Source organism: Tachyglossus aculeatus, unplaced genomic scaffold (assembly GCF_015852505.1).
Source record: "Tachyglossus aculeatus isolate mTacAcu1 unplaced genomic scaffold, mTacAcu1.pri SUPER_32, whole genome shotgun sequence".
In the NCBI taxonomy this organism is placed as follows: Eukaryota; Metazoa; Chordata; class Mammalia; order Monotremata; family Tachyglossidae; genus Tachyglossus; species Tachyglossus aculeatus.
The window spans coordinates 5297000-5368772 of record NW_024044838.1 but is presented as its reverse complement, the minus strand read 5'-3'; the positions used below and the strand labels follow the sequence as shown (position 1 = coordinate 5368772).

At 49.8% G+C, this 71773-nt stretch overlaps 1 protein-coding gene and 1 pseudogene across 1 annotated transcript; one reads left to right on the top strand and one right to left on the bottom strand.

The window, feature by feature from the left end:
- The first annotated feature begins 24647 nt into the window (after positions 1-24647).
- On the top strand, positions 24648-25070 carry LOC119921929 (60S ribosomal protein L21-like). Its single transcript, XM_038741900.1, has one exon. It carries the CDS (start codon positions 24648-24650, stop codon positions 25068-25070), a length of 423 nt encoding a protein of 140 aa, XP_038597828.1.
- A 12535-nt stretch (positions 25071-37605) lies between these two features.
- Positions 37606-53761, bottom strand: LOC119921924 (annotated as a pseudogene).
- Between the last annotated feature and the right edge of the window lie 18012 nt (positions 53762-71773).

Genomic DNA, 71773 nt, shown 5'->3' with positions numbered 1-71773 from the left:
GCAGTGGGGTCAAGAGATTTATTTTAGGATGGGGGAGACGTTGGCATGTTTGAATGCAGAGGTGATGGAACCAGTGGAGAGTGAGAGGTTGAAGAATGAAGACAAGGAGGGTAAGAGGGAAGGGGCGAGAGTTTTCGTAAGATGAGAGGGAATGGGGTCCGAAGCACAGGTGGATGGTGTAGCAGTTGAGAGGATTGGCACAGGGGCTGTGAATAGAGCCCAGGTGCCTCTTCTGACAGTGACACAGATCCTGTGGACAGACCCTGGGTGCCTCTTTCTGCATTGGAACATGGAATTTGAGCAGATCCTGGGTGCTTCTTCTTGCTTTGGAACAGGGATTGTGGGCAGATCCTGGGTGCCTCTTCTGACAGATCCACAGGACATGTTGGCAGTGCCTTGGTGCCTCTTCTGGAGTTTACAAGGGGGCTGTGGACATAGCATAGGGACCTCCTCTGGCACACTTTCAGGGAATGTGAGCAGTGGCTGGATGCTTCCTCTGGCATTGGCACGAGGTCTGTGGGAAGGACCTGGGTTCCTCCTCTGGCATTGACAGAAGCAGCGTGGCTCAGTGGAAAGAGCATGGGCTTTGGAGTCAGAGGTCATGGGTTCGAATCCCGACTCCACCACATGTCTACTGTGTGACCTTAGGCAAGTCACTTAGCTTCTCTGAGCCTCAGTTACCTCATCTGTAAAATGGGGATGAAGACTGTGAGCCCCACGTGGGACAACCTGATCACCTTGTATCCTCCCCAGCTCTTAGAACAGTGCTCTGCACATAGAAAGCTCTTAACAAATGCCATAATTATTATTATTATTATTATTATTATTGACAGACTTCTCGTAGGACAACCTGGGTGCCTCTTCAGGCATTGACTCATGGACTGTGGGATGAGACTGGGTGTTAATGCTGGTATTGGACTGGAGGCAGAGCCTGGACGCATCTTGTGCCACTGACACAGGGACTGTTGGCAGAGAGTGTGTGCCCTTTCTGGCATTGACACAAGAACTATAGGCAGATCCTGGATGTCTCACGTGGAATTGACAAAGGGGTTGTGACAGAGCAGGGTCACCTCTTCTGGCATAGTCTTAGGGGCTGTGGGCAGCACCTGAGTACTTCTTCTGGCATTAACAAGGGGGTTCTGGGCAGAGCTTAGGTGCCCCTTCTGATCTTGACTCATAGACTGTGGGAAGAGCCTGAATGCCTCTTCTGGGATTGAAACAAGAACTGTGGACAGAATCCAGGCACCTCTTTTGGCATAGTTTCAGGGGTTGTGGGCAGTGCTTGGATGTTTCTTCTGGCATTGACATGAGGACTGAGGACAGAGGCTGGGTGCCTTCTCTAGGGTTGACATAATCCATGTGTCAATGCCGGAAGAGACATATAGGCTGTGCCCAGAACCCCGGAGTCTCTGCCAGAAGAGATGTCGGCTCTGCCCACAGTTCCTGTCTCAGTGCATGAAAAAGACACCCAGGCTCTGCATACAGCCTCTGCGTTAATGCCAAAAGAAGCATCTAAGCTCTCCCCACACTCCCTATTTCAAAGCCAGAAGAAGCCACAGGCTTTGATACAGTAAACCAATGATATTTTTGAGTGCTTACCCTGTGCCATGCACTGTACTAAGCGCTTGGCAGAGTACAAAATAAAATCAGACACATTCTTTGCCCACAATGAGCTCACAGTCTAGAAGGAGAGACAGATATTAAATATAAATAAATGGCTAAATAAATAAATTACAGATATAAACATATGTGCTATGGGGAAGGGAGGGTGGATGATTGAAGTAGTAAGTATGAGTGGCACAAAAGGGAGTGGGAGAAGAGGAGAGGAGAGCCAGGTCAGGGAAGACTTCCTGGAGGAGATGTCCCTTCAATGAGGCTTTGAAATGAGGTAGAGAAAATATCTGCCTGATATGAGGAAGGTGGGCATTCTAGGCCAGGAGTAGGATGTGGGTGAGAGGTCGGTGGCGAGATAGATGAGATCAAGGTACAGTGAGAAGGTTAGTACCAGAGGAATGAATTGCTCAGGCTGGCTTGTAGTAGGAGAGGAGCGAGGTGAGATAGGAGCGGGCAAGGTGATTAAGTGTTCTAAAACCAGTGGTGAAGAGTTTTTGCTTGATGTGGGGGTGGATGGGCAACCACTGGAGTTTCTTGAGAAGTGGGGAAATATGGCCTGAACATTTTTGAAGAAAACGAAGTAAGTATGAAGTATAGACTGGAATGGAAAGAAATAGGAGGCAGGGAGGTCAGCAAGGTGGCTGATACAATAAGCAATACAATAAATCAAGGCAGGGTAGGATAAATACCTGTATCAATTCCACAGGACGTACCATGTTATTCTCATAGACCCTGTGTCAATTCTAGAAGAAACATCTAGGCACTGTCTACTTCCCCTGAAACTATTACGAAAAAGACAGACAGGCTTTGACCACAGCCCCTTTGTCAATGCCAGACAATTTGCCCACACCCTGGCCACAGTCCCTGCATCAATTCCAGAAGAGGTCTCCAGCCTCAGTCCAGAGTCTCTGTGTCTCTGCTAGAAAAGGGACCCAGACTCGATCTCATCCACCGTGTTAATGCCAGAAGAAGCACCGTGGCACTGCCCAGAGCACCGGAGATGTTGCCAGACGAACTTCCCTGCATAAGTGCCTGAAGAGGCACTTTCATCCAACAAGTGGGGATGGGATTCAAGGATCGGCATGGTGAGAATGAGACCAGAATTAGAAAGGTTGAGCCATGAAAGATTAATTCCATGTGGTGATTTGAACTTCTCTTTTGTGAGTAATATACTTGTTTTTAATCATTCATGGTTTATTGAGCATCACATTTTGGGAGGAATACAGTTATAAGTTACAAGCAATGCTAATCCTATACTACTAGGCAGTGAGTACACGAGTCAACATGGTTCCCAACTTCTAACATCCGGCAGAAGCAGGGAGGAGACATGGTCATCGCCAGAGGCTACCTTTCAAATTACCCAGGAATCTAGTCTCCAGGGGCAACCTTTCAAATCACACCTGGCAGGGACTACTTCTCATATCACCTTGCACTTGACCTACCTCCTTGAGGGGATACCATTTGAGCTCACTCCTCGAGGGGATACTCACTCCTCCTTGCTCCAGCAAGGAGGTCCGCTCAGTCACTTGGAACCACGCAAGATCTGGCAGAGTGGGTATCCTCATCTCGGTAGAGGATTAGTGTGACATTAGTGTGACAATAGTGTGACAGAATTCCAATCTACTACAATTCTCAATCCTCTCCCTGTTCACATTTGGGAGGATCATGTGTCAAGACCCATTGGAATTCTCTACTAGGAGACCATGTGGATTTTCCCTGCTAGCCCTACAGCGTCAGTGACCTTGTGGTTTTTCAGAATCAAGGAGCTCACTGTTCCTTATCACTCACTGCTAGTCCTCTGGTGTCAGTGACCTTGTGAGTTTTCAGAATCAAGGGGCCCACAGTCTTGGGTTAGCACTGGCAGACACATGGTGCATTTGTTCAGAGCAAATGGCGGCTTGCTACAAAATGGAGTCTGTCTGGCCAAGGCCCAACTGGTCACAGGCATTCAGGATTTGCACGCAGCCCTCATGTCAATGCCAGAAAAATCACCCAGCGTTTTCCACAACCCTGAGACTCTGTCCAAAGAGTTGTATGGGCTATGATCACAGCCACCGTGTCGATGACAGTAGAGGCATCCATGTTGTGCCCATAGACTCTAAGACTTGGTCAGTAGAATTGCCCAGTCTCTGTTCACATTCCATATATCAATTCCAGGAGAGGAGCCCATGCTCTGCATACAGCTTCTGTCTCAATTCCAGAAGACAAGCAGCCTGGTGTAATGAATGGAGCACAGGCCTGGGAGTGAAAGGGTCATGGGTTCTAATCCCAGCTCCACCACTTGTCTGCCATGTGACCTTAGGCAAGTCATTTCATTTCTTTGTGTCTCAGTTACCTCATCTGTAAAATGGTGATTGAGACTATGAGCCCCAAATGGGAAAGGGACTGTGTCCATGTCGATTTGCTTGTATCCGCCCCAGTGCTTTGTACTCGGCCTGGCACATAGTAAGCACTTAGAAAAATCCTGTTATTATTATTATAAACCTAGGTTCTGTCCACAGTCCCTGTGTAAAAACTAAAAGAAACCCCCAGGCTCTGAGCCCAGGCCCTGTGACAATACCAGAAGAGGCACTCAGAGTTTGCCTACAGTCCGTGTGTCAATGCTATAGGCTCTGCCCACAGCCCCTAAGGCTATTTCAGAAGTTACCCAGGCTCGGTCCACGGCCCCTGTGCCAACGCCAGAAGAAGCCCGCAGGCTCAACCCACAGTCCCTGGGTCCAGACAGGAGAACACCAGTCTCTAAGCTTAGCCCTTGTGTCAATGCCAGAAGAGGCACCCAAGCTCTGACCACAGTTCATGTGTCAGTGCCAAAAGAGGCCCTCAAATTCTGCCTTGTGTCAAGACCAAGAGAATTGCCTTGTCTCTGCCTACAGTCCCTGTATCAATGCCAGAAGAGGCACAGAGACTCTGCCCACAGCTCCTGTAACAATGTCATTTTAGGCACCCAGGCTCTGCCTATAGTCCCTGTGATTATGCTATAAGAGGCCCTAAAGATTTTGCACACTGTCCCTGAATCAGTGCCCAGAAAGGGCACCCAACAGCTCTAACAACAGCTCCTGAGTCGATGCCAGAAGAAGCACCCAGGCGTTGCAGACATTGTCTGTCTCAATGACACAAGAGGCATCCAGGCTTTGCCTTCTGTCCCTGTGCCAATACCAGAAGAGGTGACTGGACTCTCCCCACAGTCAGGGGAACTAGCTGTGTCCGTTTTGCTATCAGCAGTCAGTCAGAGACAAGATCCTGCTCAGGATGGCTAGTGCCCAAAGCCCTCAGTGGCTTGATTGAGGTCTGCAGTGAGACTGGAGTCACACCTGGACAGGCCAGACCCCCACGAAGACCAGGCTGTCTAATATACTGGCCTCCTATGGCTCTCACGCTGGAACCCAAGGGTTGAGAGGTCTGTCCCAAGAGCAGTGGTAATGATGTTTTTCAGATTTTATCCCAAATAAGGCAGGGGCCTTCTGGAGGGTGTGCCTTGTCCTGGCCACACTTCATCTGCTCCTGTTAAGTGAGGGGGAGGTGTCTTCTAGCTGGTGAAATTCCACCATACCCTGGGCCTTAACCTCCAGTGGGTGTTGGGACCGGGGATGGGAATAATAATAATAATAATAATAATAATAATAATAATAATAATAATAATAATAATAATAATAACATTTATTACGTGCTTACTATGTGTCAGGCATTGTTCTAAGTGCTCAGGAATGAATCTCAGGGCTGTCTTCATTTTTGGTAACGGCATTCACTGTATATGTAAATGAGGCCTGCCCAGAACCAGAGAGTGGAAGCCCATTTCCCTCTTCCCCTTGTCCCTGTTGGTGGGGCAGACAACTGCGTGGATCAGGGAGGGGAGGTGAAACTAAAGACACCCATGGACTTTAGTGTGGGGCCATGTCTCCCTTCATTGCCCTGGTTTTTATGCTGTTTTGTACATGTGATTTTTGTATTAAGTATCAATTTACTGAACTGGCTTCTGAAATGGCTCCTTTCCTGCAGTTCTCCACTGCTGCCATCTCTGCAGTCTAGGATTTGGGGCTGGCTCTGGGTTGGAAGGAGGCAGAGGGGTTCATTCTGATGGGGATGGTGAAAGTGAACACCCTAGGCCATTAGATAAGTGCTGGAGAACACTCACTGTATAAATGTCAGAAAAGGCACTCAGACTCTGCCTGGACTCTGGAGTGGGATGAGAGGAAGAGCAGCCATTCCTCAGTTCATTGGCATAGAGATCAGCCCCACAGAAAGGTGGTAGGTGTCTGTCTCTCCCGCTAGAATGTAAGCACTTTATGGGCAGGGAATGTGTCTACCGAATGTGTTAAATTGTCCTCTCCCAAGCACTTAGAACACTGCCCTCAATAAATATCGTGGAATGATTAAGGTGTCTGGGTTCTCCCCACAGTCCCTGTTCCAAAGTCAGAAGAGGAACCCAGACTTTACCCACAGTACCTGTGTCAATGTCAGAAGAGGCAACCAGGCTTTGGTTATAATCTCTGTGTCAATGCCAGAGGAAGCACCCAGGCTCTTCCCATTGTCCCTGTGTCAAGGGTAGAAGAGCTCCCAGGCTCTGCCCACAGTCAGTCAGTCAGTCAGTCAATCAGTCAATCAGTCAATTGAATTTACTGAGTACTTAATTTTTGCACAGCACTATTCTAAATGCTTCGGAGAGTACAATTAAAGAGTACAATACAACAACACAACAGTTACATTCCCTGCTTAAAATGAGCTTACAGTCTAGAGGGGGAGATGGACATGAATATAAATAAATAAATTACAGATACGTACATATGAGCTGTGGGGCTGGGTAGGTGGATGAATAAGGGGAGCAAGTCAAGATGATGCAGAATGGAACTGACGAAAAGGATTATAGGGCTTATTCAGGGAAGACCTCTTGGAGGAGATGTGCTGTCAATAAGGCTTTAAAGCGGTGAGAGTCTGTCAGATATGAGGAGGGAGGTTGTTGAAGGGCAGTGACAGGACGTGGGCAAGAGATCGGTGGCAAAATAGACTAGATCAAACTACAATGAGAAAGTTAGCATTAGAGGAGCCAAGTATGTGGACTGGGGTGAGGTGAGATAGGAGGAGACAAGGGGATTGAATGCTTTAAACCAATGGTGAGGAGTCTCTGTTTGATGCGGAAGTGGACAGGTAATCACTGGAAATTCTTGAGGAGTAGGGAAGCATGGCCCGAGTATTTTTGTAGAAAAACAATCTGGGCAACAGAGTGAAGTATGGACTAGAGTAGGGAGAGACAGGAGGCTGCACGGTCAGAAAGGAGGCTGATACAAGGCAGGATATGATGTGACTGGACTAACGTGGTACTAGTTAAATAATCCCTGTTTATGTTCAAGAAGAGGAACCCTTGTTCCGCCAACAGCCCCTGTGTCAATCCCAGGAGAGTTACCAAGTCTCTGCATACAGCCCGTGTCAATGCCAGAAAAGGCACCCAAACTCTGCCTACATCATAAGAGGCACCGAGGCCCTACCCACGTCACTGTGTAAATGCCAGAAAAGGCACTCAGATTCTGCCTACAGTCCTTTTGTCAAAGACAGAAGGAACCCTACGTTCTGCAGAAAGTCCCAGAATTGATGCCAGACGATGCACCCTTGAATTTGACGACAGCCCCTGAAAAATGCCAGATGAAGCACCCAGGTGCCGGGCCCAGCCCCTGCGTCAATAATAGAAGAGGTACTCTGGCTCTGCACACATTCCCTGTTTAAATGAACGTGTCCTGGTTCGAGAGTGGTGCCATGGCCTGGTCTGTGAGTGGAGCCGTGGTCTGGTCTGTGATTGGGGCTGTGGTCTAGCCTTGGAGTGGGGCCACTGTCTGATCTCCCCTGTCGTTCCCTTGACTTTCCCATCATTGTAGTTGGCACCGCCATCCTTCGTGTCTCACAAGTTTATAATCTTGGTGTTATCCTTGGTTCCTCTCTCTAGTTCAACCCACATATTCAATCCATCACTAAATCCTCTTGGTCCAATCAAAAGCCCTAAATTCTGCCCTTGCCTCTCCATCCAAACAGCTACCATGTTTATCCAATCACTTATCCTATTCCACCTCGATTATTGTGTTAGCCTATTGGTCCTATTCCACCTCGATTGTTGTGTTAGCCTCTTGGCTGACCTCCCAGCCACCTAGCTCTCCCCACTCTAGTCCATTCTTCACTCTGCTGCTCATATCCCTTTTCTACAAAAATGTTTAGGCCACTTTTTCCCCTTTCCTCAAGAGCCTCCACTGGTTGCCCATCCCCCTCCACATCAAAGAGAAACCCTTCACCAATTGCTTTAAAGCACTCCATCACCTTGCCCCTTCCTTCCTCACCATGCTACTCTCCTACTACAACCCAGCCCAAGTGCTTCTCTCTAATGCTAACCTTCTCACTGTACCTCAGTCAGATCTAGCTCACCACCAACCTCTCACCCACATTCTGCTTCTGGCCTGGATTGCCCTCCCTCCTTGTAGTCGACAGATAATCACTCTCTCCCACTTCAAAGCCTTCTTGAAGGCACATCTCCTCCAAGAGGCCTCCCCTGACCAAGCCCTCCTATCCTCTTCTCCCTCTCTCTTCTGCATCAGCAGGACTTGTTCCCTTCTTTCATCCCCACTCCCAGTCCCTTAGCACTTATGTCAGTATCTGTAATGTATTGATTTATATTAATGTCTCTCTCCCCCTCTAAGCTGGTTTTGGGCAGGGAATGTGTTTGTCATTTTGTTGTATTCTTCCAAGTACTTAGGACAGTTCTCTGCACACAGTAAGGGTTCAATTCATACGACTGACAGACTGACTGACTGACTGACTGACTAATCTGTGAATGGGACCACAGTCCAGTCTGTGAGTTGGGCTGCTCTTCATTCTGTGAATGGAGATATGGCCTAGTCTGTGAGTGTGGCCGCTATCCAGTATGTCATTGGAGACATGGCATAGTCTGTGACTGGAGACATGGCCCTTTATTCAAGCAGGGCTGTGGCCTGGTGTATAAGCGGGTTTGCGGCCCAGTGAGAACGTGGGGTAGACACCTGTTCTGTGAGTGGCTACTCGTGCCAATCCCTACTCAGAGACTGGGCTGTATCTTTATTCACAGGCCATGTCAAGGCCACTTAGAAGGACCAGACAGCAGGGCCACTCACAGAGCAGATTGCGGCCCCATTCCCAGACTGATCTTCTGCAGCCCCACTCACAGACTGGGCCTCGTAGTTACTCACCGACTGGACCTTGGCCTCACTCTGAAACCAGGCCACGTCCCCACTCGCAGACCAAGCCACAGCCCCAATTATACCGGGCCACGGCCCCACTCACAAACCAGCTTATGGCCCTACTCCAGACCAGGACACAACCCCACTCCAGGACCCCATAGTTCCGAGGTGCTAGGGCCCTTCCCACTTACATTTCTCGGATCCTAATCTCAGAACTCTTCCCACATGTCCCAGGGAAGTGACATGAGGCCCAGGGCCCTTGTTCCTGGTGCTATGGTGCTGAATCAGAACCTAGGACCATCCCTACAGGATAGGGGTTGCTCGCCCAGGTCCCAGAGCCCTCACTGAGATGCTGAACCATGTGCCAGAACTTTCACTACAAGTGCCAAGAGCCCGAGGGAGGTCCTGAGACCCCTGCCCTAAAGGCACTGGGATTTTGATTCATGGCTCTCCTGCTGGTTTCCAGGGTGTTGGACCATGTCCCAGGACCATCTCAAGAGGTGGTGGGCTGCTAAGCCAAGTCTTTGGGCCCCACAAAAAAGGGAAAGCACCCATGCATCACCCTAGTATTACTGTCAAAACCATGATGAGACCATAGGGCAAAAATATCAAAGCAATACAGTTTACTGGCTCACGCTCACAATGATGCCCAGACCCATGGGCTTCAGTCCACCGTGCAAAGATTTTTGTCCCCAGTCCCTTATTAACCTGCTCCAATATCCTTTGCCCAACCCCGGTTCTGCAGAGAAGGTGGGATTTCTCACCTCTGAGGTCAGTCTGGGCAGACCAGCGTTCCTGAGGTGCATCACCATATTTAAGAGTGTTCCCTGGTAGGGAGTCTGTGCAGTACTTGCCAAAGATCATGGCCATGACTTCTATGCTTAGAGGGAACTAGTCCAGGGAAAGGGGGATGTTTTCCTGTTCCCTCAATATTGCTGTGATCGTTATTCTACCTGACGATGATGGAATTATCCGTTTTTATTGCAGCCCCATTTTCCTCTCTCCACTGTGTTCCAGTGGATCTATTCTTGATCCAACCTTGGGTTCACTAACACCGTCCTCTCCTGGTCCTTGTCTTATCACTCTGGCCATTCATTCTCAGACTCCTTAGCAGGCTCCTCCTCTGCCTCCTACCCCGGCTCAAGGTTTATTTCTTTGTCCCTTCTTTTCTCCATCTACACCCACTCCCTAGGAGAACTCGTTCACTCCCATGGCTTCAACTACCAGCTCTATATGGATGATACACAAATCTGCATCTCCATCCCTGATGCCTCTCCCTTTAGGCAGTCTTGCATTTCCTCCTGCCTTCAGGAAATCTCTACTTGGATGTCCTCCTGTCATCTCAAGCTTAACAAGTCCAAAACAGATCTCCTTCCCACCCAAACCCTGTCCTCGCCCTGACTTTCCTATCACTATAGACGGCAACGTAATCCTTCCCGTCTCACAAGCCCGTAATCTTGGCATTATCCTTGATTCCTCTCTCTCACTCAACCCACATAATCAATCTGTCACCAAATCCTGTCTTTCCCACCTTCACAACATCACTAAAATCCGCCTTTTCCTCGCCAACCAAACTGCTGCCAATAATAAAATTACACATCTATCCCACCTAGATTACTGCATCAGCCTCCTTGCTGACCTCCCAACCTCCTGTCTCTCATGTCCTCCAAGAGACCTTCCCAGACTAAGCCCCACTCTTCCTCATCTCCCATTCCCTTCTGCATCACTCTGACTTACTCCCTCTGTGTTCACTGCCTGCTCCCAGCCCTCAACACTTATCGACACATCTGTAATTTGATTATTTATATTAATGTCTATCTTCCCACCTCTAGACTGTTAGCTCATTGTGGGCAGGAATTGTCACTGTTTATTGTTGCATTGCCCTTTCCCAAGCGCTTAGTACAGTGTTCTGCACACAGTAAATGCTTAAGAAATGCAATTGAATTAATTAATGACTCCTTTCTCACATTAAATCCACACATTCAATCCATCACAAAATCCTGTCGGTTCATCTTCACAAAATCCACCTTTCCTCTCCATCCAAACTGCTACCATGGTACTGGGCACGAGAGAGACAGGGCTGGGCTGGGAGTTGTGGGCTGTTGCTTCACAGGGCCAAGCCGGTGCAGTCTACATTAGTACAATCACTCATCCTATCCCGACTGGATTACTGCATCAGCATCTTTTCTGATCTCCCGACCGCCTCTCTCTCCCCACTTCAGTCTATACTTCATTCTGCTGCTGGATTATTTTTCTACAGAAACATTCTGGGCATGTCACCCCCCTCCTCAAAAATCTCCAGTGGCCGCCTATCAACCTTCGTATCAAGCAAAAACTCCTCACTATTGGCTTCAAAGCTCTCCATCACCTTGCCACTTCCTACCTCACCTCCCTTTCCACCTTCTAAAGCCCAGACCACACAGTCCACTCCTCTGATGCTAACCCTCTCACTGTGCCTTGTTCTCTGCTGTCCCGCTGTCAACCCCTGGCCCACATCCTAACCTCTGGCCTGGAATGGACTCCCTCCTCATATCCTCCAAACTAGCCCACTTTCCCCCTTCAAAGCCCTACTGAAAGCACACCTCCTCCAAGAGACCTTCCCGGGCTTAGCCCCCCTTTTCCTCTACTCCCCCTCTGCTCCCCATCATCTCCACTCCCTCCATCTCCTCTACCCCCCTCCCCACCCAACAGCACTTGTGTGTATATATGTACAAATTTATAATTCTACTCATTTTATTTATAATGCATAAATATTTATAATTCTATTTATTAATATTGATGCTATTGTTGTCTGTTTACTTCGTTTTGACGTCTGTCTCCCCCCTTCTACACTGTGACCCCATTGTGGACAAGAATTGTCTCTATTTGTTGCTGAATTGTACTTTCCAAGCAATTAGTACGGTGCTCTGCACAGAGTAAGTACTCAATAAATACAAATGAATGAATACAATCACCATCCTATCCCACTTGGATGCTTAGTACAGTGTCTGGTACATAGTAAGCACTTAACAAATACCAAAATTATTATTACTATTATCATTATTATTACTGCATCAGTCTCCTTGCTGACCTTCCAGCTTTCTGTCTCTCCTCACTCCGGTCAATACTTCACTCTGCTGTCCTGATCATTTTTCTACAAAAACATTCAGGACATGTTTCCCCACTTCACAAACAACTCCAGTGGCTTTTCGTCCATTTCCACACCAAAATAAAAAAATTCACAATTGGAGGTGTTTAAATGCTAATGGAAAATCTCCCTGGGATAGTGGATAGAAAATGGGCATGGGAGTCAGGAGGTCATGGGTTCTAATCCCAGCTCTCCCACTTGTCTGTTGTGTGATATTGTGCAAGTCATTTAACTTTTCTGTACCTCAGTTCCCTCATCTGTAAAATGGGGATTAAGACTGGGAGCGCTATGTGGGACAGGTACTATGCCCAACCCGATTATGTTTTATCTACCCCAGCACTTAGAACAGTGCCTGGCATATAGTAAGCGTTTACTAAATCCCACAATTACTTTTAATTATCATTATTTAAAGCACTTAATTACTTTACCTCCTCCTACCTCACCTGGCTACTTTTCTGCTACAACCCAGACAGCACACTTAGCTCCTCTAATGTTCAGCTTCTCGCTGTGCCTTGATCTCATCTATCTCTCCACCAACTTCTCGTCCACGTCTTGCCTCTGGCCTGGAATGTCCTCTCTTGTCAAATTCAACAGGCAATTACTCTCCCTGCCTTCAAATCCTTATTGAGGGCACATCTCCTCGCAGAGGCCGTTCCCGACTAAGCTCTCCTTTCCTCTTCTCCCACTCGCTTTTTCATCATCCGACTTGCTCCCTTCCTTCATTGCCCTCTCCCATCCCCACAGCACTTATGCACATATCTGTAGTTTATTTATGTATTTATGTATTTATTTATTTATTTATCACTAGACTGTGAGCTCGTTGTGGACAGGGCATGTGTCTCTTCACTGTTTTATCATACTCTTCTAAGTACGATAAGTAAGAGGAAGGAAGGAAGGAAGGAAGGAAGGAAGGAAGGAAGGAAGGAAGGAAGGAAGGAAGGGAGGAAGGAAGGGAGGAAGGAAGGGAGGAAGGAAGGGAGGAAGGAAGGGAGGAAGGAAGGGAGGAAGGAAGGGAGGAAGGAAGGGAGGAAGGAAGGGAGGAAGGAAGGAAGGAAGGAAGGAAGGAAGGAAGGAAGGAAGGAAGGAAGGAAGGAAGGAAGGAAGGAAGGAAGGAAGGAAGGAAGGAAGGAAGGAAGGAAGGAAGGAAGGAAGGAAGGAAGGAAGAAGGAAGGAAGGAATGATCCCACTATCCTTTCATGTTCTTTTTACTATAGCACTGATTCTGGTATCTGCCCTACCAACCTACCAAAGCACAGTGATCTGTGCCCCCATGTGGGGGGATCCAGTTAACTACATTGCTTTAGAACTCTTGTTGTGTTATCTTGTCGTTGTCTTGGTAATTATACCAGGATGATGGGCAGGTTCTTAGCTGTTTTGCTGTGGGGTGGGAGGTTGGTGGGGGGTGGGGGGCTGTGGAGCAGGTAGATCTCTTTCAGGAGCCCCAATACGTTGTTGAAGGGAGATGGTTGTTAACAACAAATCCAAGTCCTTGCACTCTTCTCATTAGTGCAGAAGAACTGACCAAACTCCTAGAGTCCTCACTACAGGTGCTGGGTCACAGGGATCTCCCTATCAGTTCAGGGTCTTGAACTGATCTCCAGACCATCCACCTGGAAACTGTGATGCTGTCAGGTCCCGGAGTTTTCCCCAGAGATTATGTGATGCTGACACAAATCCTGCAGACCTCTCTGCAGGTGCTGGGATGTTGGCCCTGGTCCTGGAGCTCTCCCCATCCATGTCACAGAGATGATCTAGGTCCCAGGGTCCTCTCTACTGAATTGCTGAATTCCTCTCTTACTGAATTATGACCTGGGGATCCTTCATTCTATGAAATTGACCCAATATCTTTGACCCTCCCTATGGCTACTAGGGTAATTACCAAGGTCCCAGAGTTCACAATCAGATGCTAAAATGCTGAATCATTTCCCGAGGCCTTCAAGAACTAGGATGTAATGACCCAGCTCCCAGCGTTCTCCTCCCTGGTGTCGGGATCCTGAACCATTTCCCAGGATCTCCCTCACTTACTGGACTGCTGGCCCATGTCCCAGTACCAGAACAGATTGTGTTACGTCAGTGCCCCATTGTCTCATGTCACTGCCCCATTGTCTCATTCTCCCCTCTGTTCCAAGCCAGCATGCTGAGGTCTCAGGGCTTTCTCAATTTGTATTTTATATGCTGCCTTGGGTTCCTGGGCCTTCCCTCCAAGTTCTGCATGTTGATACATGTCCTAGGACTCTCTTCATATGTGCTGGGGAGCAGACCCAGATCCGAGAGATGTCTCCATTGTTGTCAAAGGTATTGACTCAGATCCTGGGGCTCATCTCTTGCATGCCACCAAGTTTCCTCAAGTTCCTTAGCCCTCCCAACACCTCTCTGAGGTGTTGAACCAGGTTCCAAAACCAACACCATAAATGCTGTGGTGCAGGCCCAGAACCCAGTGGAGTTCACCAAAGGAAAACTCCAGAGGAGCTGGGCCTAAGACGTAGGTCCTTCTTCATAGGTGCCAGGTTCTCACCGAGGTCACGGGATTCTCTTCAAGGACCAAAGTCCTAGTGTCACCCTACAATTACTGATGTGCTGACCCACTGATACAGAACCAAGTACCTGGGCATACCCCAAATATCTCTGGGTGCTGACAGAGTTCCTAGGGGCCTACACACTGGTGTTGAGGTGCTCAGCCATGTCTTGTCTCGTCCAAGAAGCCAGTATACTGAACCACGTCTCCGGATCTTCCCCAGAGGTGCTTATTTGCTAATTCAAGTCCCTAGACATACCAGACGCAGATCTCAAGGCCTGCCACACAATTGCCAACGTGCTATGCCAGGTCTTATGCCTTTCCTCCCAAGTGCCAGTGTGCTGTAACAGGTCCCAGGATCCTAGCCACAGGTGCCAAGGTATTGAACCAGGTTCCTGGACAGGCCCAGGGAAATGCTGGGTTTGATGGCACCACCATGTTCCTGTCTCATAAGTCCATAACCTTGGCATTTTTCAATCAATCAATCAATAGTATTTATTGAGCGCTTACTATGTGCAGAGCACTGTACTAAGCGCTTGGGAAGTACAAATTGGCAACACATAGAGACAGTCCCTACCCAACAGTGGGCTCACAGTCTAAAAGGGGGAGACAGAGAACAAAACCAAACATACTAACAAAATAAAATAATAGAATAGATATGTACAAGTAAAATAAATGAATAAATGAATAAATGAATAAATAAATAAATAAATAAATAAATGGAGTAATAAATATGTACAAACATATATATATATATATACAGGTGGTGTGGGGAAGGGAAGGAGGTAAGATGGGGGGATGGAGAGGGGGACGAGGGGGAGAGGAAGGAAGGGGCTCAGTCTGGGAAGGCCTCCTGGAGGAGGTGAGCTCTCAGCAGGGCCTTGAAGGGAGGAAGAGAGCTAGTTTGGCGGATGGGCAGAGGGAGGGCATTCCAGGCCCGGGGGATGACGTGGGCCGGGGGTCGATGACGGGACAGGCGATAACGAGGTACGGTGAGGAGATTAGTGGTGGAGGAGCAGAGGGTGCGGGCTGGGCTGTTGAAGGAGAGAAGGGAGGTGAGGTAGGAGGGGGCGAGGTGATGGGCAGCCTTGAAGCCCAGGGTGAGGAGTTTCTGCCTGATGCGCAGATTGATTGGTAGACACTGGAGATTTTTGAGGAGGGGAGTAATATGCCCAGAGCGTTTCTGGACAAAGATAATCCGGGCAGCAGCATGAAGTATGGATTGAAGTGGAGAGAGACAAGAGGATGGGAGATCAGAGAGACGGCTGATGCAGTAGTCCTGACGGGATAGGATAAGAGCTTGAATGAGCAGGGTAGCGGTATGGATGGAGAGGAAAGGGCGGATCTTGGCAATGTTGCGGAGCTGAGACCGGCAGGTTTTGGTGACGGCTTGGATGTGAGGGGTGAATGAGAGAGCGGAGTCGAGGATGACACCAGGGTTGCGGGCATGTGAAACGGGAAGGATGGTAGTGCCGTCAACAGAGATGGGAAAGTCAGGGAGAGGGCAAGGTTTGGGAGGGAAGACAAGGAGTTCAGTCTTCGACATGTTGAGCTTTAGGTGGCGGGCAGACATCCAGATGGAGATGTCCTGAAGGCAGGAGGAGATGTGAGCCTGGAGAGAGGGGGAGAGGGCAGGGGCAGAGATGTAGATCTGGGTGTCATCAGCGTAGAGATGATAGTTGAAGCCGTGGGAGCGAATGAGATAACCAAGGGAGTGCGTGTAGATTGAGAATAGAAGGGGACCAAGCACTGAACCTTGGGGAACCCCCACAGTAAGAGCAGGGGAGGGGGAGGAGGAGCCTGCAAAAGAGACTGAGAAAGAACGACCGGAGAGATAAGAGGAGAACCAGGAGAGGACGGAGCCTGTGAAGCCAAGGTCAGATAGCGTGTTGAGGAGAAGGGGGTGGTCCACAGTGTCAAAGGCAGCTGAGAGGTCGAGGTGGGGTGGGGTCAAGAGAGTGTTTTTTTTAGGATGGGAGAGACATGGGCATGTTTGAAGGCAGAGGGGAAGGAACCAGTGGAGAGTGAGCGGTTGAAGATGGAAGTTAAGGAGGGAAGAAGGGATGGAGCGAGAGATTTCATGAGATGAGAGGGAATGGGGTCAGAAGCACAGGTGGCTGGAGTAGCACTTGAGAGGAGGGAGGAGAGCTCCTCTGAGGATACTGCTGGGAAGGATGGGAGAGTAGCAGAGAGTTTTGAGAGCCGGGGGGTTGGAGAAGGGGGGGAAGAGACTTTGGGGAGGTCGGACCCGATGGATTTTATTTTGTTAATGAAGTAGGAGGCCAGATCGTTGGGGGTGAGGGAAGGAGGAGGGGGAGGAACCAGGGGCCTGAGAAGGGAGTTGAATGTACGGAACAGCTGGCGGGGGTGATGGGCATGGGTGTCAATAAGGGAGGAGAAATAGTTTTGTCTGGCAGAGGAGAGGGCTGAGTTAAGGCAGGAAAGGATAAACTTGAAGTGAACGAGGTTGGCATGGTGTTTAGACTTTCGCCAGCAGCGTTCGGCAGCTCGAGCATAAGAGCGAAGGAGGCGGACAGTGGCAGTGATCCAGGGCTGTGGGTTAGCGGTGCGAGAGCGGCGAAGGGAAAGGGGAGTGAGTGAGTCTAGCTGAGTAGAAAGGGTAGTATTGAGAGCAGTAATGTGATCATCAAGACTGGGTAGAGAGGAGAGGGCGGCGAGGTGGTGTGTGAGGCGCTCCGAAAGATGGGTGGGGTCCAGAGAACGGAGATCTCTGTGAGGGAGTAATACAGATTTACAGGGGAAAGGAGTGTGAGTGAGGAGGCAGGTGAGAAGATTATGATCAGAGAGAGGGATTTCAGAGTTGGTGATGGTGGACACAGTGCAGCGGTAGGAGATGATGAGGTCGCGGGTATGACCAAGTTGGTGAGTGGGTGATGTGGGGTGGAGGAAGAGGTTGGCAGCGTCAAGGAGAGAGAGAAGGCGGGCGGCAGAGGAGTCGTTAGGGATATCCATGTGGATATTGAAGTCTCCGAGGATCAGAGTGGGCATGGAAAAGGAGAGAAGGAAGGTGAGGAAGGGGTCAAAGTCGTTAAAGAAGTTGGAAGTGGGGCCGGGAGGGCGGTAGATGACAGCTACAAGAATCTGGAGGGGGTGGTAGAGGCGAATGATGTGGGCTTCAAAGGAAGGGAAGGGAAGGGAAGGGGGAGGAGGGATAGTGCGAAAGCGACATTGGGGGGTGAGAAGGAAGCCTACACTTCCTCCTTTTCCGGTGATTCTGGGGGAGTGGGAGAAGAAGAGGCCTGCACTGCAGAGAGCAGCAGAAGAGACCGTGTCGTCAGGAGACAGCCATGTTTCAGTTAGGGCGAGGAGGAGTAGAGAACTGGAAAGGAAAAGGTCCAGGATGAAAGGGATCTTACTTAAAACGGAGCGGGGGTTCCAGAGGCCACACTTGGCAGCAGCTGTCGAGGGAGGGGAGGGAGGGGGAAGGGTGCGAGGGGTGGGGAGGGTTTGGATTGGGATGAGTTGGCGGGGGCCTGGGCGGGGAGAGTGGGAAGGGGGGTGGCGATGGGAAAGGAGAACTGGGATGGGGTGGGGGCGGGGAGAAGGGGAGGGAGGGGGCCGGGAGGGAGGAGTGGAGGACTGGCGCTGGTACAGAGGAATCCTTGGTACGGGGTGAGGGGGAGTGGTCTTGGTGGGTGAGAGGGAGGGAAAAAGCTGGGTGGGAGAGGGGAAGGGGAAGGTGAGGAATGGGAATGGCAGTTGGGAGCAAGGGAACTGAAAGTTCATGGTGAGGTCAGCAGGGCGAGTGACAGTACAGCGGGAGGTTAACAATTGAGATGCAGAAGCAATAAAACAGTAGCAATGATATAAGTAGGCGATGGCATCACAGGGTGTAGTTAAACAATCAATATGCTATGGCAATAATAAAATTGGCAGATAATGATGTCACAGAGAGCAGATACAAACTATTAAGTGCTGGAGTAGGGTGGGCCTGTTAAGGGGGATCAGGGAGCAGAGATACCTGGGGAGAGGAGCGAACAGTCAACTAGCATGGGAGGGCTGAGTAGGTGCCAATGAGGTTGTCGTTAATGTATCATGGTGCTAACAAGGGCTTTTTACCTGGGGGCGGGGGGAGAGTCAGTCAGGACCGGACCGGGAAAGGGGGGATGAGGGGCACTTTAAGGAAGGCCTCCTAAGTGGGGGGGGGGGGAAGCAGGGGGGCGTCCGTGGGGGCGCTGTGATGGCGGGCGGGCCTCTCGGGAACGGAGTCCCGGGCGTCTATGGCGGCGCTCTGAGGAGAGGATTCTTCCGGGAGTAGCAAGGCCGCGCGGTGTGATGGCGGGCGGCCGGGCCTCTCGGGAACGGAGTCCCGGGCGTCAATGGCGGCGCTCTGAGGAGAGGAGCCTTCCGGGAGCAGCAAGGCCGCGCGGTGTGATGGCGGTCGGGCGGGCCTCTCGGGAACGGAGTCCCGGGCGTCTATGGCGGCGCTCTGAGGAGAGGATCCTTCCGGGAGCAGCAAGGCCGCGCGGTGTGATGGCGGTCGGGCGGGCCTCTCGGGAACGGAGTCCCGGGCGTCAATGGCGGCGCTCTGATGAGAGGAGCCTTCCGGGAGCAGCAAGGCCGCGCGGTGTGATAGCGGGCGGGCCTCTCGGGAACGGAGTCCCGGGCGTCTATGGCGGTGCTCTGAGGAGAGGACTCCTCAGACTCCTCTATCGTTCCACCCACATTTTCAGGCCATCACTAAATTCTATCAGTTCTAACTTCAAAACATCGCCCAGATCCGGCCATTCCTCTCCATTCAGACTCCTACCACATTAATGCAAGCACTTATCCTATCCCACCTTGATTACTGTATCAGCCTCCTTGCTGACCTCCCTGCCTCCTGTCTCTCCCCACTCCAGTCCATAATCTATTCTTTGGCCCGAATCATTTTTCTTCAGAAACATCCAGACCATATTTTCCCTCTCCTCAAGAAATTCCCTTGGTTGCCCATCCAATTCCGCATCAAACAAAAACTCCTCACCATTGACTTTAAAGCACTTAATCACCTTGTCCCCTCCCACCTCACCTTACCACTCTCCTATTGCAACCTAGCCCACATATTTTTCTCCTCTAATGCTAACCTTCTCACTGTACCTCGATCTCGTCTATCTCGCCACCGACCTCTCACCCACATCCTACCTCTGGCCTGGAATGCCCTCCCTTCTCATATCAGACAGATAATTCTTTTCCCCCACTTCAAAGCCTTATTGAAGGCATATCTCCTCCAAGAAGCCTTCCCTGACTGAACCCTCCTCTCCTCTTCTCACACTCCCTTCTCTGCTGTTCTTACTTGCTCCTTCATTCAGTCTCCCTCCCATCCCCACAGTATATATATATAATTTATTTATTGATTATTGATTATTATTGTTATTATTTATTGATTTATATTAATGTCTGTCTCCCCGTCTAGACTGTGAACTCGTTGTGAGCAGTAGTGTGTCTGTTTGTTGTTATATTGTATTCTCTTAAGTGCTTAGTACAGTGCTTTGCACACAGTAAACACTCAATAAATATGATTGAACGAATGACCCAGGTCCCAGGGCTTTCCCCACAAGTGCCTAAGTGATGGCCCAGATTTTCTGGGCACTCTTCCGGATGCCAGTGTGCTATCGAAAGACAAGAACCCTCCTCGTGGGTTCTGGCATATTGAACCAGATCTGTGGGGTCTCCCCACACGTTCTGGGGTGCTGAACCAAATCCCAGAGCTCTACCCATTGATGCTGGGTGCTAGCCTACATCCCAGGGCTTCTTCTTTCAGGATCCTCTCAAGAGGAACAATATTCCCGGGCCATCTTTTGAAATGATGGGGTGTGGAACCAGGTGCCCGGGTAGTAGTCCCCACAAGTGCTCAGGTGCTGACTCAGTTACAACGGCATTCCCCTCAAGTCATGTGGAGCTGAACCAGTCCTTTCCTCATAGAGGTCAAGGTGCTGATCCAGGGCTCTCCCCACATAACCTGACAAAAATCCTTCCATCCTCCCTGCTGGTTTGGGAATGCTGACCCAAGCACTTTATACAGTGTTCTGCACACAGTCAGCAGTCAATAAATTCCACTAATTGATTGATTGACCCATGTGTTAGCGTCCTTCTTCCAGGTGCTGATGTGTTGCAACAGAGTCCAAGGGCTTTCCCCACAGGTGCCAAAATAGTGAACCAGGTTCCAGAACTCTCACCACAAATGGTGAGGGACTAAATGAGAGTTTATAACTCAGAAAATTGAATCTAGGGTGCTGACTCAAAACCCAGGTCTCTCCAGGGAACTGACCCTTGTCCCAGATTCCTTCCCATAAGTGGCAGTGTGCTGAATGAAGTTTGGGGAACCTCCCTACAACTGTGGAGGTCACCACCAGGTAAAAGATCCCTTCCTATGGTTGTCATGTGCTTATCCAGATCCCAGGGCTTTCCCATATGTGCTGGACGTTCGACCTAGAACACAACCGACAGCTATCACAATTGTCACCCAGGTTTTACCCAGGTGTCACCACTGACGCTATGCTCCTGAAACCAAGGACCCCTCCTCGCCTCCCTATCAGGGTCAGGTGGCGGGGGCTGGCCCAGATTTCAGAAATTTCTTCCCAATTGCCAGAGTGATGAACCATGTTGCAGTAGCCTCCTGACAAGGTGCTAGGGGGATGAATCTAGTACTAGGGCTCTCTCGACAAACGCCAGAATGCCAGCCCAGATCGCGGTACTTTCCCTACATATCCGGAGAGATTTCCCAAGTCCTCGGCCCAAGTGCTTCAGGTGTTGGGGTGCTGACCCTGGTACCGGGGATCTCCTCTCACTTGTCAGTATCCTGGAACACATCCTAGGATCCTTTTCTAAGGTGCTGGAGTGCCTAGACAGCTCCAGAGTTTTCAGACTACTGGTGTTGGGGTTCAGAAATAGCATAAGTGACCAGGTGCCTGAATCTTTCTCATTGGAGCCAATGATCTAAGCCAAGTTCCAGCATCCACTGGCTCTTGGGCTAGCTCAGATATTACTGGCTTGCTGGACCAGGTTGCTGACCCAGATTCCAGAGCTCAATCCAAAGTTGCCAGTGTGAGCCGCCATTCAGGAAATGGGATGATGGTCTTTGAGCCCTCCCTATATGTTCTGGCATGCTGTCCCAGGTCCCAGTTGTCCCCATCATAGATGCTCTGGTGCCGACTGAGTTCCAAGTGCTCTCCCCATAGTGTTGGCCTGTCAACCCTCATCATAAGTGCTGTTTTGCTGATCCAGTGATGTCTTCATAGAGGTCAAGATGCTGACCCAGGTTCCTCAGCCCTCTCTAGTTATTGGTATGCTGGCCTATAACCCAGGGCTCTTCCCCCAGGTGCCAGGGGTATGGGCCAGGTCTCAGGGACCTCCCTCAAGTGATGCATGACCTAGGACCTGGGATGCTAATCTAGTTTCCTGAACACTCTACATGCATGCATGCCCAGGGAAGAGACCCGGTTTCTTCTTCTTGAAGATGCATGGGTACTGAATCAGGTCCCAGGACTCTTCACAGATGCCAGATGTGGGCTTAGGTTCAGGGACTCTCCCCACAAATGCTGGGGTGCTGCTGAATCGGGTTCCATGACTGACCCCATATGTGCTCTGGTGCTGACTCAGGTCTCCTAGACCTTGTGACAGGTGACCTCCACTTTGCCAAATCCAATGCACTCCTAGGCATGTCAGTAGCCTTTCCTTCTGTACATCATCCCCTTCTTCTGGAAACACTATCTATGCTTGGTTTCTCTGACAATGTCCGCTCCTTGTACTTCTCTTACCTCTCTGGCCTTTCCTTCTTGGGCTCTTTCATTACCATTCCCTGTAGAGGTGTAGGGTAGAAATAGAATACACTCCAACCACAACTCAGTCTGGTTGAAACCCCTTGATTTCCACTCCTCAACACTGAGGAATGATGCCCATAGATTTGGGCTTTTATCTTTTGGAATATTTACATACTCCCTCCCCTGGCAGACACAATCAGCCTCCCAGGCAACTGCCCACCAGCCCACCTCTCTGGAATAGTCCAGCTAGCAAGAATCCTCCGTATCCTGAAGTTTGTCCCAGATATTAGGGCTCGGCCCACAGATGTCAACCCAGCTCCAGCCCTTGTCGGCTATGTGTCCTTGGACAAGTCTCTTAATTTCTCTGTGCGTCAATTACTTCATCTGTAAAATGGGGATGAAGACTGCGAGCCCATTGCAGGACAGGGAATGCACCCAACTCGATTTACTTGTATCCACACCAGCACTTAGTTCAGTTCCTGGCACATAGTAAGTGCTTAACAAATACCATAAACCCTCTAGATCGTGAACTCATTATGGGCAGGGATTCTCTCTCTTTATTACCGTATTGTGCTTTCCCAAGAGCTTAGTACAGTGCTTTGCACACCGTAAGCATTCAATAAATACAACTGAATGAATGAACCATGTTACCCTAGCACAGCATCTCTTCCCAGTGACATTCTACCTCATGGTGAGGACATGGGTTCTAGTCCCAGCTCGCCACTTGCCTAATGTGCAATCTTGGGCAAGTCAACTTAACCGCTCTGCATCTTATTCTTAGGTGGGTGGACAATCACTGGAGGTTCTCGAGGAGCGGGGAAACGTGAACTGATTTTTTTTTAGAAAAAGGTTCTGGCCAGCAGAGTGGAGTAAGAATTGGGGTGGGGAGAGGTAGAAGTCAGGGAGCTCAGCAAGGAGGCTGATTCAGTAATCAGACAGGATAGGATAAGTGCTTGGATGAACATAGTAGCAGTTTGGATGGAGGGGAAAGAGCAGATTGTAGCGATTTTGTGAAGGTAGAACTGTCAGGATTTGGTGACATATTGAATAGGTGGGTTCAATGAAAATGAAAAGTTGAGGGCAATACCAGGGTTATTGGTTTGTGAGATAGGGAGGGTAGTTGTGTTTTCTACAGTGTTGGGAAAATATTGTGGGAGGACAGAGTTTGGGTGGGGAGATGAGGAGCTCTGTTTTGGATATATTAAGTTTGAGGTGTCAGCCAGATATCCAGGTAGAGATGCCCTGAAGGCGATAGAAAATGAGACACTGCAGAGAAGGAGTGATAGATGAGTTCTCCAAAGGAATGAGTGTAGATGGAGAATGGAAAGGGACCCACAAGTGAGCCTTGAGAGACTCCCAGAGTTGCAGCGGGGGAGCAGAGGAGGAGCCTGTGAAAGAGACTGAGAAGACAGATGAGGAGGTTGTGGTCAGTTAGAGGAATTTCCGAGTTGATGAGGGTAGAGATTATTCAGTGACTAGAGACGTGTCCAGGCATGTGTCCAGGAAAGTTGGTGAATGGATGAGGTGGGGTGGAGCAGAAGGTCAGTAGAATGGACTAGTAAGAGGATGTGGGCAGTGGAAGGGTTTTCGAGAACATCCCTGTGGATATTGAGATCCCCATATGGATAGAAAGAGAAGGAATGTGAGAAAGGGATCAAAATGGTTCAGAATGTTGAAAGAGGGGCCTGGGGGTTGTAGATGACTGTGACTAGTAATTAGAATGAGTGCTAGAGGCAAATGATATGGGCTTCAAAGGAAGGAAATGAGAGTGACAGGGAAAGTGGGATGGTACAAAAGCAACAAGGGGGAGAAAGAATGAAGCCAACACTTCTCCATAACCTAGTGAGTCTAGAGGAGTGGGAGAAGATGAAGCCCCCTCTAGAGAGAGTGACAGGGTACACTGTCTTCTAGGGAGAGACAGGTTTCAGTAATGGCAAGGAGGAGCAGTGATTGAGTCAGAAACAGGTCAAGGATAAAGGAAAGCTTTCTCTTAATGAAGTGCAGCCAAGACTGCACTTGGCTGAAGCTGTTGGGGAGGGTTGAGGTGGGAGGGAATGGCGTAAGGAATAGGGATCAGTCAGATGGGAGTGAGCTGTTGTGGGTTGGTGCACGGGGAAGGGGGACACCTTCTCAGGATTTGACCAGTACTTCACTAATCCTTATCCATGGGAATAACAAATATTGAATGTTCATCAATCAGTCATATTATTGAGCACTTAGTGGAGAGAGCACAATATACCTTCCAGTAAGCACACGGGAGAGTACAGTATAACAGAATTGACAGGGACATTCTCTGCCCACAATAAGCTTACCATCTAGAGGAACATAGCTTTGCAATGGTGGAGACTGCCATTGAGAACAATATGTCCTGAGGCATAAGGAAATAAATCGTGTCTAAATTTTTCGGGGCCAGAGCTGCCATCTTTCAGTAATTTGCAAAAATGATGAACACAAAGGGAAAGAGGAAGGGGACCCATTACACATTCTCTAGGCCTTTTCGCAAACATGGTGTTGTCCCATTGGCTACTTATATGCGAATCTACAAGAAAGGTGGTATTGTAGATATTAAGGGCATGGGGAAAGTGCAACAAGGTATGCCCCATAAGTGTTACCATGGCAAGACTGGAAGGGTATATAACGTTACCCAACACGCTGACGGGATTATTGTAAACAAACAGGTCAAGGGCAAGATTCTTGCCAAGAGAAGTAATGTTCGAATTGAGCATATTAAGCATTCCAAGTGTCGAGACAGCTTCCTTAAGCGTGTGAAGGAGAATGATCAGAAGAAGGAAGCCAAAGAGAAGGGCATCTGGGTTGAACTAAAACGTCAGCCCGCTCCACCCAGAGAGGCCCACTTTGTGTGAACCAATGGCCAAGAGCCCGAACTGCTGGAACCAATTCCCTATGAATTCATGGCATAAAACCCTCAGCACTAATGTACAGTGGCTACCAATCAACCTACGCATCAGGCAAAAACTCCTTACCCTCGGCTTCAGGGCTCTCCATCACCTCGCTCCCTCCTACCTCACCTCCCTTCTCTCCTTCTCCAGCTCAGCCCACACCCTCCGCTCCTCTGCCGCTACTCTCCTCACTGTGCCTTGTTTTCACCTGTCCCACCGTCAACCCCTAGCCCACGTCCTCCCACTGGCCTGGAATGTCCTCCCTCCGCACATCCACCAAGCTAGCTCTCTTCCTACCATCAAGGCCCTCTTGAAAGCTCACTTCCTCCAGAAGGCCTTCCCACACTGAGCTTCCTCCTTCCTCTACTCTATTTTACTTGTACATATATACTATTCTATTTATTTTATTTTGTTAATATGTTTTGTTTTGTTGTCTGTCTCCCCCTTCTAGACTGTGAGCCCGCTGTTGGGCAGGGATCGTCTCTGTATGTTGCCAACTCTTACTTCCCAAGCGCTTAGTACAGTGCTCTGCACACAGTAAGCGCTCAATAAATACGATTGAATGAATGAATGAATGAAAGTAATTGAGCATAAGGCAAGTGGTTGCAAAGCATAATTCATACTTTCATTCCTGCCATTCATTCATTCATTCATTCATTTATTCATTCAATTGTATTTATTGAGAGCTTACTGTGTGCACAAAACTGTACTAAGCGCTTGGGAAGTACAAGTCGGCAACATATAGAGACGGTCCCTAGTGCTCAAAGTGAAATGAACAAGTAGATGGGCAGAAATCCAGTATATTGTGAAGTGCACACAAAGATTGTTTTATAACTGTGTTATCTGTTAAACGCTTACTATGTGCCAAGCACAGTTCTAAGCACAGAAGTAGATGCAAGATAATCGGGTCGGACACAGTCCCTGTTCCACATGGGGCTCACAGTCTAAATCCCCATTTTACAGATAAGGTAACTGAGGCATAGAGAAATGAAGTGATATCCCCAAGGCCACAGAGCAGACATGTGGTGGAGCCAGGATTAGAACCCACATCCTCTGACTTTCAGGCCCCTGATCTTTTCACTAGAACATATAATCATGTGCAATTGTTTAAATACTTAATTTTATTATGTAGTATTACATTTGTATTTTCATATCTGTCTCTTTTGTTTGCTTCTTGAGGGCGGGGCATCAACCAACTACAAAAGTGCTTACTGCAGTGCTTTGCACACAGTAAAACCTCAATGAATACCATTGATGGCTTGACTGATCATCCATCTCCATCGAAACTGATACCATTCTGATCCAAATACTTATCATTTACCACCCTTTTTTCATTCATTCATTCATTTATTCAACTGCATTCATTGAGCGCTTACTGTGTGCAAAGCACTGTACTAAGCTCTTGGAAAGTACAATTAGGCAACAGGTGGAAACAATCCCTACCCAGCAACGGGCTCACAGTCTAGAAGGGGGAGACAGACAACAAAACAAAGCAAGTAGACCGGCACTAACAGCATCAAAATAGATAAATAGAATTATAGATATAAACACATCATTAATAAAATAAATAGAATAATGAATATGTACAATTATGCACAAGTGCTGTGGGGCAGGGATGGGGGTAGAGCAAAGGGAGGGAGTAGGGGCGATGGGGAGGGGAGGAAGATCAGAGGAAAAGGGGGACTCAGTCTGGGAAGGCCTTCTGGAGGAGGTGAGCTCTCAGGAGGGCTTTGAAGGGCGGGAGAGAACTTTTTTTTAAAAAAAGTCTTTATTATTCATAATAATAATATTTCTTAAGCACTTACTATGTGCTAAGCACTGTACTAAGTGCTAGGGGGGATACAAGCAAATCGGATTGGCACAGTTCCTGCCCCATATGGGGTTTACGGTCTTTATTCCCATTTTATGGTAGAGGTAATTGAGGCCCAAAGAAGTTAAATGATTTGCCCAAGGTCACAAAGCAGACAAATGGCAGGGCTGGGATTATAACTCAGGTCCTTCTGACTCCCAGGCCCGTGCCCTACCGACTAGACCATTTTGTTTCTCTGCCTTGACTACTGAATCAGCCAACTCGCTGATCGCTTGCAAGACAGCCCGTGCTCTTTCCACTAAACCACACTGTTTCTCTATCAGCTCACACCCTTATATTTCACCTCTCTAATCTTCTACTACAACCCAGTATGCACACTCAGCTCCTCTATTGCCAGTCTGCTCTATGTAGACTACTTCGAGTTTATCTATTCTATTCTACCATACTTCATGTTGCTGCCCGGATTATCTTTGTCCAGAAACGCTCTGGGCATATTACTTCCCTCCTCAAAAATCTCCAGTGGCTACCAATCAATCTGCGCATCAGGCAGAAACTCCTCACCTTGGGCTTCAAGGCTGTCCATCACATCGCCCCCTCCTACCTCACCTCCCTTCTCTCCTTCTACAGCCCAGCCCGCACCCTCTGCTCCTCCGCCGCTAATCTCCTCACCGTACCTCGTTCTCGCCTGTCCCCACATCGACCCTCGGCCCATGTCATCCCCCGGGCCTGGAATGCCTTCCCTCTGCCCATCCGCCAAGCTAGCTCTCTTCCTCCCTTCAAGGCCCTGCTGAGAGCTCACCTCCTCCAGGAGGACTTCCCCTTCCTTCCTCTCCCCCTAGTCCCCCTCTCCATCCCCCATCTTACCTCCTTCCCTTCCCCACAGCACCTGTATATATGTATATATGTTTGTACATATTTATTACTCTATTTATTTATTTATTTATTTATTTTACTTGTACATATCTATTCTATTTATTTTATTTTGTTACTATGTTTGGTTTTATTCTCTTTCTCCCCCTTTTAGACTGTGAGCCCACTGTTAGGTAGGGACTGTCTCTATATGTTGCCAATTTGTACTTCCCAAGTGCTTAGTACAGTGCCCTGCACACAGTAAGCGCTCAATAAATACGATTGATGATGATGATGATCTCTCTGCCTCCTATCTCTTCTTCTCCAGTCCATACTTCATTCTGCTCCCGGAATCATTTTTTCTGAAAAAATGGTCAGTCCACATCTCCTCACTACTCTAAAAATTCCAATGATTGCCTACCTACTTCTACATCAAATAAAAATTCCCAAAACAGGCTTGAAGGCACTCAATAATAATGATCTTGGTATTTGTTAAGCACTTACTCTGTGCCAAGCACTGTTCTAACCAATGGGAACTGATACAAGGTAATCAAGTTGTCCCACGTGGGGCTCACAGTGATAATACCCATTTTACAGATGAGGTAACTGAGACCCAGAGAAGTTAAGTGACTTTCCCAAAGTCACACAGCTGACAAGTGACAGAGCCGGGATCAGAACTGTTGACCTCTGACTCCCAAGCCCGTGCTCTTTCCACTAAGCCACATCAGCTCACACCCTTATATTTCACCTCTCTAATCTTCTACTACAACCCAGTATGCACACTCAGCTCCTCTATTGCCAGTCTGCTCTATGTAGACTACTTCGAGTTCATTTATTAGGTCGCCAACCCCTTGCCCACATCCTCCCTTGGGCCTGGAACTCAGCATGGTGTAGTGGATAGAGCACAGATCCGGGAATCAGAAGGTTATGGGTTAGAATCCTGGCTCTCCCACTTGTCTGCTGTATGACCTGAGCAAGACACTTAACTTCTCCGTGCTTCAGTTACCTCATCTGTACATGGGAATTGAGACTGAGCCCTTCATGGAACGGGGACTGTGTCCAACCCGATTTGCTTGTATGTGCTTGTGGCACATAGTAAGCACTTAACAAATATCATAATTATTATTGTTATTATTCATATACCACTGTCCACAACTCTCCCCACCTTGAAAATCCTCCTAAAATCACACCTCTTCCAAGAGGCCTTCCCTGACTAAGCCTTTATATTGCTTATCTCCCCTCTCCTCACCATCAACCATGCACTTTTCTGTGTACCCTTTAGGCTCTTTGATATTCGTTCCAGCCCCATGGAACTTATGTAAATATCTTGATAGTCAACTATCTCTCCTATCTGTATTTTATTTGAATGTCTGTCTCCTCTTGTAGACTGTAACCTGCTCCTTATGGGTAGGGATCATATCTACCAACTGCATTGTAATTGTAGTTTCCCAAAATCTTAGTACAATGCTCCATACACAGATGGTTTGTTTGATTGACTGATTCATCACCTTCCCTGTTTTTGCTTCCCAGTCTATTTTACCCTGAAGGTAATCCTCTCTTCCTGCTACCATCAGCTTCCCCACCTCATCCTTCCTGCTCAACCTTAATTATTTTCTCCCAAAGACTTTTGCCTAACACACCCTAATCCTTTTATCTCAACCAGCCCAACAGTCCCTGTTGGTACTGCCACCCTCAACTGACTTTCCCAGTCCTCCAATGGTTCATTAAGTCTTTCAGGGACTATGGAATTTCCACCCAATTCAAATAGCATTTTCCAGCTACAGAGATAGTCAGCAGGCCGCTCTTGGCTTTCAGGATATTGCAGGGTGCAGATTGGCAACCACGCGGCAAAATTGTTACCATTGTGGTCAGTAACCGGGTGGAGACGAGTTTCCACTCCCCGAAACGGCTGCTGCGGCCCTCTCGGCTGCTGCCTTTGCAGTTCTGCAGAGGGAACCCTACTGTCAGGAGAGTCAGGTCTTCATTCAGTTTCATTTTCTCTACCTACTGTTCTCAAACCAAGTACCCACACCGACTGCTGGGGTTCCCAAATGCGTCCTAGGGCAGATGGAGGTGCACCAGGGAGAAAGTAATCACAGGAAGGCCTGTCCCTCATCACGTTGAACCAATGATTCACACGCAATTAAGATGCCCAACATCCTGGGCTCCTGCAGCCTGGTCACAAACAGGTTGGGCAGGTTGAATCGGACCAACCATCCTTCAGTCCTAGTGGGACTCTTTGCCCCTTGGTGGAGATCTCCTAGCCAGGATCCATTGCAATTATTATTATTGTTATGGTATTTTTTAAGCGCTTACTCTGTGCCATGTACTGTTTCAAGCACTGGGATAGATACAAGATAATCAGGCTGTCCCATGTGGAGCTCACAGTCTCAATCCCCATTTTACAGATGAGGTAATTGAGGCACTGAGAAGTAAATCGGCTTGCCAAAGGACACACAGCAGACAGGTGGCAGAGCAGAGACTAGAATCCCCATCCTCTGACTCCCCAAACCGTGCTCTTTCCACTAAGTCACGCTGCTTCTCCTATTTATCTGTCTTTATCAGAGTGTTCCTACCCTGTCTGGCTCCACCTTCGGACCCTGCTCTCACCCTAACTAGTCTGCACCCTCTGAAACTTTCGAACGCTCCTATGGGGACTGGTGGTAGTAGCAGAGAAAATGTAGGAATGGATGGGTCGGGGCAGGCCACTTCTCATATCTCTTCCCCTAACAGACTAATATATTCACTTCCCAAAAGCCCAGGTAAACACATAGTCCCTTGAGCAGGACTCTTGAGAAGTGCACTAGGACAGAGAAAGTTTAAACCCCGGGATCAGTCATCCAGTCAGTGGTACATAACAAGCTTACAGTCCAGAAGGGGAGACAGATATTATTATGAATAAATAATTCATAATATATAATTTAAAGATATGTACAAGGTATTCTGGGTTTGAGGGTGGAGCGAATATCAAATTGCCCAAAGGTCACAGATTCAAGTGCCTAGATGAGGAGGAAGGGAGAGGGAGCCAGGGAAAAGAAAGGGCTTAATTGGGGAAGGCATCTTGGAGGAGATGTTATGTCCAAGAAGGGAAATAGGATTGAGGAGGAAGGGGCAGGGAGAAGTTGAGGACAAGCATGTCCACTTTCCTACCTTGTCCCTATTCCAGTTTCCATGGCCTGGTATATCCCCCAGCCCCTTGCTATAGAAGCCTTTTGAGTTGGGGCTCCGTGCAGAAACCAGGGCTGGCTTGGTTGTCCACTAGTGGACAGTGGAGTGTATAGCTGGCTCTACCTTCAACAACTTTGTGGGGATGCATGTCAAATGTCCAACAGAGGCCCCAGTGCCCCTGACGGCAAAGGAGGGTGGAAAGATTGGATATTGCAAGCCTTAGAGGATCGTCGTATAATAATAATAATAATTGCATTTATTAAGGGTTTACTATGTGCAAAGCATTGTTCTAAGAGCTGGGGAGGTTATAAAGTGATCGGGGTGTCCCACGGGGGGCTCACAGTCTTAACCCCCATTTTACAGAAGAGGTAACTGAGGCACAGAGAAGTTAAGTGACTTGCCCAAAGTCACACAGTTGACAATGGGTGGAGCAGGGATTTGAACCCATGACCTCTGACTCCAAAGCCCGTGCTCTTTTCCACTGAGCCAGGCTGCTTCTCTATGTGTGTGCTGTGGGCACTGTCAGGCAAAAATGAATTCCTGAGACTCACCTGGGGGTTTCCCTCGGCCTGCGTGGCTTAGTGGAAAGAGCAGGGGCTTGGGAGTCAGAGGTAGTGCGTTCTAATCCCAGTTGTGCCACTCCTCAGCTGTTTGAATCTCAGCAAGTCACTTCCTTTCTCTGTGCCTCAGCTATCTCACCTGTAAAATGGGGGTTAATAATAATAATAATGATTATTATTATTATTATTATTATTATTATTATTATTATGGTATTTGTTAAGCCCTTAGCTATGTGCCAGGGACTGTACTAAGTGCTGGAGTGGATGTAAACAAATCGGGGTGGACATAGTCCCTGTCCCATGTGGTGCTCACAGTCTCACTCCCCATTTTACAGATGATGTAACTGAGGACCAGAGAATTGAAGTGACTTGCCCAAGGTCACAAAGCAGACAATTATGAGCCCCATGAGGAAAACATGATAACCTTGTGTCTACACCAGCACTTAGAACAGGGTTTGGCACATAGTAGGTGCTTAACAAATACCATCATCATCATCATCTGTTTTTCCACATCAGAACAGCATCAGCCACTATGGCTTCCAGTGCTCATAGGACACAGCCTACCCCCAAATGTCCCTCTGGCCAGTGACAGGTAGAGAAGGCCACTAAGGGACGAGACCCCTCTACCAGCATGATGATTCTTCTATAGCTGAAGGCGCCCAAGCAAACCACAGTTAGGTCTGGACTTCACACATTGTTTGTCCCCCATTTGTCCATTTCCAATCAATCAATCAATCAATCGTATTTATTGAGCGCATACCGTGTGCAGAGAACTGTACTAAGCGCCTGGGAAGTACAAGCTGGCAACAAATAAAGACAGTCCCTACCCAACAGTGGGCTCACAGTCTAAAAGGGGGAGACAGAGAACAAAACAAAACATACTAACAAAATAAAATAAATAGAATAGATATGTACAAGTAAAATAAATAAATAAATAGAGTAATAAATATGTACAAACATATATACATATATGCAGGTGCTGTGGGGAAGGGAAGGAGGTAAAATGAGGGGGATGGAGAGGGGGACGAGGGGGAGAGGAAGGAAGGGGCTCAGTCTGGGAAGGCCTCCTGGAGGAGATGAGCGCTCAGTAGGGCCTTGAAGGGAAGAAGAGAGCTAGCTTGGCGGATGGGCAGAGGGAGGGCATTCCAGGCCCGGGGGAGGACGTGGGCCGGGGGTCGATGGCGGGACAGGAAGGCTGAGATGATAGGTTCAACTATCATCTCTACGCTGATGACACCCAGATCTACATCTCTGCCCCTGCTCTCTCCCCCTCTCTCCAGGCTCGCATCTCCTCCTGCCTTCAGGACATCTCCATCTGGATGTCTGCCCGCCACCTAAAGCTCAACATGTCGAAGACTGAACTCCTTGTCTTTCCTCCCAAACCTTGCCCTCTCCCTGACTTTCCCATCTCTGTTGACGGCACTACCATCCTTCCCGTCTCACAAGCCCGCAACCTTGGTGTCATCCTCGACTCCGCTCGCTCATTCACCCCTCACATCCAAGCCGTCACCAAAACCTGCCGATCTCGGCTCCGCAACATTGCCAAGATCCGCCCTTTCCTCTCCATCCATACCGCTACTCTGCTCATTCAAGCTCTCATCCTATCCCGTCTGGACTACTGCATTAGCCTTCTCTCTGATCTCCCATCCTCGTGTCTCTCCCCACTTCAATCCATCCTTCATGCTAATGCCCGGATTATCTTTGTCCAGAAACGCTCTGGGCATATTACTCCCCTCCTCAAAAATCTCCAGTGGCTACCAATCAAGCTGCGCATCAAGCAGAAACTCCTCACCCTGGGCTTCAAGGCTGCCCATCACCTCGCCCCCTCCTACCTCACCTCCCTTCTCTCCTTCTACAGCCCACCCAGCACCCTTCGCTCCTCTGCTGCTAATCTCCTCACCGTACCTCGTTTTCGCCTGTCCCGCCATCGACCCTCGGCCCACGTCATCCCCCGGGCCTGGAATGCCCTCCCTCTGCCCATCCACCAAGCTAGCTCTCTTCCTTCCTTCAAGGCCCTACTGAGAGCTCACCTCCTCTAGGAGGCCTTCCCAGACTGAGCCCCTTCCTTCCTCTCCCCCTCGTCCCCCTGTCCATCTCCCCCATCTTACCTCCTTCCCTTCCCCACAGCACCTGTATATATGTATATATGTTTGTACATATTCATTACTCTATTTATTTATTTATTTATTTATTTATTTTGCTTGTACATATCTATTCTATTTATTTTATTTTGTTAGTATGTTTGGTTTTGTCTCCCCCTTTTAGACTGTGAGCCCACTGTTGGTTGGGGACTGTCTCTATATGTTGCCAATTTGTACTTCCCAAGCGCTTAGTACAGTGCTCTGCACACAGTAAGCGCTCAATAAATACGATTGATGATGATGATGATGATGAGTAGGTGCGAATGAAGTTGTCGTTAATGTAACTTGGTGATAACAAGGGCCTTTTTCCTGGGGTGCGGGGGGGAGTCTATGGCGTCTATGGCGGACCGGACCGGACCGGGAAGGGGGGTTGCGGGGCACTATAAGGAGGGTCGCCTACGTGGGTGGGGGTGGAAGCAGGGGGCGTCTCTGGCGGCACTCGGAGGAGAGGAGCCTTCCGGGAGCAGCAGGGGCCACGCGGTGTGATGGCAGGCGGGCCTCTCGGGAACGGAGTCCTGGGCGTCTATGGCGGGCCTCTCTGGCGCTCTAGGAGAGGATCCTTCCGGGAGCAGCGGGGGCCACGCGGTGTGATGGCGGGCGGGCGGGACTCTCGGGAACGGAGTCCCGGGCCTCTATGGCGGCGCGCTCTGAGGAGAGGATCCTTCCAGGAGTAGCAAGGCCGCGCGGTGCGATGGCGGTCGGGTGGGCCTCTCAGGAACGGAGTCCCGGGCCTCTATGGCGGTGCTCTGAGGAGAGGATCCTTCTGGGAGCAGCGGGGGCCACGCGCTGTGATGGCGGGCGGGCGGGCGGGCCTCTCGGGAACGGAGTCCAGGACGTCTATGGAGGGCTTCTCTGGCGCTCTCCAAGACTTTAAGCCTTCATCTCGTATCCTCCACATGGCCTTGGGTGAGTAACTTGAGAGCTGTGCAAGAGCCATCAAATTAGGGCTATCCAGTCCATTCCCCCTGCCTCTATAACCTTGTCAATCAAAGTCAATGGCTTCCCCTTCTAATAACCAGTACTTTGTATATCAGTTATGAGATCCTCAATTAATAACAGGTAAAGGCCAGATTGGGTTTTGAATGTAAAATTCTCACAGACACTTTAGAGGATGCTGCACCTTTTCCTCACTTCTGGCTTGTTGCAACTTCTGCCCAGCAGACAGAAGGACCTTTTATGAGCCCTCACCGTTACCAGGCAAGTAGTCATGGAATATACTAGGCCTGCAGGAAACCGAGATGGTGTTACATGTGCACTTTTCCCAAGTACATAGAACTCACTCCAGCTAAAAGATTTATCTGGGGGACAGGCCCAGATAAAGACCCCCATGCTCCCAGGTGTATTCAATTTAGGGGCTCACACAGAGCCTGTGACATCATTATACAACACTGCACTTACCGAGCCTCTCCTCCCCCTCTATCATGAATCCTGAGTCAGAGTTCTCCCCTCCGTCCTTGGGCCCTTGCTCCCTTTTGTCTCTGTCAGGCTCCTGCCCTCCCCAGGAAATGATTGGTGATTGTCCAGACCTCAGGTCTAGGGAATGGGTGGGGGTGTTCAGTCCTCAGAGCCATGAAACAGGCTGGGCATCAGAAAGCAGCCAAATCTAATTTGCTTCCCCTTTCTCCTCAGTCACCTGAGAGTCATTTTCTTACCCCTAAATGGAGAGACCTTCTCCCACCTTCCTGCCCCGCTGGCCCATGGAATGAAATGAAGCTGGTTCCTTCCATAAATCTGATTAGGCCTCATATATAACGGGGAAACTGGGGCCAAGTAGCATTTTGTCACTGCTGTCTGGCTGGAAGGTCTGCAAGGGAAAGAGGAGACGGGAGGACCCTGCTTAGCAGAGGGGAAAGGGGAAGGCTTGAGCACCATCTGTTCCTGGTGAACTTCACTTTGACCTAAACTCAGCTCTGTATATTTGACTCTCTCACTAAATATGTTTTCCCTGTGATAGGCATCTCCTTACCATCAGCTTTAAAGCACTCAATCACCTTGTCTCCTCCTACCTAACCTTGCTACTCATCTGCAAAATGGGGATTCCTGCCACATGTCAGAAATCGTGTCTATGTTCAGAGGGACCAGGAAGATAAATGTGACAGTTATGAAGAAAAGCAGAGTGATCAGGGTCTGCCTAGAGAAACACTCTAGTTTCCAGCTGATTCCTGCAAAATACTCCATACAATGTCATTACACTACACTGAGTGAACAGTCTAACACATGTAAAACATTGCATCTGATTGTCCTGTTCTATTCCCAGTCCTTATGACTAAATCAATGTTTCTGTGCAGCTTTTTATGAGTGACGTAATCACTATCTTAAACTGGATACAGGCAATGGGACATCAAGATTTCTTGGTGCTCTTCCATTGTTCTGACCAGAAAAGGGGAAGGAAGATTCTCATTATGACTCTCAACAGATGGATCCCCTTTCACCATCAGAAGCATCATCTTTAAACCAAAGAACAACTCCATGGGAAAGAGACCCTTTTGGAAGGGTACGAGGTTGGTCCAGGCCCCAGGAGTGGGACTAGGAGAGTGTCTGGCGCCATCTAGGACAAGGGCCAGGTACAGCCTCCAGGACAGCCCTAAGTGTTGAACTCTGTCCTCATCGACCCATCCTTTCTCTGGTCACCTTGATTACTGTATTAGCCTCCCTGTTGACCTCCCTGTCTTCAGTCTCTCCCCAATTCAGTCCATAATAGTTCACTCTGCTTCCCGGATTACTTTTCTACAACAACGTTCAGTCCATGTTTTCCCACTCCTCAAGAACCTTCAGTGAATGCCCACCCATCTTCGCATCAAAGAGAAACGCCTTCCCACTGGCTTTAAAGCACTCAGTCTCTTATCCCCTCCTGCCTCACCTAGCTACTCTCCTACTACAATTCAGCCTGCACACTTTGCTCCTCAACCTACTCACTGTGCCTCGATTTCCTCTATCTTGCTGCAAACCTCTCACCCACATCCTGCCTCTGGCCTGGAATTCCCTCCCTCTTCATATCTGACAGACAACTACTCTCTCTCCATCTTCAAAGCCTTATTGAAGATACATCTCCTACAAGAGGCCTTCCTTGACCTTCTTTTTCTCTTCTCCTACTCTCTTCTGCATCACAACATCGGCACAGTGGCCACATTCATTTTCTTTCCACACCTGGTCCAAATCTGGGAACATTGATGCTGAAAGCCTGCTGTCCCTTTATCACAGGAGATGGATGCAAATCAATAGCTGTCCACTCTCCACAGCATTGCCACGTCTGCTCATAATTTCCCTCATAAGCAGGTCATAGCCTCCCCGACTCCCCCCTCACCAGCCAGAGGCATCCTCTGAATGATTATTTGTAATTCAGTCATGCAAAGCAGCTCATTTCTGATCGTTGGGCTATAGCAGCAGCCAGGTTCAGGTTTAAAGAATGTTTTCAGAGGCAAATTAATAGCTCATTGTTGCTTTATGAGGAACTAACTAGCCATCAGCTGGTTTAGAGTACACAATTGACTAGTTGTGGCAGTAAATCAGGAACACAGAGCCCAGGAGTATACTGTAGTCTGGAAGGAACCATACTCCGCAAGCCCAAGGGAAAAGAACATTCTTTTCTCGGTGCAGGGGGGCGGAGGGGGAGTGTACTAGCATGCAATACAGGGAGGAAAACAGGACAAAGAGGACTTGCCCGAGGCCTGGCCAAATTTTGAAGAAAAAAATGATCACAGGATATTTTTTCAAAGAGTTTATTGAAGCAGTAACAGTTTGGTCAGACACTGGCTGGAAAGAGGCAGTTTCGTGATTCTGAAAAACACTTTAAAAAAGTACTGCATCACAAGATTTCGCTGTAAACTAGGCTTTGCTGTAAACGTCTCTAGAGTTATGTGTTCATAAGACTTCAAACCTATTCTTTCTACCTATACAGGATGGTCTTGCGCTCTTGAAAAACTGCAGAAGGCACCTGAAAGTTGTTTTAGGTCTTGGTCCAATTCTTTTGCTTGCTGGTAAGGTGTTGCTGCACTGGGCATCGATGCAAGTTTTCACTCTAAATCATCATGGTGTTGAGATGTTTCGTTGATGACCTGTAAACAGCAAGTAGAGGAGAAGGACTAGGTAATGAGTGAACAACTGTCTGATGGCAGAGGTATGAGATTTAGAGTCCTAATCAGATAACTCATGCATGTTATCCTGGTACTACCTTCAGAACCTCATTTTCCTTTAGAGAAGCTTGGTTTCTCCATTCTGACAGCTTTGTTTCCCATAAGGAATTGGTGCAGGGTTGAGGGACAGTCAGAGTCAGAGTCAGAGTCTCAAATGCAGGCATGAGCAGAAGCAGCGTGGCTCAGTGGAGAAGAGCACGGGCTTTGGAGTCAGAGGTCATGGGTTCAAACCCCGGCTCCGCCAATTGTCAGTTGTGTGACTTTGGGCAAGTTATTTAACTTCTCCGTGCCTCAGTTACCACATCTGTAAAATGAGGATTGAGACTGTGAGCCCCACGTGGGACAACCTGATCACCTTGTAACCTCCCCAGCGCTTAGAACAGTGCTTTGCACATAGTAAGCGCTTAATAAATGCCAACATTATTATTATTATTATTATGAGCTGCTGCCCCCATGACATTGAAAATGCCAGTGGTTCCAAGAGGCCCTTCAGGCCGTAGGGTTTAACAAACGCTTATTCACATTCCAAAAGCATATTCAGTGCAGGAGGGGCCAAAAGGCATCTGGAATTCAGCCCGAAACTAGGGGAGCGAACTCAAGAACACCCAACAATGCTGTGGTCTTCCTATCTCCTCGGGAAGGTATTTGGATGACCCCAAATTACCTTTAGTTGTCTGGGCATGCCTTAATATGAACTATATGCTCCAGGGACACTGAGGTGCAAAGGCTGGCTGCCCACATAGGGCACTGGTCCTGTAGAGTGGGGATCAGTAGGGTATATCCTGGGGACCTATCAGTGAGGTGAGGGAATGGTCTTCAGGGTCAGACCAGGGTCAACTGCCTGGACGTACAGAGAGTTAAAATGTTTGTATGTGTATGGGTACTGGAGACAGGGATAGGAGACGTGCGAAGGTAAGGACGATGTCCCTCTGAGCATGCCTGCCCTTCCCAGCTATCCCTGGGAACTGAACTAGTGAGAGTCCTTTCCCATAATCCCTGGCTGGGTGTGGGGCATATTGACGGTGGCACATAGGCCTTTCACTTCTTTCTGCAGACCCCTCTTCTTCCCCCCAACTCCAGCCCCTTGATTTAAGAAATTCAAATACTTGTCCATCCCTAGTTTCAACAGTCTTGATAAGGAGTGTTCTCTTGGAGTGGATGTCCACCGGAGGGTGGGAGTCAATGTTGGTTTCTGAAAGAAGAGAATAGAAATTTGTCAAAATGTGAGTTTAATGTTCCCTGCATATCACCCATGAGTCCTCTACACAGGACTAAGAGTCTTGTCTTTACTCCTGTTGAGAATCTCTCTGTTTCAACAGGCACCATCTCAGTGCCTAGGGAGGTTTAAAAGGTTGCCAATATTGGCTTCATGATCAGCAATCCATGTACACAGGCTGTGTGAATTATTGATTACAAAAGTGAATAGCTATTCATAAAATAGGGATTTTTTGGCAGTAATAACTAAAAAAAAGTTTAATCAACTTTGTTGCCCACAAAAATGAACAGTTACAAGCCTAGGGTAGTCAATGATCAAGTCAATGAGAACATTGGTATTTAGCTGAGTAAACAATTCAGGAATTGTGGGGTAGATTTAGTCAGGGTACATCTTGATTCTGACTAGTTCCTTTTGTCCTAATCAATCATGTGACCGACTAATTAGGTAAAAAAAGTCTAGATTTAAGGGGGGCTACATTCTATTATTATTAATATCATGTTATTTGTTAAGTGCTTAATATGTGTCAGACACTGTATTAAGAACTGGGAGGATAGAAGCATGTCGAGTTGTCCCTTGTGGGGCCCACAGCCATGTTACAGATGAGGTAATAAAGGCACAGGGAAGAGAAGTGACTTGCCCAAGGTCACACAGCCGATAAGTGTCAGAGCTGGGATTAGAACCCATGGCCTTCTGACTCCCAGGACCATACGCTATACACTACACCATGTGGGCCACAGTCACGCTTTGCATGGTGTGACGGCCCCCTGCTTTAGTAGCAACTATGTGAGTGATGGGATTTCTCTAGTTTGACCCAGTAGAAGTATAATCACCTTGCCTGCCAGATTTGAGGGAGGGTTGGTTGCTGCAGTTTGGATGAAAGAGACGAACTCACCCTCTCTCTGTCACCCCTACCCCCACTGCTGGGGCTTCCCCTAAATCCACTGCAGCTTCAACTAGAGAAAACCCCCCATTATTCCTAGGGAGTTCCAGCTTCCCCAAACATAGGTCTCGGCACTTAGGAGTGTCTAGGGCTTTTTCTCATCAGAAGCAAACTTCTGTGCTTCCCACAGGGAAGCTACCAAGCCCTGGAAATGAAATTGCAGTGCTCACCTCTCAGGTTCAAGGAAGAAAAGCTTGGAACCGGCAAGGTAATCCTGTCGAAACACAGATCACATTAAGTTGTTTCCAAGCAACCCTAAGGATAGATGGCCACCTCCCAGGCTCCCACTCCTCTCCCCTATTTACCTGCTCTACGCCCCCTCCAGCAGTTTGCGGTACGTGGCTATCTCAATATCCAGTGCCATCTTGACATTCAGCAGGTCCTGGTATTCACGCAGGTGGCGAGCCATCTCTTCCTTCATGTTCTGGATTTCATCCTGAAGGCGGTCAATAGTGTCTTGGTAGTTAGCAGCTTCAACCGAAAAGTTCTCCTCCATCTCACACATCTGGTGCTCCAGAGATTCGTTCTGCAAGCAAAGAGTAGGAGCTGGGCTATGACCTTATCAAAGACCTGGTGCCCCGAGAAATGCTGCCCAACCCAGTTTGGCCCCATTCAGGGGTCCATGGAGAGGCAGACATTTCTCAGCATGAACATGGTGCCAGATAATAATACTAATGGCATTTAGTAAGCACCTACTATGTGCAAAGCACTGTTCTAAGCGCTGGGGAGGTTACAAGGTGATCAGGTTGTCCCACGGGGGGTTCACAGTCTTCATCCCCATTTTACAGATGAGGTAACTGAGGCACAAGAAGTTAAGTGACTTGGCCAAAGTTACACAACTGACAGTTGGGGAAGCTGGGATTTGAACCCATGACGTTTGACTCCAAAGCCCACGCTCTTTCCACTGAGACACGCTGCTTCTCTAACGTGTATGTCCAAACGCTTGCAGAAGCATTCTTAAGCCACCTGCCAATTGACTATTCCAAGTAATCATGGACAGAAGAATGAAATATTGTCTTCCAAGTTGACAGCTGACTGGTCCTCTGTCCTCTTGGGACCAAGGGGCTGCGATCCATCCTGGGGTTGAGATGTCCACTGTGAATGTTTTCTCAACAGTTTGCTGACCTCTCTGAAGCTGCTAATAGGAACAATGATGCCCTGCGCCAGGCCAAGCAGGAATCAAATGAGTATCGCTGGTAGGTCCAGTCTCTCACAGTCAGTCAAGCAGAAATATTCAAAGACACGGGGCCCAGAGGTGTGGTTCAGGAATTATCTGATCTTTCATGCCATCTTAACACATGGTTAAAAACCTAAACTTCTTTTGTTTCAAACTTGGCTTTAATCACTCGTTTTGATTTCCGATTCCTTCTACTTTGGTTAGAAACACATTTGGGATTATGGGAATATACGATCATGGGTCAAATGGTTTAAATAGTCCTGTTTAAAATGTCTGTTGGGTGTCCTCATATAAGGGGCGGGATGCCAATTTAGGAGGCTAGGATATTAGAGCAAATCCCATTGTTGGTGTTAAGTTAGCCATCACCAAGCAAAGGGGAGAATTTCCTACAATGCCAACTTCAGCCAACACAGTGGACCTGTGGTATTTCTTCCCCCACACCCGCACCCTCCAGCGTGTACTCGCGGTCCCTCTCAGTGCATCCACTTCACAAGTGAGAGACTGACCTACCAGCGATACTCAATTGATTCCTGCTTGGCCTGGCGCAGGGCATCATTGTTCCTATTAGCAGCTTCAGAGAGGTCAGCAAACTGTTGAGAAAACATTGACAGTGGACATCTCAACCCCAGGGTGGATCGCAGCCCCTTGGTCCCAAGAGGACAGAGGACCAGTCAGCTGTCAACTGGAAAGCTGGATCACCAATGAATTCCCTATTCCACTCTCCTACAGTCACCAGCGCCACCTCCTGTAGCATACAGAATGGTCCTGAGAAACCCATCCAGGGAAATAGGTGAGTCCTGCGCATGCCACGTATACTCCCATAGGGATCCCCTATCCCCTGACTGCCAGTTTGATGAAGTGAGTATATGCATGCATGCACCGTACCCCCAATCCCTGCACCCCCTCTCCAGACAGGTGACCTGTGCCAAGTACTTGGTTTAATCCCCAGAGAGCTAGTTTAGGGACTAGGTTTAGGGTCCCTCCCTCAAGGAACTCCTTCCCCTAGAGTCACACCTTGGATTTGTACCATTCTTCCGCTTCATGGAGGTTCTTTGCAGCCACATTTTCGTACTGCTGGCGAACATCACGCAGGGCAGCAGTGTGATCGGGCATAGCCACATCCACATCGATTTGGATGTGCTGTTCCTGAATCTGGGCCTGCAGCTCCTGGATTTCCTGGTGAAGAATAAGTAGAGAATATCAAGTTCCTGCTGGCTTCCCTGATTAGATCGGCTTAATTTACATTCCCCGATTAAGAGGAAGCCCATTACCTCGTCGTGAAGTTTCTTCAAGAAGACTAAGTCTTCTTGTAAGGATTCGACTTTCCGCTTGAGATCAAAGCGTGCCAATGAAGCACTGTCAACATCCTAATTGAAATGAGAGCCAAATTACTTATTCTAACCAAACCAACCATTCACAGTCTCACATTTGCTTTTTAGAAAAGATTTGTTGAAAATAAGCAGAGTCTACCATGCAAAGCAACCGGAAAGAGTTGAGCTGAGCTTTCCAGTCTGAGGTTTGGAATTTGGCCAAATCAATCTGGTTCTCAATTTGGAAATGCCGAGATGAGAGGCAGTCGTTCTTTGGTAATTAGTCATAAGAGTAGGCCCGGTATCATGAGAGTCCAAATGGGGACTTCTTTATTGAGACAGATCCTGGGTGGATCTTGTAGGCCCTGGTCCCCAACAAGCAGGCAGGTTAGAAAAGCATAGCTCTGGCTCTGATTCTGGCTTCAGAAAGTGAAAAACAGATGTGTCAATCTATCAGTTCAACTTGCTTTTCCCCTTCTTCCACAGGACATCACAGCTTGGAGACAGGGGAGACCGTGTGGCCTATTGGAACAAGCACAGGGCTGGGAAACAGGAAACTTGGGTTCAGATCCTGGTTCTGCCATTTGTCTGCTGGGTGACCTTGACCAAGTCACTAAACTTCTCTGGGCCTGTTTCCTGTAAAAGGGGAATTCAATTCTTGTCCTGCCTCCTTCATTGACTATAGGTTCTGTGTGAAGAAGGTACTCTTTCCATTCTGATTATTTTGTCTCTGCCCCAGCAGCTAGCACATAGTGAGAACAACCACAGTAAGTGCGTATAGTATAGTACTCTGAATACAGCAGGCATTCAATGTATACTACTGGATGAATGAATTAATTGCAATATAGTACCTTCTTCCCGTATATTTACTTTCTCTGACTGCTGCCCAAGCCTTCTTTCTGACTTCCCTGCCTTCAACCTTCAATCTTCTACCCAGATCATTTTCTTAAAAAAATTATTCTGGGCACATCTCCCCACTCCTTAAAAAACCCCCATCTCAGTACAATACTATGCACACAGTAAGCTCTCAATAAATACTATTGAATGAATGAATGAATGAATGCCCCCTGCTTTCTACCCCTCTGCTTTCTGCTCCTTTGCTTCTCAGACCCTCTGCCCCTCAGCTCTCTTCCCCCTACCCTTCATCTCTCCTTTCTCTTCCCCTCTGCTTTCTGTTGTCTGTCTCCACCCTTCTTGACTGTGAGCCTATTGTTGAGTACGGATTGTTGATGACGTTGTACTTTCCAAGCTCTTAGTACAGTGCTCTGCACACAGTAAGCGCTCAATAAATGCTATTGAATGAATGAATGCCCCCTACTTTCTACCCCTCTGCTTTCCACTCCTTTGCTTCTCAACCCTCTGCTCCTCTACCCCTCTGCACTGCTATCCCTCAGCTCTCTTCGCCCTACCCTTTAGCCCTCCTTTCTCTTCGCTTTTGTTTTCTGCTTTCTATCTCCCCCTTCTAGACTGTGAGCCTGTTGTTGAGTACGAATTTTCTCTGTAGATGAATTGTACTTTCCGAGTGCTTAGTACAGTGCTCTGCACACAGTAAGCGCTCAATAAATACGTTTGAATGAATGAATGAATGCTTCCTTACCCTCTGCTCTCTACCTTCCTTCCACCATGCGATCAGCTCTCTTCCCCTCTGCTCTCGGCTCCCTGCCCCTTTGCTCTCAGCTCCCTGCCCCTATGCCCATCTGCATTCTAACCCTCTGCACTCTGCCCCACTACTCTCTACCCCCTGGTTTTTTCCCTCCTGGTCTCTTACCCCCTTGTGTCTGTCCCCAGAGCTTCTGCCCCCATAGACTCTAAAACCCAGCTCTCAGCCCCCCGGTTCTATGTTTTCTGCCCCGAGCTCTCTGGATCCCCAGATCTGTACCCCTCAGCGTTCTGCCACCGGCTTTCAGCTCCCCTTCGTCCCTGCCCCTCACTTCCCTGACCCCCTTCTCTCTGTCCCCAGCTTTCCTGCCCTGCCTATCAGTACTCTGCTCCATGCCCCTTTTGTCTCTGCTCCCTGTCCCTCCGCCCCCGCCTTCCCCGCCGCCCCCGCAGGCCCCACACACAGCTCTTGACTCTCAGCCCCTCAGCTCTCAGACCTCTGCCCTTAAGGTCTGTATCTTTCTGTTCTCTGCCCTTCAAATATTTCCCCTTGAATCTCTTCCCCTCTGATCTCTGGCCCTTGTTCTCGGCCTCCCTGCTCTCTATCCACCTGCTCTCTGAATCTCTGTCCCCCTGCTTTCTGCCCCTCAGCTCTCACCTCCCTGTGCTCCACCCCTCAGTTTTCTGTCCCTCAACTCTATTCCCTCTGACCCTCAGCTCTCTGTGTTTTCGCTTCAGCTCCCTGCCACTCAACTTTCTTCCCTCTGCCCCTCTGCCTGTCAACTCTCACCTCCAATCGCTTCATTTCACTGCTCCTCAGTTCTCTTCCCTGTTGTTCTCTGCTTTTTCCTCTCTTCCCTTTTCTTCTCTGGCCTTCTGCTCACTGCCCTATGCCCTTCTGCCCCTAGACTCCCTGCCCTGTTTCTCTGCCTTCCTGCTCTCTTTGCCCACTGCCTTACCCAGCTCTTGGCTTTCTGCCCCCTGCCCCAGCTCTCTGCTCCCCCAAATTTCTGCTCTGTCCCTCCCTGCACCCAGCTCTCTGATCTCTGCCCCCAACCTCTCTGACACTCAACTTTCTGGGTCCCTAGCTCTCTCCCCCTCAGATCTCTGTCACTAAACTCTCTAACCGCCCCCCCCCCCGCCACTCCTAGCCCTCAAACTCACTGCACCACCAGCTCTCTACCCCCCAGCACCCTGCCCTATTCCCCTCCAGCTCTCTGGCCCCTTATCTCAGGTCTCTACTCCCCAGCTCTCTGATCTCCGCCCCCCACCTTTCTACTCTCTGCCCACGCTACACTCTCTGCCCCGCCAGCTCTCTGCATTCTGCCTCACCAACCTTTCTGCCCCATGCCCCCAAGCAGTCTGCCCTCTGCCCTCTGCCCTCAGGCTCTCTCCTCTCTTCCTCAAGCTCCCTGCCCACTTTAGGCTCTCTGCTCTCTGCCCACACCCAGCTCTTGTCTATCTTACCCCAAATTTCTGTTTTTTGTTCACCAGTTCTCTGCTCTTTGCACCCCAGCTTTCTGCTCTCTGCCTCTCGGCTCCCTGTCTCTCAGATCTCTAAATCACTGTTAGGATCTCTAGGATCCACTGGACTCTGGGGTTCTGACACTTGGTCCATGGCAGGGAGGTAAACGAGAGGGTGGGGTTTTAAGGAGGGATGGAGGTTAGAATTGTGGACCCAAATGGCAGCAGGAGAGGAAGGATAGGGTTCTTTCCCTCCCTTCTCTATGTGGGGAGACATGGGTAACAGGGGCTGCCGAGAATAGAATAGAATAGATTCTATTTATCTAATTTGATGGTATAGATGCCTGTCTACTTGTTTTGTTTTCTTGTCTGTCTCCCCCTTCTAGACTATGACCCCGCTGTTGGGTAGGGATTGTCTCTATCTGTTGCAGAATTGTATCTTTCAAGTGATTAGTACAGTGCTCTGCACACAGTAAGTGCTCAATAAATACGATTGAATAAATGAATGAGGGAACTGGGCAGCGTTTTTTTTGGGAGAGGAGGAGGAATCACCCTTCTAGATAGTGGCAAGGGACCCCACCCCTAAGTGTTTTGGGGTGGTGCTTTCTCCCACATTAGAGAGGCTTATCCCTGGCCTCCATCTCTCCCTTGGGAAGCATCATGGACTCACGTTTGGGCCTGGTTTGACAGAGGATGTGGGCTCTGATGCCAGCTCTCCCATTTTTCTGCTGAGTGACCTTGGCCAAGTGAATTCACTTCTCTGGGCCCCAGTTCCGACATCTGTAAAATTGAAATTAACATTGTGAGCCCCGGGTGGTACATGGGCTATATCCAACTTGATTAGCTTGTATCTTTCCCACCGCTTAGTACAGTGCCTGACACCTAGTAAGTGTTTCAGAAATAATCAATTAAAAAGCCGGCCTTGTCAGACTGAGTTTTCATGGATTCTTTTTCTAGAAGGGATCAGTGAGGTGGTGGCAGGAGCCAAGCCCCTGGGCTCCTGAGGAGTGATGGAGGATGGAGCAGACCACAGAATACTAGCTAAGAATCCTTCGAGGAAGACAGCGTGTCCCCTTTCCAGTCCCTTACCACTGCCCAAGGATTAGGCCAGAAAGTAGGGTGGCCCTGGGCCCCAGCCAAACTCGAAGCAACTTGGAGCATCGGAAGGGCCCAAAGGCCCTCGGTCCCACCTGAAAAGGTGGACAGTGGGGCATCCGGGCTCCTACCTCTTCAGGTATGACAACACATTGACAGGCGGGACAGTGGGTGTGTGGCCAGATGTTGGATCCGTTCCTCTATGGCGAATGCTGATTTGTTTCCCTTTGTGCAGGTCTTTTTGAGGCGCAGTCTTGTTCAGGGGCAGAGCAGATAGATCAGATGACAGATGAGCAGTGTTGCTTAGTGGTAAGAGCACGGGCTTTGGAGTCAGAGGTCATGGGTTCAAATTCCAACTCCACCACTTGTCAGCTGTGTGACTTTGGGCAAGTCACTTAACTTCTCTGTGCTTTAGTTCCTTCTTCTGTAAAATCGGAATTAAGACTAAGACTGTGAGCCCCATGTGGGACAACCTGATCACCTTGTAACCTGCACATATTAAGCGCTTAATCAATGCCATTACTATTAATATTATTATTATTATTAATATTATTATTAATAGATTTGTACCCCTTCTAGACTGTGAGCCCACTGTTGGGTAGGGACTGTCTCTATATTTGCCAACTTGTACTTCCCAAGCGCTTAGTACAGTGCTCTGCACACAGTAAGCGCTCAGTAAATACAATTGAATGAATGAATGAATGAATGAATTTGTGGGGTTCCTTGTCCATTCTAAAATGACTTGGTTGCTGAATTTAGCATCCTTTCCTGCCTGCTCCCGAGGACCCCATGCCGGCTTCTGATTAGCTCTAGGGGGTCCAGCTCAGGAGATTGAGTGAGGCTGATGAACCAGTTTCCATGCTCATCTTGGCGGTTCCTGGAGCTGAAGTGGTGCAATTGGTTATCACACCGTTCTTACAGTGTGGTATGGATGTAGGTCATTCTATCTCCTCGAAGAGGCCTTCCCTGACTAAGCCCTCCTTTCCTCTTCTCCCACTCCCTTCTGCTTCACCATGACTTGCTCTCTTTATTCATTCCCCCCTCCCATCCCCTCAGCACTCATGTCTGTATCTGTAATTCATTTATTTCTACTAATATCTGTCTCCCCTTCAAGAATGTAAGCTTGTTGTGGGCAGGGAATGTATCTTTTTATTGTTACATTGTACTACCCCAAGCACTTAGTACAGTGTTCTGCACACCGGAAGCCATAAATACATAAATAAATAAATAAATGTGCCCCTCAGGTCTATGCTCTCTGCAGCACTACACCTCAGCTCTCTGCTCTCCACCCCTCAGCTCTCTTTCCCCCACTCAGTTAGTCAGTAGTATTTATTGAGCACTTACCCTGTGTAAAGCACCGTACTAGGTGCATGGGGAATACAATTTAACCATTTATCCACATTTTCCTTGCCCACAACAAACGTACAGTCTAGAGCGGGAAAGAGGCACTAATATGAAGAAATATATTATAGATATGTAAACAAATGCTCTGGGGCTGGGAGGAGGGATAAATAGAGGGAGCAAGTCAGGGCAGTGCAGAAGGGGATAGGAGAAGAAGAAAGGAGGTCTTAGTCAGGGAAGACCTCTTATAGGAGATGTGCCTTCAACAATGCTTTGAAGGGGAGAGAGTAATTGTTGGATCTGAGGGAGACAGGGAATTTCAGGCCAGAGGGAGGACATGGGCAAGGGGTTGGTGGCAAGATAGATGAAATCGAGATATAATGAAAAGGTTAGCATTAGAGGAGCTAGGTGCTGGGGCTGGGTTGTAGTGGGAGAGTAGGGTAGGTGGGGACAAGGTGATTGTGTGCTTTAAAGCCATGGTCTAAACACCATGCCAACCTCGTTCACTTCAAGTTTATCCTTTCCTGCCTTAACTCAGCCCTCTCCTCTGCCAGACAAAACTATTTCTCCTCCCTCATTGACACCCATGCCCATCACCCCTGCCAGCTCTTCCGTACATTCAACTCCCTTCTCAGACTCCCGGTTCCTCCCCCTCCTCCTTCCCTCACCCCCAACGATCTGGCCTCCTACTTCATTAACAAAATTAAATCCATCAGGTCCGACCTCCCCAAAGTCACTTCCCCCCATTCTCCAACCCCCCGGCTCTCAACACTCTCTGCTACTCTCCCATTCTTCCCAGCAGTATCCTCAGAGAAGCTCTCCTCCCTCCTCTCAAGTGCTACTCCAGCCACCTGTGCTTCTGACCCCATTCCCTCTCATCTTATGAAGTCTCTCGCTCCATCCCTTCTCCCCTCCTTACCTTCCATCTTCAACTGCTCACTCTCCACTGGTTCCTTCCCCTCTGCCTTCAAACATGCCCATGTCTCTCCCATCCTAAAAAACCCTCTCTTGACCCCACCTCACCTTCTAGTTATCGCTCCATATCCCTCCTACCATTCCTTTCCAAACTCCATGAACGAGTTGTCTACACGCGCTGCCTCGAATTCCTCAACACCAACTCTCTTCTCGACCCCCTCCAGCCTGGCTTCCGTCCCCTACATTCCACGGAAACTGCCCTCTTAAAGGTCACCAATGACCTCCTGCTTGCCAAATCCAATGGCTCATACTCCATTCTAATCCTCCTCGACCTCTCAGCTGCCTTCGACTCTGTGGACCACCCCCTTCTCCTCAACACCCTATCTGACCTTGGCTTCACAGACTCCATCCTCTCCTGGTTCTCCTCTTATCTCTCCGGTCGTTCATTCTCAGTCTCTTTTGCAGGCTTCTCTTCCCCCTCCCATCCCCTTACTGTGGGGGTTCCCCAAGGTTCAGTGCTTGGTCCCCTTCTTTTCTCGATCTACACGCACTCCCTTGGTGAACTCATTCACTCCCACGGCTTCAACTATCGTCTCTACGCTGATGACACCCAGATCTACATCTCTGCCCCTGTTCTCTCCCCCCTCTCTCCAGGCTCGCATCTCCTCCTGCCTTCAGGACATCTCCATCTGGATGTCTGCCCGCCACCTAAAACTCAACATGTCCAAGACTGAATTCCTTGTCTTCCCTCCCAAACCCTGCCCTCTCCCTGACTTTCCCATCTCTGTTGATGGCACTGCCATCCTTCTCGTCTCACAAGCCCGCAACCTTGGTGTCATCCTCGACTCCGCTCTCTCATTCACCCCTCACATCCAAGCCGTCACCAAAACCTGCCGGTCTCAGCTCCGCAACATTGCCAAGATCCTCCCTTTCCTCTCCATTCATAGCACTACCCTGCTCGTTCAAGCTCTCATCCTATTGATTGATTGATTGATTGATTGGTGAGGGCTATTTGATCGATGTAGAGGTGAATGGGCAACCACTGGAGTTTCTTGAGGAGTGGGGAAATATGACCTGAAGGTCTTTGTATAAAAATGATCCGGGCAACATAGTGATATATGGACAGGAGTGGGGAGATACAGAAGGAAGGGAGGTCAGCAAGGAGGTTGATACAGTAATCCAGGTTGTTAGGATGAGTGATTGGATTAATGTAGTAGACGTTTAGATGGAGAGGACAGAGCGGATTTTAGTGATGTTGTGAAGTTGGGGCTGACATGATTTAATGATGGATTGAATATTGGGGTGGAATATGAGAGAGGAATAAAGGATAATGAGGGACAGGAAGGATGGTGATACTCTCTACAGTGATGGGACAGTCAGGGGGAGGACAGGGTTTGGGTGGGAAGGTAGGGAGCTCTGTTTTGAACATGTTCAGCTTGAGGTGACAGGAGGATATCAAATAGAGATGTCTTGAAGCCAAGAGGAAATGCGAGACTGCATAGAGGGAGGGAGATCAGGACTGGAGATGTAGATTTGGGCATCTTAGAGGTGAAGCCATGGGTGCGAATGTGTTCTCCAAGGGAGTGAATGTAGATAGAGAATAGACGGGGACCCAGAACTGAACCTTGAGGGACCCCCACAGTTTGGGGGTGGGAGGCAAAGGAGAAACATGAGAACAAATGAGCCTGAGAATGAGCAGCTAGAGAGAAAAGAGAAGAATCAGGAGAGGACAGTGTCAATGAAGCCGAGGTTGGATAATGTTTCCAGGAGAAGGAGAATGTCAGCAGTGTTCAAGGCAGGTGAGAGGTTGAGGACAAATAGGTTATGCTGTTGGATATGGCAAGAAGCTCTCTTATGAATCAATGCCTTACCGTGACAGAAGAATTTGTGTATGCCAATGAAGCTTAAAGCTATGCCATTGAGTGATACTCTCGCTGGGTTACCCATAATGGAAGGGTCTAAACGGAAGCATCAGACAATGTTGAGTCACATGTGCTGGGCAACAGTGCTATAGGAAAGAGTCAAAGGCGGTTGATCAAATGATCAAAATGTTGATCAAGGACAACGGCAGAGACTCAAGTGTTCACCGAGCGGAGGGAGGCAATAGTAAACCACTTCTGTATTTTTACAAAGAAAGCTCAATGGATGCATATACCAGAATGATTACAGATATCGGAGAAGCAGAGAAGCAGCGTGGATCAGTGGAAAGAGCCCGGGCTTTGGAGTCAGACGTCATGGGTTCAAATCTCAGCTCTACCAATTGTCAGCTGTGTGACTTTGGGCGTCACTTAACTTCTCTGTGCCTGTTACCTCATCTGTAAAATGGGGTTTAAGACTGAGAGCCCCCGTGGCACAACCTGATCACCTTGTTACCTCCCCAGCTCTTAGAATAGTGTTTTGCACACAGTAAGCGCCTAATAAATGCTATTATTATTATTATTATTATGTAGTGCTGGAAGATGAGCTCCTCAGGTTGATAGGCACTCAGTCATTAATTCATTCATTCAATCGTATTTATTGAGCGCTTACTGTGTGCAAATCACTGTACTAAGCGCTTGGGAAGTACAAATCGGCAACATATAGAGGTGGTTCCTCCAGAACTACGGGCTCACAGTCTAGAAGGGGGCGACAGACAAGAAAACAAAACAAGTAGACAAGTGTCAATACCATCAGAATAAATAGAATTATAGCTATATACACATCATTAATAAAATGAATAGAGTAATAAATATGAACAAATATACATAGGTGCTGTGGGGAGGGGAAGGTGGTAGAGCAGAGGGAGGTGGAGGGTGATAGGGAGGGGAGGAGGAGGAGAGGAAAAGGAAGGGCTTTGTCAGGGAAGATCTCCTGGACGAGGTGAGCTCAATGAGCTACTGGGGAAGAATAGGTGACGTCTCAGAGTATCATGGGTGTTTATGACGTGTCCAGAATAAAGCCTTTGGAACACCCGGTCGTTGACGTTGTCGCACAAGAAATGAGTATCTGGGGCTGTAAAGATACTCTTATTATTGCATCATGGAATGTATGAAATATGAACCAGGGTAAGTTGGAAATAGTCAAGAATGAAATGGAACGATTGAAGATTGACATTTTAGGAATAAGCAAACTGAAATGGACTGGTACTGGGCATTTCCAATCGAATGAGCACAACATATATTACTCTGCCCATGCTGAAAAAAGAAATGTCATAGCAATAATTGAAACAAAGAAAATTGTTAAGACACTTATTGGATATAAAGCTGTCAATGACCGATTGATATCTAGTAGGTTTAGAGGAAAACCATTCAGTAGGACCATACTTCAGGTGTATGCCCCAACAACAAATGCAGGGCAAGAAGAAATAGAGAGGTTTTACAGTGAAGTACAGAGAGAGTTTGATAAAAGCTGCAAGCAAGATGTGTTGATTATCATTGGGATTGGAATGCAGAAGTTGGTAATGGAATGGAAGTGAAAGTTGTTGGAAAATATGGTCTTGGAAATAGGAATCGAGTCAGGGACCGACTTATGATTTCTATGAATCAAATGACTTTTGTATTGCCAACACCTTCGTTTTCCAACCTAAATGACGACTCTGGACATGGATATTACCAGATGGACTATAGAGAAATCAAATAGACTATATTATTTGTAGAAAAAATGGAGAACTTCTATTTTGGCATCAAAAACATGACCTGGGGCTGACTGTGGAACAGACCACGAGTTGTCAGTGTGTAAACTCAGGCTAAACTTAGGGAGATCAATCATGCTTTATAGGTGTCCAAAAATGAACTGACGAATATTTCCCCTATATTTAAGGATCATTCATTCATTCAATCGTATTTATTGAGAGCTTACTGTGTGCAGAGCACTGTAGACACTGCTTGGAAAGTACAATTCGGCAACAGAATCATGTAAAAAATATATCTGATGTGCTTAATCTCACAGACAAGGAACCAGAGGAAATGTGGATGGAGACTAAAAATGTCATCAAGGAAGAAAGTGACGCAGGATTACAAAAGGTTAGGAAGAAGAAAATGCCAAAATGGATGTCAAACATAACTCAGGAAGTACCCAAGAAAGGGAAGTAAGCAAAAAATCAGAGGACAAAAGGACCTGGTTAATGAACTGAACCAGAAGTCCAGCGTTCGACCACGAAGGACAAACAGGAATATTATAACAGCATATGGAAAGAAATGGAAGTCAGTAACAAAAGTGTGCAGACAAGATCACTATTTCAGAAGATTAAGGAAATTAAGGGAATGTGTCGTCCTCGGATTGGCTTTGTCAAAATAAAGATGGCCTGACGATAAATGATACCAAGTGGAATCAAACAGAGATGGAAAGAATACACCTAGGAACTGTACCCGAAAGATAGCAATGTACAAGTAGTATTTGAGGAAGTTCATTTTGAATTAGAGCCACTTATCATGGAAAGTGAAGTTTTAGGTCAGCTTTATGCTACCTCACCAAAAACAAGGCACCTGGCTTGATAGGCTTCCTACTGAGTTGTTTCAGGCAGCTGAAGAGGAAGCGGTCAAAGTCCTTACCAAATTATGTCAACAGGTGTGGCTAATATGGATAACCCCTCAATGGCCATCTGATTGGGAAAGATTAGTTTATGCTCCACTACTGAAACAAAAAGATATAACTAAAAACAACAATTATCTACAGTTTCCTCGATCTCACATGCCAGGAAGGTACTGCTAAAAGCTATACAGCGTCTAACGGAGGCCTACATGGAATATGAATTGCCCGTTGCTCAGGCAGGAATCTAGAAAGGACGAGGGACAGGAGATATTATTTCTGATGTCCGTTGGATAATTGAATGGACAAGAGAATAGCAAAAGGAAGTCAGCGTGTGCTCTATTGATTATATTAAGGCCTTTGATTGTGTGGATCACAAGAAATTCTGGAGCACATTAAGGGGAATGGGCATACCAGACGATTAGTTGCATTAATATGGAACCTGTATAATAATTATAATTACAATACTAATGGCATTTAGTAAGTGCTTCCTGTGTGCAAAGCACTGTTCTAAGCACTGGAGAGGTTACAAGGTGATCAGGTTGTCCCGTGGGGGGTTCACAGTCTTAATCCACATTTTCTAGAAGAGGTAACTGAGGCACAGAGAAGTTGTGACTTGCCCAAAGTCGAACAGCTGACAGTTGGCAGAGCTGGGATTTGAACCCATGACCTCTGACTCCAAAGCCCGTGCTCTTTCCTCTGAGCCACGCTGCTTCTCTGTATGACAGATAGGTGGCTACTATAAGAACAGAATAGGGAGAAACAGATTGGTTTTCCGTTAGCAAGGTTGTATGTCAAGGATGTATCTTATTGCCTTATCTGCTCATTCTTTACACAGAATGCCTAACGAGAGAAGTCGGACTCGATGAAGACAAATGGGGAGTAAAGATTGGAAGGAGGAATACAAAAAAGCTTCGTTATGCTGATGGTATAACCCTACTAGCAGAAAGTGAAGAAGACTTGAAGGGCTTAATATTAAAAATTAATGAACAGAGCAAAAAGATTGGCCTATATTTCAATGTCAAGAAAACAGAGATCATGGCAACTAAAAGTTTTAACATTTTAGTCCTAGACGGAGAGAAGCTTGAAATAGTTGATAGTTTTTCTCTCTTGGGATCGATAATCAATAATCAATCAAGCAATCAATCAATCAATCGTATTTATTGAGCGCTTACTGTGTGCAGAGCACGGTACTAAGCGCTTGGGAAGTACAAGTTGGCAACATATAGAGACAGTCCCTACCCAACAGTAGGCTCACAGTCTAAAAGGGGGAGACAGAGAACAAAACAAAACATACTAACAAAATAAAATAAATAGAATAGATATGTACAAGTAAAATGAATAAATAAATAGAGTAACAAATATGTACAAACACATATACATGTATGCAGGTGCTGTGGGGAAGAGAAGGAGGGAAGATGAGGGGGATGGAGAGGGGGACGAGGGGGAGAGGAAGGAAGGGGTTCAGTCTGGGAAGGCCTCCTGGAGGAGGTGAGCTCTCAGTAGGGCCTTGAAGGGAGGAAGAGAGCTACCTTGGCGGATTGGCAGAGAGAGGCCATTCCAGGCCCGGAGGATGACGTGGGCCGGGGGTCGATGGCGGGACAGGCGAGAACGAGGTACGGTGAGGAGATTAGTGGCAGAGGAGCGGAGGGTGCGGGGTGGACTGTAGAAGGAGAGAAGGGAGGTGAGGTAGGAGGGGGCGAGGTAATGGAGACCCTTGAGGCCCAGGGTGAGGAGTTTCTGCCTGATGCACAGATTGATTGGTAGCCACTGGAGATTTTTGAGGAGGGGAGTAACATGCCCAGAGCGTTTCTGGACAAAGACAATCCGGGCAGCAGCATGAAGTATGGATTGAAGTGGAGAGAGACAAGAGGATGGGAGATCAGAGAGAAGGCTGACGCAGTAGTCGAGACGGGATAGGATGAGAGCTTGAACGAGCAGGGTAGCGGTATGGATGGAGAGGAAAGGGCGGATCTTGGCAAGGTTGCGGAGCTGAGACCGGCAAGTTTTGGTGACGGCTTGGATGTGAGGGGTGAATGAGAGAGCGGAGTGGAGGATGACACCAAGGTTGTGGGCTTGTGAGACGGGAAGGATGGTAGTGCCGTCAACAGAGATGGGAAAGTCAGGGAGAGGGCAGGGTTTGGGAGGGAAGACAAGGAGTTCAGTCTTCGACATGTTGAGTTTTAAGTGGCGGGCAGACATCCAGATGGAGATATCCTGAAGGCAGGAGGAGATGCGAGCCTGGAGAGAGGGGGAGAGAGCAGGGGCAGAGATGTAGATCTGGGTGTCATCAGCGTAGACATGATAGTTGAAGCTGTGGAAGCGAATGAGGTCACCAAGGGAGTGCGTGTAGATCGAGAACAGAAGGGGACCAAGCACTGAACCTTGGGGGAACCCCCACAGTAAGGGGATGGGAGGGGGAGGAGGAGCCTGCAAAAGAGACTGAGAATGAACTACCGGAGAGATAAGAGGAGAACCAGGAGAGGACGGAGTCTGTGAAGCCAAGGTCAGATAGCGTGTTGAGGAGAAGGGGGTAGTCCACAGTGTCGAAGGCAGCTGAGAGGTCGAGGAGGATTAGTACAGAGTATGAGCCGTTGGATTTGGCAAGCAGGAGGTCATTGGTGACCTTTGAGAGGGCGTTTTCCGTGGAATGTAGGGGACGGAAGCCAGACTGGAGGGGGTCGAGGAGAGAGTTGTTGTTGAGGAATTCGAGGCAGCGCGTGTAGACGACTTTTTCAAGGAGTTTGGAAAGGAATGGTAGGAGGGATATGGGGCGATAACTAGAAGGTGAGGTGGGGTCAAGAGAGGGTTTTTTTTAGGATGGGAGAGACATGGGCATGTTTGAAGGCAGAGGGGAAGGAACCAGTGGAGAGTGAGAGGTTGAAGATGGAAGTTAAGGAGGGAAGAAGGGATGGAGCGAAAGATTTAGCCAAGCAAAACGCCAAAGATTAATGATAGGAAGGGCTGCGATGGAGAGCCCAGAAAAGACATGAAATGTGCTGTGCTGATGTACCAATTGCCACAAAAACACAAATGATTAAACTCTGTGGTATTCCTAGTGACAATGTATGGATCTGAAAGCTGGACAGTGAAAAGACAGGACAGAAAGAACATCGATTCTTTGGAAATGCGGTATTGGAGAAGGCTTTTGCAAATACCATGGACTGCCTGAAAACCAAACAAATTAAGCCCACGTGGTCTTTTCAGGGCCAAAAGTCTCGACTTACATTAGCTTATTTTGGACATGCAATTAGGAGGACTGATTCTCTGGAGAAGACACTAATGCTAGGAAATGTCCAGGAAAAACATAGAAGACGTAGATAGACAGCTAGATAGGGACCAAAGCAACAATAATGGAAGAACCATTAGAATGGTTGCGGATTATGGCAGAGGGCAGGACGTTCTGGAGAAAGTATATCCACGGAGTACTATGAATCGCAAATGACTCGATGGCACAAAATGATAATATTACTAATAATAATGGGGTTCTAAGTTTTTGTCTGCAATAGACATCCATGATTAAACCTGGACATTCAACTGGAGATGGTGAGATGAGAAGAGGTGATAGATGACCTGTGGTTTGTCGGGCAGTTAGTACATCTGTGAAACTCCCTGGACCCGTCTGAATCGGGCAAACTCAATGCCAAATTCAAGATCTTGTGGTGGCTAGTGAAGTGGCCTGGTAGAGGTGTCGCCAGGGCAGATGTGGGGTCCTGGTGGAGATGTCAGAATGGGTGATGGCGGTAGCCCAGTGGAGATTTCAGGGCAGATGGTGGCGGTGACCCAGTGGAAGTATCATGGCGGTCGGTGTAGTGGCCCAGAAGAGGTGTCCTGGGGGTGGCCGCGGTGGTCTCTCAGGGGTGTTGGATCAGGTGGCACCACTGGCCCAGCGGAGTTGTCCGTCGGCTGGTGTGGTGGTCTGCCTGTGTTGCCAAGGTGGGTAGCAGTGGTGGCCCACCTGAGGTTTTGGGGTGGCAGGTGCTGTGGCCCAGAGGAGTCAGGGTGGGAGGCGGTAGTGGCCCAGCAGGAGGGGGCAGAATGGCTGGTCTGGTGGCCCAATGGAGGTGTTGGTGGGCCTGGAGTTGTCGGAAGCGATTGACAGCAGTGGCCCAGGAGGAGGTGTCAGGTCGACTGGTGCGTTGGCCCAGCTGAGATGCCCAGGCGGCTCGTGTGGTGGCCCAGCAGAGGAGGTAAGGCCAGTGGGGCTAGCGGCCCAGTGGTGTCGGTGGGGGAGGCAGAGGTGACAGGGCTGAGGAGTTAGGATGACAGGATGCGGTGGCCCAGCGGAGGTGTCATAGCAGGTGGCCTAGCTGGGCCCAGAAGAGGGCGTTGAGGCGGCTGGTTTGCTGAATCTTGGGGCAGCCCAGCAGAGTGTCAGGGAGGGTAACATGGAGACTGTACCAGTAGCCTGGAGGAGGGATCAGGAAGCTGGCACCGTGACAGCGCCAGCTGCCCTGAAGAGGTGTAGGGGGTGGGGGTGGGGCGGTTACGATGACAGTGCTAGTGGCCAGGTGGTTGTGTCAGCGGTGGGTGGCATGGTGACCCAGAGGTGGTGTCAGAGAGGTTGGCACGATAACAATGCCAACGGCCCGGAAGTTGTTTCAAGAAGGGTGGCAAAATGACTGTGCCAACGGCCCAGAAGTTTCATGTAGGGGGGCCCAGTGACTGTGCCAACTGCCTATAGGTGGTGTCGATCAGGGTGGCACGATGATGGTGTCGGTGGCTCATAGGAGCTGTCAGGGAAAGTGGCGCGATGACAGTGCTGGTGGCCTGGAGGTGGTGGCGAGAAGAATGGCACAATGACGATGCCAATTGCCCAGAGGGGGGATCAGGGAGAATGGCACAATGATGGTACCTTCTGGCCCAAATGGTATCTCAATGACTGCGCCGGTGGCCCAGAGGTGGTGTCGAGAAAGGTGGCACTATGAGGATGCCGGCTGCACATGAGGTGTCGGGTAGAGCGGCACGATGACAAGTGCCAGCGGCCCAGAGGACATGTGTGGAAGGGTTGCAGATTGACTTTGTCCGTGGCTCCGAGGAGTTGTCAGGGAGGCTCGTTTTTGACAGGGCTGGCTGACTATCAAAGGTTTCAGGGAAGGTGTCACGATGCCAATGTCAATGGCCCGGTGATAGTTTCAGGGGTGGGTGTCATGGTGACATTGCCAGTGACCCAGGGGCGATGTCGGGAAGGTGGCACGATGATGGTGTCGGGGTCCCAGAGGAGCTGTCATGGAAGGTGTATCGATGATGGTGTCGACAGCCTCAGGTGGTGTCGAGAAGGGTGATACTATGATGTTGTTGGTTGCTCAGAGGAGGCGTCAAGGAAGGTGGGCCAGTGACACAGTGATGGGGCCGCTGTCAGGGAGGGAGGCACGGTGACTGTGCTGGCTGCCCAGAGGAGGCGTTGGGGAGGCTGGAGCTGGGATAGTACCACAGATGTCAGGCCGGTGGTGGTGGTGGTGGAAGGTGGCACGGTGACAATGCCAGTGACCCAGAGGTGGTGTCAGGTAGGGTGGCACGATGACTGTTACGGCGACCCAGAGGTGTGGCATTGAGGCTGACACAGTGACGTTACTGGCTGCCCAGAGGAGGTATCGGAGAAGATGGCAGGATCACAATGTCAGCAGCCCGGTTGTGGTACCGACAGAAGGTGGCACGGTGGACAAGGCCGGTGACCCAGAGGTAATGTCAGTGAGGGCGGCACCGTGATGGTCCCGTGGCCCGGAATTGATGTCGAGAAGGACGACATAATGACGGTGCCAGAGACCCAAAGGAGGTGGCAGGGAGGAGTCACGAAGATGGGGCTGGCAGCCTGGAAATGGTATCAAGAAGGGTGGCATGATCACGGTGTCGGCTGGTCAGAGGAGGAGTCAGAAGGGTAGTATGAGGACGTTTCCGGCTGCACAGAGAAGGTGTAGGGGAGGGTGGCACGGTGATGGTGCCACCGGACCAGTGGTGGTATTGGGCCGGCCAGCGTGGTCTCCCCCCGCCAGTCTGCTTTGGGGAATCACTGGGCAATATCGTCGCTGGATCCTGGGGTAAGCTCTCTTTCCTGTCCTGTTTCATTCCAGCGAGATGTATCGGGGTAGTGTCAGCCGTGTCCGTGCGGGGTAGCGTGGCTCTGGGTGGTGCTGATGAGGCAGCCGCCGCTGCCGTGGGCCTCTTCTCCCGTTGCCCTCACCTGACCAGTGGCAGGACCCTCCATGTCACTGCTCCTCCATTTCTTGGATGGTGACCCATCGTCCTCCCCCTTCTCAGGAGCCACCGGGGAAGGTGGCCGCTTTCTGGACCGGGGAGGGGCCGGTGGCACGGGCACTGGCACACACACTGGCATGGCCACGGGCTGGGGAAGCCCGACCAAATCTGAGGACCTGTAAGACCAGAACCCCCTTACTAACCATGTTATGAAGGAGGCCCAGTGCCCCAGCTTGGTTATCCTCACCAGCTCCAGATGTCGCCTTCCAGGCCTCTTGACCATTTTTCTAGGCTGCCCATCTTCCTCTGTCTCCCCACTGGTCACCAAGTCATAGGACAGCTTCCTGAGCCGGGAGGAGTGGGTGGCGCTGGAACTAGCGCTAAGACGTGCACTGCTACGACCTGGAGGCACCGGACCACCTCTGAGGCCCTATAGCAGTGGATCACTCGTACCACCCTGGCAATGAAAGAAGCCCTGTGGCCTAGCACCGTCATCCTGGTTGGCTGCTGCCGCTGCTTTATGGACCTCTTAACCTTTTATAGATGGGGCCCATCCTCCTCTCCCTTCGCCACCTTCAACTGGCTTTGGGAAGGGTAGGAGCGGGTGGCAATGCCCTAACTTGAGTGGATTGTGCCAGTGGAGGGTCCCCAAAGCAACATTACCCTCCAATTTGGGTGCAGAAATCCCCGAGGTACTGCAGTCCCCGCTCCACTCCTTGCTGAGCCACAGCTGGTATCACCTGCTATGGAGAGCTTGAAGCCCTGCAGAGAAAACAGAAACGGACGTCCATCCCCAGGTCAGCTTGGCACTGAGTCATCTGAACGCACCCCATCGATCCCCAAACCTAGCTGCAACTGGATTGGAAGCATATCAGCGAGGGCGTTCTGACTGTGTATGTGTGTGCATGTGTTCGTAGCTCCAAAGCGCCCCGAATGGATTCGAGCTGAGCAGTGGTTGAGGGCCCAGAACTGGGTGGAAATGTTTAGCAGACCCCTTTCCCCCGAGTCGACTCTCGGACTCCTCAGCGATAGGAACATTTCCTCCTTCATCGGGGGTAAGGGACTCACGGGAGTGCCACCTTCTGACAGGAAAATATAACCACCCAGGTGTGGACCAGCTATTTGGAGAAACAAATTCCAAAAGCCTCTAGAGAGACCCTACCTGCCAGGTGGCCAAGGGAGAAACTCGGAGATTCCTTTAGAACAAATCTTAACAGCGAATTTGCCATGGTGGCTGCCCTCTCAGATTCCTCACAAAGGAGAGGTAGCTCTGGGGGTTGCCCATTTTCTAGGGTTTTCTACGGTGAGGTTGTCAGGATTCTATGAGGTCACGTGATGAAAGTGAGGTCGTGGGGTAAGGGAGAGGGGCAGGGACCCTTGCTCGCAGGGTAGGCACAGGACCTGTCCATGGATCCCAGCAAATGATAATTGATCTCCACAACTACTGCTACTAATGATGGCATTTGTTAAGCACTTACCATGTGCCAAGTACTGTTCAAAGCACTGGAGTACATACAAGGTAGTTGGTTGTCCCACCTGGGGTCTCACAGTCTTAATTCCCATTTTACAGATGAGGTAACAAAGGCACAAAGAATTCAAGTGACTTGCCCAAAGTCACACAGCTGATCAATGGCAGAGCCGGGATTGGAACCTACGAATTCTGGCTCACGAGCACATGCTCCTTCCACTATGCCACGCTGCTTCAACTACAATTACTGTCACTCAATCAGTCACATTTATGCAGAACTTACATGTGCAGAGCCCCATTCTAAGAGCTTGGGAGAGTACAAAACAACAGAGTAGGTAGACAAGTTATCTGACAAACGATGGATCACAGTGAAGATTTGGGCCTATAATGACTGCCCGTGACCAACCACAGAGGGGTGCGCTGTTCCACTCTCCAGCCCAGATTTCTCGATAGCATTATACTCAACGTATGGATGGTTCTATGCATGAGGTGACTGCGATTAAAGCTGGAATTACTCTGTAAATGTAAACTGGGGTTTGTAATTGGGTATAGTTGATAGCCTAGAAATTATATCAGTGCCTCATCATTTAACAACATCAGGGCATGAAGCCCTACTGTCAAAGAAAGCACCGGGCTATTGGAGTAATACGACAGAGAATGCTTACAGAACATCAATAGTAGTAGTAGTAATAGTATTCATTCACTCATTCATTTAGTCATATTTACTGAGCTCTTAGTGTATGCAAGGCACTGTACTAGGCACTTGGGAAAGTACAATATAACAATCAAGATACACATTCCCAGCCCACAACAAGTTTATTAAGCACTTAATAAACGTAAGTGCTGGAAAGAGATACAGAGGTTGGAATTGGACATTGCCACAGGCATAGTAAAAGCCATAAAAGACAACTCAAAAGAAGTATACAAGATGAGAACAAATTGACCAAATATAAACAGAATCCATTAAAGTACTGGGTCGAGAGGAGCAGGATTTCAGGTTACACGTAGCTAAGAGTATAAGGCCCATCGGTAGCCACAGCATCTGATATGTCAGCCTCCTCCCCACAACCCATGTCAGTCTTCCTGGGATTCTGCGAAGTCCTCATGGGGCATTTGCTTTCGTCTCTGCCCCCGGGAGGTGGAAAACAGGATAGAATGAAGGCTCTTCGATGCCACTGATGCTGGTACCTGGTGAGGTATTCTGGTGTCCCAGATTGAAATACAAAAGTGGGAAACAGTGACTTCTGAAAATGAAGATAACAGATGGTATAATAATAATAGTTACAATATTTGTTAAGCACTTACTACATGCCAGTCACTTTACTAAGCTCTGGGATGGATACAAGCAAGTTGGGTTGGACACAACCCCTATCCCAAGTGGGGCTCACAATTTCGATCCCCATTTTACAGATAAGGTAACTGAGGTACAGAGAAGTGATGTGACTTGCCCAAGATCACACAGCACACAAGTGTCGAGCTGGGATAAGAACCCATGATCTTCTGACTCCCAGTCCTGCGCTTTGTCCACTATGCCATCCATAGCATGCCATAGGAAATCTGAAAACCCTAAAGAAGGGAAAAAGTTTGCAGAATTTTCTATTTTTCCGCATTTAAGAAGGATCAACTGAAATAAGGGAACAAGTGTGGTTCCATGGATCACCAATCACTGATCACTTGCTACCAAAAAATAAACTAATAAAGGAATACTTGTTGGAGTGTAATGATGGAGTTGTCTAAATCTTCATCACCCACAAGATTTTTTGAACAATTACAACGAATAGACCACTGCACTAGACACTTGGAAAAATACAGTAGCAATACATGTCATGGCCCCTGTCCTTGAGCAGATTGCAATCTAATGACTAAAGCTTTCAGAGTGGAAGCCTGCAAGACAGGGATTTAGCGTAATGAACTCAGAAGTTTAGACGTTATTTTCCGTTAAGAGAAGCCATCATGCATATTGGATTACAGTTTCAAAGATGACACGGGCTTTAAATTCACTCACTGGAGAGAAAGAATGCAGTACTTTGCCTTATTTTCGACTAGGAAAATTCCTTTGAAACTGAAGAACTATGAAATACGACAATTATGGATATAATGTATATGAACCTATAGAGAGTAATACGTTTTACCTTTTCTCACCTGCTTCCCACTGTCTTCTCAAGCGGTTGGTTTAATTATGCCAGAGGAATATCTGTACAACTTAGTGTAAGAGTCATTCTGGGTGGAGAGACAAATTCATAAATGAATTTAACAAATATCATAAGATTTTAAAAAATACCTTCTTTCAAGGAGTTTTCCACTTAGCAGGAATTTGTTACAGGCAGAGAGTTTCAAAGCTTGGAGTTTCATAACATACTTCTAAGTCAATTAGGTTAAGTCGAAAGAATAGGGAAACTGAATATCATTTTCTTATCAGTGGATCTCCTGCATTTAGAATGTACAGTGTTTCTCTTCCAGGAGGAATTGTTGATAGGGATCTCTGTTATTACTTGAATTTACAGTTACAGAAATGAGTGGTGGATCACGGGCTTCAGGAAATCATAGAGGCCAACCCCTACCACTGCACAGTACCATGTAAGTGTGACAAGGCATCATTTTTATTTTCCTTATGTCAAAATGGATGAAGGATTCCCAAAATAATGTAAATACTTTTTGTTAAACCCCTTTCTTTAAGGAACAAAATGAATACCAATGACACTGGTATCATTTTTCAGGATCTCTTTCTCTAGGACGTTGATATACCGAAACTGCTTTGGATAACTTGAGATTGGGGATTCTTGGTGAAGCTGGTTTAAGTTTTCAGTTTCAGGAGCTATTCTAAACACTGTTTCTGACCCTTGCGATGTTCCAGGTCCGTATAAAGAGTGTGTTTTCATGATCAGGAGCTAGGATCAGGCTGAGTATCTGCTGAGAGTTGGATCTCACTCTCTCAATGGAGAGAAAGGCCTATGGAGTTGCACGGTTATACTATTCCCAGGAAATCCTAGCTATAACCAACGATCAGTGACTTCATGTATATGCTGATTTGTCACATCTGAAATTGTTTCAGTTTCAGTTAAAGTCAAGTAGAGTGTTACAACCTGCTCTGAGAATAATGACTGAGAAATGTCTCTCTCTCTCTTTCTCTCTCTCTTTCCGATACATATACACCCACCCCCAAATAGCAACTCCTGCCCCCCCACCCCCCACCCCCATCACCACCACCACTAGATCTGCCATACTTCCCTCTAAAAGCAGGGGAAAAGATCTACAGATCAAATCCAGCCTGGGTAAGTAATTAAACTTCTCTACATAGTTTAGGGAAGAAAAATGTAAACAACTGATCAGGAAACTCTGTCCCAGGAAATCTGCCCACGAAGGATTTAATGCAAGGAGTAGCAAATTGAGAAATCCTCTAACCGCCACCACCCCAATGGAAGTATTAGCACAAAGTTGCAGCAAACACTGTCAGTTTTCCACGGTCAATGGCTAACACACTAGTCAGCCCACATTGACAGATCCCTCTCAGAGGTGAGATAATGCTCATGCTTCTGCTGAAACCCACATCATTACAAATGACACAGGATTTCCTATCTCTGTCCTAACTTCAACCAGCAATGACTTGGGTTGGTTGTAATGGATTTCTAACCTTCTCCCAGAGACAGACTGTAAATCCCCTCCTCCTCCTTCCCCTCCTCACACTGCACCGAACATAGAGTGGACCAAGGACTCAGAGAATTCTTCAACAATACAGGCTGTGAAAAATGCAGAGGAAATGAAGGGAAAATACAAGAAGCAAGGATTTGGGGTTGAAATCTTGACCTTATATGGGAACTGTGGGCCTCGTGCTGAAAGCAGACATTGATTTGAAGCTGTCTTCTAAATTTGCCCAATCCTGGAATTTGGCCACAAACTTTTCTATTAAACTATTTGAAAAACAAGTCTTGGTTTTTTGTGAGGTTGTATCGAACTTTCATCCAATAAAAGTGTCAATCAACAGTATCAAATCTTCCCAAAGAGAAATCGTTCCCAACTGATAGTTTGCCGATCAGAAATTATACTTCTTGTCATCCTGGGTTTGTCTGGTGAATGTACCTCGAGACTCTTGCTTTTAAATTAGAACTTGAGGACAGGGCATCCTTGACCCTGTACAGGTTTGTCATTCGAATGAAGGGCAGAAGAAGATGGATTAAAATAAGTGACTGTATTATATTTGACACTGGGCTTGATTTTCTTTCTAAACTGTGATGTTGTCAGTGATGCTGTATGAATTTATCTTTGGTGGCAAGAAAGAAAGGAGATCGGAAATACCACAAGGAAGACTCAGGCATTTCATTACCTTTAAATGCTGAAGGAAGATGATAAGTTGACTTTCAGATATACATGCCTCAACCTCTATCTCAGGTGCACAGGTGGTCGAATGCCTTGTCCTCTCTAGTACTGTGGTGGGGTCCTTTACGAAGTCTCGTGAAGCTTTACCCGCGTCGTGTAAGCCAAGCACAATCTGGGTTGTCCTAGCTCCCCCTCCCGTTTACAAGGAGCAGGGATTAGCTCAGGTGCACATGGCTTTAATGGGGGTGGGCGTGGAAGTGGCAGCTGGGCGTTAGTATTCCCCTGACCAACCTGGTCAGCAACTCAATATCACCGCCATGTTTGGAACAGATGATCTGCCTGTAACACGTAAAATCCAGATTCTTCTGCATGGACCCTACTCTACATAGAAATGTGTTTTCGTGGATATGGCAGGCAGGGAAGTTATCAGGGAATTTGGGTGAGATGTTTAGTCCCTATGAAGTGCAATCTTGAGCCATATCTGCATGGTGTGGCCTCTAACTATAAGTCTTTGTTACCCATACATAAACAACGCAGAGCATGTAACAATTCCCAGATAACAGAGGAGAAGGCAGGCCTTTCCAAAATGGAGTCGGTTGGGCTGGCTCTGGTCAGGCGACTCTGAACGCGACCCAGGTACCCATCTGCCTTCCGGCCTTGGTCCCCCTCTGTCTCCCTGTTCTGGTAGCCACCTGCCTCTCAGCCCTGGTCCCCCTCTACAGCCCGGCCCTGGTCTCCCTCTACCTCCAGGCCCTTGGGTCTCTCTCTCCGTCCCAACCCTGGGTCCCCTCTACCTCACAACCCTGGTCCCCCGGCTCACGGCCCAGGTACCTCTCTACTTCCCAGCCCTGGTACCAATGTCACCCAGCCCAGGTACCCCTCTGCCTCCCAGCTCTGATCCCCCTCTGCTGCCCTGCCCTGGTCCCCCTACGCCTCCCGGCCCTGGGTCCCCTCAAACTCCCGGCCCTGGTCCTCCTGCCTCCTGGCCCAGGTACCGTTCTAAATCCTGGCTCTGCTCCCCCTCTGCCTCCCTGCCCTTGTTCCCCCAGCTTCTTGGAAGTAAGGGGGAGCTAGGGCTGGCAGACACAGGGGAACCAAGGACAGGAAGCAGATAGTGACCAGGGCAATGTGGCAGGGGGGACCAGGGCCAAGAAGCAGAGAGGTACCTTGTCCGGAGACGGTGGACCAGGGCCAAGAGGCAGAGGGGGACCAGGGCTGAGATGTGGGAAGGAGAAGGTCCTGGAGGCACAAAGGAACGAAGGCCAGGAGGCAGAGGGGTACCTGGGCCGGGAAACCGGGGGACCATGGCCAGGAGGTAGAGGGGGACCAGGGAAGGGCGACAGGGGAGGACAATGGCCAGTAGGCAGAGGGGTACCAAGTCCGGTAGATGGGGGACCAGGGCCAGGAGCCAGAGGGAGACCAGGGCTGGTTAAACAGGGGGACCAGGGCTGGGAGGTAGAGGGGACCCATGGCCGGGATGGAGAGAGACCCAGTGGCCTGGAGGTAGAGGGGGTCCAGGGCCAGGAGGCTCAAAGGAACGAGGGCTGTGAGATGGGGAACCAGGGTCGGAAGGCAGAGGGGCCCAGAGTCAGGAGGCAGAGGGGGACCAGGTCCAGTTAATGGGGATCAGGGACGGCAGGCAGAGGTGTACCTCTGCCTCCCTGCTTTTGTCCCCCCGCCCACTTCTCGGAGGTAAAGGGGAACTAGGGTCGAAAGTCAGTGGGGAACCAGGGACGTGAGGAAGGGGAAGACCAAGGCAGGGAGGCAGACGTGGTACCTGGGCCGGGAGACAGGGGGACCTAGGCTGGGAGGTAGAGGGTCCCAGGGCCGGGATGAAGAGAGGGGCCAGAGCCTGGAGGTAGAGGGAGACCAGGGCTGGTAGAACAGGGGGACGAGGGCCGGGAGGTAAAGGGGACCCATGGCCGGGACAGAGGGAGACCAACTGGCCTGGACGTACAGGGAGGCCAGGGCTTGAGGTACAAGGTGACGAGGGCTAGGAAGAACTGTGGCACCATCCCGGTAGGCAGAGAGGGACCAGTTCTGGAAGAAAGATGGGGACCAAGACAGGGACGTAGAGGTGAACTAGGGCCAGAGGGAGAAGGGGACCAGGGTTAAAAGGTCGGGGGGGACCAGAGCCAGAAAGTAAAGTAGGACCAGGGCCAGGAGACAGAGGGGGACCAGGGGCGGGAGGCAGAAGTATCCTTCTACCGGGAAACAGGGGGACCAGGGCCGGGAGTTAGAGGGGTAGCTGGACAAGGAGACAGGGTACCCAGAGCCGGGAATGAGAGAGTGACCAGAGCCTGGAGGTAGAGGGAGACCAGGGCCTTGAGACAGGGGTCCACCAGGACCGGGAGGCAGAGGGATACCAGTGCGGGGAGGCAGAGACGGACTAGGGCCAGGAGGCAGAGGGATACCTGAGTCTGGAGACAGGGGGACCAGGAGCTGGAGGTAGAGGGGACCCTGGGCCGGGACGGAGAGTAGGGCTAGGGCCAGGAGGTAGAGCGGGACGAAGGCTGGCAGGCACAGGGGGACCAGGGCCGGGTGGCAGAGGGAGACCAGGGCCGAGAGACAGGGAGGGACCTGGGCCGGGATGGAGAGAAGGGCAAGGGCCAGGAGGTAGAGGGAAACGAGGGCTGGCAGGCACAAGGGGGACTTGGGCTGGTAGGCAGAGAGGGACTAGGACCGGGTGAACGATGAGGCACAAGGCAGTGAGGTAGAGGGGAACTATAGCCGAAGGGAGAATGGGACCAGGGCTGTAAGGTCGTGGAGGGGGGCGGGGGACCAGGGCCAGAAAGTAAAGTGGGACCAGAGCTGTAAGGCAGAGGGGGACAAGGGATAGGAGGCAGAGGGGGACCAGGACCGGGAGACAGGGGGACCAGGACCGGGAGGTAAAGAGACCCAGGGCTGGGAAAGAGAGAGTGATCAGGGCCTGGAGGTAGAGGGAGACCAGGGCAGGGAGGCAGAATCCGGAGAAGGAGTACCTGAGTCCGGAGACAGGGGGAACTGGGGCTGTAGTTAGAGGGGACCCAGGGCCGGGACGAAGAGAAGGGCCAGGGCCAGGAGGTAGAGGGTGATGAGGGCTGGCAAGCACAGGGTGACGAGAGCCCGGAGGTACAAGGCAACGATGGCTGGGAAGAACCGGGGCACCACGCCGGTAGGCAGAGAGGGACAAGGTCCGGGCGGAAAATGGGGGATCAAGGCAGGGAGGTAGAGGTGACCTAGGGCAGGAGGAAGAAGGGGACCAGGGTCAGAAGGTCGGGGGGGGGGGACCAGAGCCAGAACGTAAAGTGGAACCAGGGCTGAAAGGCAGAGCGGTAAAAAGGTCAGGATGCAGAATGGGACCGGGGCCGGGAGGCAGAGGGGGACCTGGACTGGGAGGCAGAGGGGGACCAGTGCTGGGAAGCTGAAGAAGACCATGGCCAAGAGGCAGATGGGTACCATGGCCAGGAGATAGAGGATTACCTGGGCCGGCAGACGGGGACCAGTGCCTAGAGGAAGATTGGGACCAGGGCCAGGAGGCAGAGGGGTACATGGCCAGGAGGCGTAGGGGGACCAAGGCCTGGTGGTAGAGGGGGACCGGGGCCAGGAGGCAGAGGGGGGCCGGGGCCAGGAGGCAGAGGGGTACCTGTGCCGGGAGAGAGGGGGACCCGAACCGGGAGGCAGAGGGGTACCTGGGCCAGGAGACGGGGGACCAGGGCCGGGAGGTAGAGAGGACCCAGGGCCGGGAGGTAGAGAGGACCCAGGACAGGGATGGAGAGAGACCCAAGGGCCTGAAGGTAGGAGACCAGAACCAAGAGACACAGAGGAACCAGGGCCGGGAGGCACAGGAGGACCAGGGCCAGCAGGCAGAGGGGTACTTGGGCCGGGAGACAGGAGGACCAGGACAGGGAGGCAGAGGGGTACCTGGGCCGGGGGACAAAGGGACCAGGGCTAGGATTCAGAGGGTCACCAGGGCCGGGAGCCAAGGGGAGTACAAGGGCCAGGAGGCAGAGGGGTACTAGGCCCAGGAGGCAGAGGGGTACCTGGGCTGGGAGACAGATGGACCAGGACAGGGAGGCAGAGGGGTTCCTGGGCCCGGGGACAAGGGGACCAGGGCCAGGAGGCAAATGGGTACCTGGCCGGGAGGCATAAGGGGACCAAGTCCTGGTGGCAGAGGGGTACCTGGGCCCAGAGACAGAGGGACCAAGGCCGAGAGGCAGAGGGGAACCACGGCCGAGACACATGGGGGGACGAGGGCCAGGAGGCGGAAGGGCACCTGGTCTGGGAGACGGGGTTCAGGGGCTGGGATGCAGAGGAGGACCAGAGCCAGGAGGCAGGGGAGTATATGGGCCTGTAGGCAGAGGGGGACCAGGGCTGGGAGGCAGAGGGGAACCTTGGTCGGGAGGAAGAGTGTGACCAGGGCCAGGAGGCAGAGGGGTACCTAGGCCTGGAGACAGGGGAACCAGCGTAGGGTGGCAGAGGGGTACCTGGGACCTGAGACAGAGGGAGCAGGGCCGAGAGGCAGAGGGGGACCAGGGACAGGATTTAGAAGGGTACCTGGGCCAGCAGACAGGTGGACCAGGACATGGAGCTTGAAGGGATCCAGCGCCGGGAGGCAGAGGGGGACCAGGGCAGGGCGGCAGTGGGGCACTAGGGCCAGGAGGTAGAGGGGTACCTGGGTCGGGAGGTGGGGGACCAGGGCCGGGAGCAAAAGAGGGACCAGGGTCAGTAGGCAGAGGGGTACCTGGGCCGGAATGCAAAGGGACCCCCCTTTGCAAAGGATCCCCAGGGCCGAGAAGTAGGGCAGAAAAGGGCAGGGAGGCAGAGGGGGACCAGAGCCCGGAGGTAGAGGGGGACCAGGGCCGGGAGTTAGAAGGATACCCGGACCAGGAGACAGGGGGACCAGGGCTGGGAGTTCAAGGGGAGGCAGAGCTGGGAGGCAAAGTGGCACCAGGGCAGGGCGTCGGGGGGGACCAGGGCCAGGAGGCAGAGGGGTACCCGGGATGGTAGATGGGGGACCAGGGCCAGGAGGCAAAGGGCTACGAAGGCCAGGAGGCAGAGTGGGACCAGGGCAGGGCAGCAGTAGGGAACCAAGACCAGGAGGCAGAGGGGTGCTTGGGCCGTGAGAAGGGGGAGAAGGGCCAGGAGGAAGAGGGGGCCCAGTGTCAGGAGGCAGAATGATACCTGGGCCAGAAGGCAAAGGGCTACCAGGGCCGAGAAACGGGGGGAACAAGGTCCCCGAAGCAGAGGGGGACCAGGTCCTGGAAGCAGAGGGGGACCATTGCCAAGAGACAGAGGGGTATCTGGGCCGGGAGATGGGGGACCAGGGTCAGGAGGCAGAGGGGGACCAGAGCCGGAAACGGGGACCAGGGCTGGCAGGCAGAGGGTTTCCTCTGCCTCCATGCTCTTGTCCCCCCCACACCTTCTTGGAAGTAAAGGGGAACTAGGGCTGGTAGGCACAGGGGAACCAGGGATGGGAGCCAGAGGGGTGCCTGGGCCAGGAGACAGGGGACCAGGGATAAGAAACCGGGGGGACAAGGGCCTGGAGGCAGAGAGGGACAAGGGCCAGGAGGCAAAAGAGTACCTGGTCCGGGAGACGGGGGACCAGGGCCCAGAGGCGGAGGGGTACGAGGGCCGGTAGATGGAGTACCAGGGCCAGGAGGCTGAGGGGGACCAGGGCCAGGAGGCAGAGGGGTAGCTAAGCCGGGAGATGGGGGACCAGGGCCGGGAGACAGAGGGGGACCAAGGCCGGTAGCCCGGGTGACCAGGGCAGGGAGGCAGAGGGGTACCTGGGCCGAGAGACACTGGGACTAGGGCTGAAAAGCAGAGGGGAACCAGGGCCGAGAGGCAGAGGTGACCAGGTCAAAGAGGCAGAGGCCGTCTAGGGCTGGGAAACAGAGGAGGTCCAGGGCTGGAAGGCAGAGGTAGACCAGGGCCACGAAGTGGAGAGGTACCTTCACCGCAATGCAGGGGGACCTATACCGGGAGGTAGAGTGTCCCAGGGTCGGGAGGGAGAGAGGTGCCATGGCCTGGAGGTAGAGGAAGAAGAGGGCTGGTAGAACAGGGGGACCAGGGCCAGGAGGTAGAGGGTACCCTTGGCCAGGAGGGAGAAACACCCAGTGGCCTGGAGGTAGAGGGAGGCCAGAGCCGGGAGGCTCAAAGGGACTAGGGCCGGGAAGCTGAGGGGGACCAAGGCCTGGAGGTAGAAGGGGATCAGGGCCAGGAATCAGAGGGGTACCTGGGCCAGGAGACGGGGGACCAGGGTTGGGAGGCAAAGAGGGGCCAGGGCCGAGAGGCGGAGGGTACCAGGGTAGGGAGGTAGAGGGGGACCAGAGGCGAGAGGCCGGGGGGTACAAGGTCAGGGAGGTAGAGGGGGAACAAGACCGGGAGAAAGGGGAGGACAAGGGGCAGGAGGCAGAGGGGTACCTGGGCCTAAAGACCAAAGGCAACCAGGTCAGCGAGGCAGTGGCCGGCCAGGGCCAGGAGG

What these genes read in the sequence shown, in the direction of transcription:
- LOC119921929 (XM_038741900.1), top strand. Translation starts at nt 24,648, where the DNA reads ATGATGAACACAAAGGGAAAGAGGAAGGGGACCCATTACACATTCTCT.